This window comes from Akebia trifoliata, chromosome 4 (genome assembly GCF_017979445.1).
Source record: "Akebia trifoliata isolate Shusen 1 chromosome 4, ASM1797944v1, whole genome shotgun sequence".
NCBI classification, from domain to species: Eukaryota; Viridiplantae; Streptophyta; class Magnoliopsida; order Ranunculales; family Lardizabalaceae; genus Akebia; species Akebia trifoliata.
This window is the reverse complement of record NC_141378.1, coordinates 10,352,045-10,423,587: the sequence shown is the minus strand read 5'-3', so window position 1 is coordinate 10,423,587 and position 71,543 is coordinate 10,352,045. Positions and strand designations below refer to the sequence as shown.

Genomic DNA, 71,543 nt, shown 5'->3' with positions numbered 1-71,543 from the left:
AGTTTGTTCGTTAGATATACGAAATAATGTTTTATTTTATTTTTTTATTTCTTGCCGACAATCTTAAAGAACTGACGAATGGGTACGAAATTGATGTGCTTTGCCGTTGAACTCCCATCTTAGAAAATATTTTTCCCTAAAAAAATATGGCTTTCTGTGGGAAAATGGTTTTCCATCTCCAAGACCAAAACCAACTCTTTTTAAGATATTTAAATTCTTTGTCTTTTAATTTTTTATGAGTAAGCCAGTTTTTAATGAGTTCAATAATTGCAGAATTCATTTTCATTTTTCCAATGAGTTTATTCACATTGACCATTCTTCCAGAAATTTTATACTCTATTGAAGACGAATTTTCTGCAATCATATAAATCCTACGAAAATTTATATTTTGAAACCCTTTTTATCTTAACATATAAAAATATTGAAATTCAATATTATGTATAATTTAAAAAAATCATTTTATTTTCCAAACATTTGTTTTTTCTTATTTCATTCTTGTCCAAATAAGTTCTTTTATTTCTGTAGAAGAAAAACTCAAAAATCTTGAAGCGTGGTGGTTCCCTCGTTTGCTTTCTACGTTTTTTTTCAATAATTCCTATTTTAATTTTCTTAAGAGCAACAAATTGGCATCTTCTTCATTTTGAAGCCCTCGAACCACTTTGGTGCTCCAACCAGACTAGGCATCAAATTACTATTCATGTCTCTAAAGAAATGAGGGAATCTGGAAAAAATAGAAAAAAAAAAAGTAAAAGTGACATTTTTGTAATAATAATATTTAAAAAAAAAAAAAGAAAAAGAAAAGAAGATGATACAATACTAAATCTGAAAATGATAAACAATGATATAGTCAAGTGCTTCAAAAAGGTCTCCAAACTCTATATATGAAGCCTTGAATAGTGATATAAAACATCCGATCTTCAAACTGAAGTCTGATTGGAGTTTGGTTCGGACGGCTTTATCTCTAAATGTAGAGATTTATTGCTCTAAAGGTGCCACCACTAGCTCTCTTGCTCTATTTACAAAGCAAGAAATTTGCTTTCAAGGAAAAGTAATTTTCTTTTTAAAAATGATCATGAGAAAAATGAATTATGTGAAGAAAAAAAAAATCTTTAGGAAAATGTAAAATAACATAACATTCTCTCTTGTATCACATCACATATCTTGAAGATATTAGATCTGCACCAATTAGGTTTATTAGAGTATTAGATTGATTGATTGTGATGGCCAAATGTATTCATCATCCAAGAATTCTGAACATTTTTTTTCTTTGAAAATATAATTTTTCCAAGGGATTAGGTGAAAAAATTAATTTATTAGAAAATGCACAATCCTATATTTTTAACAGAAAATCAATTTTCCACCCAATTTTCACAGCCAACCATATAGAAACTAAAATCAATACCATAATTCCAAATAAATAAACACAAATATTTATATTATATTTAGGCATTTTCGTGATCAATTCCTACCCATTAATTTTATATTTATTTATACTCTATTCTAACATCTTTAAATTACAAATAAAGATATGAGTAAGGTCTTATTAATCATAGTTTTAAAACTCATCAAGTCAACTTAAGATTGAAACTCAGTAAAGTTGACTCAATTGGATTTCAAGTGAGATTATTGAGTCAAGAAATGCGTGGCTGGATTTTTTTTTCCACCTTTTACAGAAATCTTGACCAATTTTTTCCACCACTATGATCCTCTCTAAGAGTTGCTATTTATACGCGAAGAAAAAGATCTATGGTTCTATGCACTTGCCACGTTGAATGAGTGCAAACAGAGTGAAAATTTTCGAGTTAGATTATCATTAGTTCCCCTCAAATTCTTTAGCAGGGGAAAGCATTAGTCTCAAAGAGATAATTAATTAGTCCTGAAAATGATCGAAGAAAAAATGCAGAAAATAATATTTATAAATTTAATATATTTTTATTTGACTCACCGACTTGATAGAACTTGGTGAGCATTTGTACCCGATCGAGTTTTTGAGTTTTAAAACCATGCCATGAATATCTAGATTTGTTCAAACTAGATACAACCCTGAGCTGAAGCAAAGTGAATTAATTTGCTGTACTATATATGCTAGATTCATGAAATATAAAGAATGATGTACTAACCAATTTGTAAAGTAATTTTCTAACAGTCACAACACATCGAGATCATTGATAAAACGCGTTAAACTTAAGATTATTTTATCTTTAAACATCAGTGTTATATCTATCAAAGAAACTTTGATGCTTAAGTCAGTAAGATAATTCAAATTTCAGAGATTGATGGATATTGTGTTAGGTGTCAAAGGTGATTTTTGAAGATTCTCTTGTCCTGTTAGGTTGTACTCCGAACCGAATGCGCTTAATTTGGTCGAGAACTGAAGTACAAAACCTTCGCTCATTCCAACAACAATGATTGAGGTTATACTAGAAGAAGAAACAACTACTGTTGAAAGTTAAAACAATTATTGAGGTTCAATAAGTTTTAGTTGGATTCACCAATCAATCTGATAAACTTCAACATCATCATCATGATTGATCTTCTAAATACTACATCTAATTTGCTCCATCATTCGAATAACTTAATAATCATATCAACCCACCCTTAAGAAAGCTCTTGCACAATTTCTTCCATGCCTCTCTATCGGTATCGCAAGCTTCAATGCTTTTCATCGCATCTACGATATGGTGCTCCTGCCAAAAGATTAATCAAGAACCATTCAATAAGTGGACCAAGAGATCATCACCCAAATTAATTTATTTGTTGTTGTTGTTGTTGTAAAAGTTCTTAAAATATTGTAATCTACATCATGTGACATTCGGTCATGTTTTTGAAGTTGAAGTTACCTGATTTCGGGAAGAAACCAAACATATTTACCTAATATTTCATTTTTGGGATTTTTAAAACATTGGTGTGGAAATATTGTAAAACATTGGAGTGGATTAATCAGTGTAGCTACGAGGTTTTTCTGTAATTTAGGATTATTTTTTTTCACGTAAATTTGTGTGTTGTAATTGATTCCTTTTCCTTGTCCATACCCTTTAATTAAATTTCGTACCGCAAGATAATGTTGATTGTTCTTACCTTAATGAGATCGCGATCGAGAGAACGTTTCATGAGGTGAACAAGAATGTCTTTGGTGTACTCAGGATGACCTTGTATGCCCATCATGTGATCTCCATAACTGAACATCTCAATTCCTGTCTTACTTGACCATGCTATCACCTCAGCTGATGGAGGTAACTCCCTAACCTGATTATATTTTTCAAGTGATTCAGTGATACAAGGAGCATACAAAGAAATGACTAGATTTACAAACCTCGTCTTGATGAAATTCGATCACAGAGAGCTTGGAAGGCAATTGTAAGGATTTGAATAATTTGGAGGACGAAAAATTGATTGTTTTTATGCCAATATCCCAACCCGATTCTGATCTGCCTGTCTTTCCACCCAGTGAACGGCTCAAGATCTATGATTGTTGTTGCAACAGGAAGAATCATGGAACGCAAGCAAAACAAAAAAAAAAGAAAGAAAAAGATTAGGGCCATGATTTTGAGCCCGAAACCCATTAAATCCGGCCCGATTAGAGTCTATTAGATACTAACAAAAACATTCTTAAAATAACAAGTTTACTTTCACCTCTAATAAGTAATAACTGTTATTGATAAAATAATATCAAATAGGTTCCAAATGATTTTAAAAAGTGCATGAATTTACTTATTTATCTTTTATAAAATTTGAAGAAACAACCTGATGAGCTCAGGGTTTAACCCGTTTGCACCCTGCTGGTCTATGACTTTGCCTTCCTCTTTAGGATCGGATCAAGGCTCAATAAAACTAGCCCAAACCCAAACCATCCACGACCCTACTAACCGACTTGCATTTATGTGCAACAACAATATCAATATTCATGAAAGCATCGCTTTAAAACTCATGGAGCCTACTCAAAAAGTGGCCAACTCAACTTGATTGGATTTGTAGGTGACTCGTCATTAATTACTCAAATCTAACTCAAGAAGAAATCAGCTAAAAAAAAATTGCAAAGAATAAAGTACTAAACTCAACCAAGTTATGCAACCATATTTAATATTTTGTGAAGAACAAAAATTAAATATAACTAGAGGTTTGCAATCATATTTAATATTTTGTAGAGAATAAAAAATAATAAAATTATTTATTTTAAAATACTTAAGAAAAAATATTAACTTCCAATATTTATAGAGAAGTTAACAATCTTTATTAGAATTTTTGACAAATACCTCTGAAATGCATTTATCATTGAGTGGTGTTGGAGTGACCTCAAGATTAGACCCCATATCCCACATCCTGATGTGAAAGTGGATAGGATCCATAATTACTTTTCCTCGAGATCCCTGGGGCATATGATGTGAGGTCCAAATCCTGAGGTCACTTCAGCATTATTTTTTCCTTAACCAATGGTATTTAGAAAAAAAAAAAATTCTTATATTGATAAAAATACTATTGCATAATGACGATCTCACCCTTACTTATTTTTTAAACAAAAATATAAAATAATAAATATATTTTTTTTTTTAGGAATACTCAAGAAAAATCCATCTCATTAAACACTTATAATTATAAAAATCGAATAAAGCTACAGACCTCAATTCACACTTTGCTGACGGTAATATACATAACCATAGATTATTTCATCGGGATACGAGTGAAAAGCATCTATGATTGTGTGCACGACTTCACATCAGCAAAGTGTGAATTGAGGTCGATCCAGCACGACTCTTATAAATTTAACATTTTTTAATTTGATGATTCATCCATAATACCCTTGATTTGTTTGAAGTCAAAAAGAGTCAAGGCATTTACGTTAAAGTCAAGAGAAACTAACTCTGCCTAACTTAGTATTCCATTCCAACTTACTAAATTCTTTGAATCTTCCTAATTTCTTCAAATCAAATCAAAACTAATAATTTAGAATAAAAGTGGAAACTCAATCCTGTACTCCCGGAGTTGTTTTGTAAACCTTTAATCTAATTCTTCTGGCTCACTGTGGCTTACACCTTGGTAGGACGTAGACCTATACACAAAAAAATCAGCCTGATTGGTGATCTCTTAGCCGCATTTTTAATCCTAAGTCTGGAACCACCCTAGACTTACTAAATCAACGGCCATAAATCACCAACCGGGGCTCATATTGGTGGGTAGATGCACAAAGTTATGGGCCTAAACGGCAATGGATTAATAGGCTTGGGAAAAAAAAATACAACGTGGTCCATAAATCAGACAAAGAGTAGGTTCGCAAACCAACTCCCGGGAGTACAAGATTTTTATTAATCAAGGAAGGAATCTCACTAATTTTTAAAGGATTCTGTGAGGAAAGCATTAATACATCTTGAAAATTGAATTTCTTACCAAAAATACTCTAAAATGCTTATTTTTCAAAATGTATTTAATACACCTAAACGTGTGCCCTTAGAATCCTTTTAACTCTTAAAATCAAAAAGCACACACACGCCTCAAAATCAAAAGCCTCTCACACACACAGACAAACAAACAAAAAAACCAGAACAGTCCAAATATTACACCAAAGTTACAAAAAAAAAAAAATGAAAAAAAACACAAACCCAGATCCAAAAAAAAAAAAAAAACAAAATTAAACAAACCCTATTGAAGATTGTCATAAAAAAAAAATGAAGAAAATTCATACCTGATGTCCAAAACAAATACCCAAAACCTTCTTCTTCATTAAATCCAATTTCTTTAAAAGAGACAACAGTTCACAGATCCAAAGATCATTTCCATGAGCATCACTACAACTACCAGTAATCACAAACCCATCATAGAATCCAAGTTCTTCATCTTCAGGAAACTCTCTACAGGACACCCTAAAAACATCCCAAATCTCTCCTTCTTCCCTCAAAAACCTCATAAATACCCCAAAATACCCTCCATATATCTTCTTCACATACTCCGAATCCTCTGCGCAGAGAAGAACGGCAAATCTTTTCTCTCCCATTTTTCTATTCTCTCTCTCTCTCTCTCAATCGATCTCTCAGTCTCAGCTGAGAATCTGAGATTGATTGAGATTTGAGAGACGCCTCTCTTCTCCTCCTTTTTTTCTTCCTCTCTATAGCTCTCTGTGCTTTAAAACGATGAAGACAGCAGTAACGTTTATAAAAGTTTGAGATACCTTAGCTGTTGAGCACAAACACTTGTTATTGTATTTGTGAAACCAAATTTTACCAAGTAGCTAATTCATATTTTAGTAGACCTTCTTCACCTTCCAAACATATATCTGCTAGAATTTTAATGATTTCTTTCTAAATTTCAACCATTGTCTTAAAACTCGTTAAAAGTTAAAACTGGTCCTTGACCGAGTTGACTCAGATGAGTCAACTTAATAATATAATAGACAAATTGACTTGATTGAAATCCGAGATGACTCGTCCCATATTTTGAAAATCTTAATTGAATTTACATAAACTCAATTGATTCCTATACCGAGGGAAAAAATCTATGGTTCTTGTATATGTCATGTCCGTGAGTTTTTAAGTTATCCTATCTGAGTTGATTTAGAAAAGCATTACACATCATTCAATATGTGTGGAAAATATTGGGATTTCAAACTCTTTTTAAAAAAAAAGGCTAAATTGTAGTACTCAATGTGGGACATGTTTTCACCTCCTCGATCGGACACCGAAAGTTTTCTAGTCGTCTTCTTGGATTATTGATTTTTATTTTTTCCCTTTTAAGTAAATTCAACTACAACGCTTAAGTCAATTTTTACAATTGCATAAGTTTCACTTTATATCATGAGAAATCTTGTTTTTTTTCATTTGCTCTGTCGCATCTTATAGTGGGTTTGATATCACCTCTCACAAGCCGAATGTAAATGTTATGTCTTAACATTGAGATTCTCAATTATTATTTTATTTATTATCTTTAATCAACTCAGTCATCTTTGGTAGGTATTAAGATTCAAGATTTCAAGCATCAATATGATTCTTCTCTATTGTAATTCGTGTTATAGCAATTTTCTTGTTCATGCTTAGAGGTGTAAAGAGGCGGATTCGATTCAGGGGTAGGTTGTACCTTAGACCAGTCTTATGCCTCTATTAGGTCTAAGTTGGTCAAATGCAACCCCAACCCTAATAAGTTTGGGCCATAATCAAATTGATTTTCAATGATTTTCAACTTTAAAAAAAAATTAAAATCAATTTATGCATAATTTGGAGTAATTTAATATTTTCTTTCATCAAAATATTGGGTAATCTTCTTCCAAATTTCAAAAAAAAGGATAGAGATGAGAGAAAATCTATATGTATTATAATATGTTTTAAATATATACTTTTTGTTATAAAGCCATACATATTATATACACAGACAATATACTAACGGGTTGGGTCAGGCTAGACTGGGTGTTGTTAGGGATTACCTAAACTAGATTTGATGGGTTGGAAATTTTTAACCCAACCCTACCTCAGGCTCAAGATGAAGGCCATAACCCTTGGTTTTTTTTTTCACAAAGTCATGTAGGGTTGGTGGGTTCCATCGCCGTCCTATGTTTGTATCTATTTACAAAGCTCGTAATGACTCCTTATTAAAGATATGAGTCGTGATAATTTGACACCCTTTGACATATGCCACCCTACGCCTCTATCACATAACCGCAAATCCTTTGCCTCAGGATACACAAGAAAAGGATTTATGATCTATATATCCCAAGGCAAATGATCTACGATTATGTGCTGGGAGTGTTGGAGGGCATCAAAAAATCATTATTCTTGGAACATATTGGTGCCAATCGCTTCCCAACCTCAATTATAGAGTCGTGTTATTATTTACTTATCATTACTTGATATTAATCTCAAGGTGACATGTGCAAGAATACCGTAGACTCTTCTACAATCAATCAAACTTATGTTTTATATTAGGTTTCATTCACCAAATGGGGGGCCAAAAGTTTGTCGTTGTATCGTCACGTGTTAAAAGTTAGCTTCATCAAAATGGGACGGAAGTCCATAATTAACACCTCATGTCTCATGTTTTCCTTTATAGAACTAATAGAGTAGGTGTGGGCATCTTCTCTCAAGTTAAGGAAGTAAAAGCAAGAAAACTAAAGTAGACGAAGGTATTATTATTATAAAAAAAAAAAAAAAGAGATTAAAAGGGTAAAATATGTAAAACAATAAAGTGGATTAAATAGGTAAAAGAGAAAATATAATAAGATTAGGAGAAATGAAGAATAAATGAAATAAAGTAAATCCTAAGAAACTATAACTTGATGGAATTGGTATTATTAAAAAAAATTGAAATTAAAGGGATAAGAATTGAAAAATAATAAAGTTGATTAAAGGGGTAAAATGGAAAATATAGTAAAGTTAAAAGGTCATCTTCTTTCGGGTAAAAGTGAAAAAAAATAGAATTAAAAATATATTATTAAAAAAGTTGAGACTAACAACATAAAAAATGAAAATTAATAAGTGAATTAAAGACATAAAAGAGAAAATATAATAAAATTAGAATGGATGAATGACGAAAATAAAGTAGGTCCATGATATTATAACGTGAAGATGCTTGTCTCTCACAACATTATAGATGATGGGACGTTTGTGTCACACACAACTGGTGATGGGATTTCTAAAATAACAATATTTATGATTTAAATTACTTTTATGTCCTACTTGTTATTTAGAGGGATGAAACTGTTTTCCTTGTGAGTTGTTTTGTCTCTATAACCAGTTTTGGATGAGTGCAATACATAAAGAGTACGACTAGCTTACTAAGTTAGTAAGGATTTCAGCCTTACTACGGGTCCTTGGGCCCACCTTGTGACAATAAAAAAATATGATATGATGCTTTAAAGTTGTAGAGGACAGAATTTTATAAACCTTGGAATTAAAATTATTTTTACTAAGGGTCCTCGGACCCACCTTGTGACATTAAAAAGCATGATCTGAAGCTTCAAAGTTGTAGAGGACAAAACTTTATAAACCTGGAAAATAATATTATTTTTCACCATTGAATTTTAATTTTAAATTTTGGAAGTAGGTGAAAGTTCGCTAGCCATCCATTTTCAAAACCTTGGATCAGGCCCAAGAAAAATTATTTTTTGAAAAAAATATGGATCTAAGTTTTTAAACGAAATTTAGAGGATCTCGTGTTGAATTGCTAACGTAGTAATCCATTTGAGAAAAATAACTTTTAATAGGGCTTAAAATCTTACTAAGTTAGTAAAGAAAATGTTTCTCATATATAAATAATGCAAATGTCAATTAGATTTTGGCCTAAGTTGCTAACATTTTAAAGGTAAAATAGCTTGCTCTAATGTTTTGAAGATACTGTCAATTAGATTTGGGCCTAAGTTGCTAATATTTTAAAAGTAAAATAACTTACTTTAATGTTTTGAAGATAGACACTTTTGGGTATATTTTATGAAAGAGTCGTCATAATATGACACGTCATTGGCATAATCAATCGACTCCCTGACGTGACACGTTCGAGAATCATAAATATGTACATCTCGGGATACACGACTGCACTTCAACATAAAAAAGTGTATCCCGAGGGAACCATGTATCCCTAGGCATACAGATTTACATGTTCTTAAACTTGTCCCATTAGGGAGTTGATTGAATATGCCACTTGGCCAGTCATATTATCAGGAATCTTTATGGAAGGGTTGGGCTATTTTCGGCAATTCACATAAAATCATCTTTGTTGAGAAACAAGTCAAAGCACGATTTAAAACTCGCCTCAAATTTGTCCCTGGTCGGATTTGAAGCTTATTCTAAGGCCACATATATATCAATATTCTATTTTCGAAAGAAAAATAGAAAATAATTTTAATTTTTAAAATAAGAATATATTTAACGTACCTACCCCTCCTCGCTGGTTTTGGTCAATAATAGAGATACCCCTATGTTTTCAAATTAATGACATGTTTCCTTGACCTAGGATTTGTAACAAGACTAATGTATAATGACTTAATTGTCCTTGTCTTCAACTTTTAAAAAAAAAAAAAACTAAGATTTTTTTTCTAAAATATTGGTTATCTTCCCTTAGAAAAAAGTGTTTTAATCCTCATCTTCAACCTTCAAAACTCAAAAAATTAGATAGACTTTTCAGAGAAGTAAAAGAATGGATTTTTGAATAGAAATATTAAGGATTTCTACTAAACATTGGAATGAAGCTTTGAAAATAAGATTGGATAAAGTTAAAAATAATTTACTCTAGAGGTTATTGGCTTGAAGAGGATCAATCTTCAATCTTACAATTGTATCTTCTTCAACCTTCAAATCTCAAGAACATGATAGGATTTTGTTGAAGGGGAAGGGATGATCTTTTGGATTAAAAAAAAACAAATCAGGGGTTTCTTGTTAAAGTTGAATAAGTCATGAAAGGTTAAAAATAGTTTAAAATAAAAAATAAAAAAAAATAGTTTTTACAAGAAAATGATTTTATTGAGATTAAAACAAGGGCATTTAAGTCATTTTACAATAATAATTCCTACAAGACATAGGCCCCATCAGTTTGAAAGCACATGGGTCCTTTCTAATATTGATTAAAATGTGGATGAGAATGTTTGAATCACCCATAATTTTAATATATTATTGAGATGCCCGAGTCAACTCATGATTTATCAAGCTAACTCGTTTTCTCCATTTTCTTAAATAAAAAAAAAATCAATTATTAGCTATTTTTTCACTTTCTCAATCGAATGTCAATTTATGTTCCCACTTTTTCCTAGCAAATGGCAGACATCATATATCTTCTTACCTTCACATTTTCCATATGGATTTAATTAGATTAGAGAGGTTATATATGTTATTATTTTTGGGAACTATCATAAAGGGTAAAATTGGAGAGTTTGAAGATGACTTATTGGTTGAAGAAAAGGTCATTTCGGTCATTTTCACTAATTTAGAGAAGACCCAATTCTAGGGTAGGGGGGGAGGGGGTGAGGAAGTGAGAAGTAGAAGTTACTTCTCTATCTAAGCAAAAACAAATTAGTTGGAAGTGATTCCAACACTTGCAAAAATAGAAGCGAAATCTAAGACAATAACCAAACAATATGATCATATACAATGGTTTAATTCCTGTCGGTTCCATCTTGTTACACGTTACAGTGGATGCAATGGGGGCACTTGCCCCCCACAAAATTTTCAAAGTCTATGAGGGATTATGAGATGTTGTGTCAGTTAACAACAACAGATATTGATCAGAGTCTATAATCCATCGACATTGTTCTCATTAAAAAAAAAAAAAAATTTTGACTCTTATTTGCCCCACTAAAATTTTTTCACTCTTAAATTGCCCCCATGTAAACAAATTCCTAACTCCACCCTAATTGTACATATATAAAATCATAAAAAAAGATTCCAATAGCTTTACTTACCGTATAAAGAGGGGTTAGAATTTAATCTCATTATGAATCTTGTAGATGATTTTTATTTTTATTGTCTTTTCCCCTTCACTTCCTTTACAAGGATATCGATTCCAATCTTATTATTTTTTCTCTTTTTCCATCTCTTTAAATAAAATTCATCCAATGTTATTGTTTTTTCTATACTATCTCATTTCCAATAATACCCCTTCAACTAATTGTCTGTTCTCATCTACCCTCCTTAATCCCAAAGAGGATGCTTGTGTGGGTAGGTACAGATCGATATGTACAAACTCGTGTTAATTAAAGTATTTTTTCCATCTATTACCAAAAAAATAAAAAAATTTGCTAGGCAATCAAGGTGATTAGGTTTTAAGGTGAAAGTAACTTCAATGGGATTTGAACCTAGATCATGGGATCAACTTTCTGCACATATTTACTAACTTAGCTAAGTTGACATCTTTTATTACATAAAGGGGCAGTTCATGGGACATATGTAAAAAACAATGATTTTTCAAAATATGGGTTAGAGATTTTGGATTGAGCTAATTTTTTGCGAGGATGGTCACTATGATGCGAAGATCATACTAACAAACAATCAGCTCAATTTGAAACTGCTAGATCCATCAAAAGTGATTTACAAATTATTGGCAAAAATTGATAAAAAATCGACGATCCACATTCTAAATCGCTTTTAATGGGGTTAGAAGTTTTAGATTGGACTGATTTTTTTATTTTTTATTTTAGATGATCTTCCCATCATAGATACAATCCTCACAAAAAAAAAAAAAAAATCAGCTCAATCTGAAACTTCTAACCCATATTTTGAAAATTTATTAATGGTACATTATTTTTACATATGTTTTTTCATATGTCCCTTGATCCGTTCGCTTACATAAATATTATTGAAATGACATTTTTACGAGAGCATTTATTTTGCTAAACATCCCTATTTTTTATTTTTTGTTTTTGCATTAAAAGATAAAATAATGAATACATCTTAAGGACAAAACAATATATGCAAACACACATATATGTACATATGTTTACATCCAACCTAGCTAAAGTGAGTCCTAACAAAATAGGAAATCCTAAATGTAAAAAATATGAAATCCACCTATCAAGATAAATGTTTGATTCAACAACACTTTAAAATTGATTAAAGTACTTTCATTTCAATCATTGAGTTTCATGTTTATGTTTAACGATTAAGATCTCGTATTTTTATTTTTGTGAATCACTTTTGTTGAGTCAGCGGATCTCGATTCTGGTTCCAAAGTTTCAATACTAGAATAAGTGAACCCAGAGTCAAGATAATCAGGTTTGATTGAAGTTCACTATTGATCAATCAACACGAATGTCAATGAGGGCCCACACTGACTTAATTTGAACAATATGATCAAGCCAAACCTAGTAAACAATTTGATCAAAATTCAAATCAAAGTCTAGCCCATTTACACCACAATAGTCAAGTATCAATGGACACTTATCCCTTTGTAAGGTCCTAATCCAAAGACATTAATTAGTGATAAAATAGATCCAATTGACTATTTTTCTTTTTATGAGGAAAAAAAACAAAAAATCAATTATCGTGCTTTGGATAACTCGATGTCCCCTTTGTGCGTCCCATGGTGCATTCTTTAGTGCCCCTGTCCCACCCACTCATATGCAAATATGGAATTACAGCATACGTGGATAATGACATAACTGTCAATGGATGGGGATCGGATTGATCCGAAATTTTTTACTTAAATCCAAACTTCATCCCATATAAAGTTATCGGATCTAATCCAATCCATTTGGTGGGTCCTACTTTCCTCTCAAAACATTTGAGATACCCTAAAGTTTTTAAGCTGATGACATACCCCTTGATCTCGATTTTTTCCTATTGGCTAATGAAAAATGTCATCATCATCATTCTAAGGGCAAAAAATAATCCTAATTTTTTTTTTTTAATTTATTGTTTTCAAACTCTTCGACCTGAATGGTAAAATCCATCATTTTCAAGCTCATCTTAACCCATTTTTGGAGACCTTTTTACCAAAATTTTGTTGTCTTCTACTACTACAACAATTGTTTGAATGTTAAAATAGATAGTATCTTTAAATTGAAGATGATATTTTTTACTCAAGAGGTTGAAGATTACATGTTTTGAAAAGAAAAATCATGGGCTTTTGGCTCCTGTTGAAGATGAGTACATCCAAGTCATTTTATTAATCTATTTGAGAAGATGGAGGTCAAGGGCAATCTTACCAATTTGAAAACATAGGAGAAATCAAATATTCATCAAAACGTTGAGGGCATATCTAGATGACCCTACTAAAAAAAACATAGGCATTGTTTTAATTTTGTTTTGTTTTTCATTTTTATTTTTGTAATGTGGAAGTTAGCAATATTATTGGATTTTTCTTACTTCAAATGACTTGGCACACTATCATCAAACAAACCATCAGGATGGGAGAGAAAACAAAGGTTTTCCAAGGATCGGTAAATATTTTTTGGGGATTCATTTCATCATTTTAGCATACTCAGGGAATATCCTCCAGTCTCATCCATTTGTCTGTGGAACACAAAAAAAAAAAAAAAACTTTGTTGAGGCTACTATTTAATCATTCATTGAGATCAAGAGACATCATTCTTAAATTATATTCTTTTATTTTCACAAAAATAATAGTGAGGGTTTGAGATCAACGAAACAAGAAATTTCAATTATTAAAATATGAAATTCAATTATCAAGATTATCTTAGGGATATTGTGGCATAATCTCAAGAAATATGTTTTAACTAAAACATTCGATATCTTGTTTTCGTGGTCAAGAATCTATTTGTTGCATGAGTCATTTGATATTGACCCCTAAAGGTAAATGTCTACAATTAAAATTTAGAATAATGATAAAGTGATCTCAGGCTGGAACCTCATATCGCACTTATTGACGTAAAAGTGTATGAAAACCATAAATACTTTCATCGAGATACGAGTGAAAAAGCATTTATGATTCTTATTCACTTTCACGTCTAAAAGTGCGATATGAGGTTCCAGCTTGAGATCACTCCAGCACAACTCTAAAATTTAATTATTAATTAGTATTTTTTTTTTTTTTTTTGTATATATGATTAGGATCCATTGACTCTAAAAAATGACCCATGAAAAAAACATATGATCCCAACCTTTTAAACACAAAATCCAATAGTTGATATTTATTAGTATCTTGATAATACAAATCTCAGATATAATTATCCCAACGATAAATCTCAACTATTGGACTTTGCATTTAAAAGATTGGGATCATGTATTTTTTTCATGAGTCATTTTTAAGAGTTAAGGGATCCTAACCCTTCATATATATTATAAAATGAAAAACTAAATTTTTTTCCCTCAAAATCTTTTATAAAGGAAAAATTTTCCAAAATCTGATTTATTTGATTCAATGGGTTAAACTCAATATCCCAATTTCAATTGAACCAAATCGAATTTCTAACAAAATCCTATTGGATAGTTTTTTTTAAGATACTGTAATATGAAATATTGTTAAGGGTAATATCGGGACTTAAAAGAATGTACGGATTCTAGCCATTAATATCTCCCGACCGGTGTCCTCTGCAATTCTGGGATGCTGTAAGGAGCACGTGCAAGAGGTCACGTGTGTTTCAATCTACTCTGATTCTTGGCAAATGAATTTATAACACATGTATTCTTATCTCCCACAGAAGTATTATTTAAATGGCAATAATCGATAAGGTATAATATAATTATAAAATCTGACGTGGCACCTGAACGAACAATGGCTGATAGCAGCTAATGAAACCAGGTCACGTGTAATGTTTTCTTAAGCATTGGCAACGGGTCGGGTCAGATTGATGTGGAAAAGATCCAAAATGCTTGGATAGATTACATATCTGATTGGATAGATAATGGGACTCTAGGGAATTGGCTCAACAATAAAACTAGCGATTTTGATCTTTGAAATCAGGTGATCTACTAACTTATTCTATTGCACGTTGAGGAACTTTCGTCAATGCATGTAATCACCGGGATTAATCCATTCGAAAGGGTATAGATGTGTACCTGTGATTTAAGAAAAAGAAAATGAAACTTTTACACATTACCCTAATCATCGTAGTATCATAAGGTAGAGTTGGATTTTTTGAGAGTGATAGTGAAAAAGTTGATAGATAAATCACATTTACTATCACTCTATAGAATCGTACATGAGATTTTCACCTCAATAAAATTATCGTCTCGTTCACGAAAGATATCTAGATGACTTGATGATAACTTTGGTTTGGATCAAGGTTTTGGATTTCGAGAAAGATCTAAATTGAAATAATTTATTTATATAACTATTGGGATTGATCTCACCTCAATAGTTCGTTTGAAGGAGAGCCTTAAACGTCGATCAAGGATACTATATTCCTTTCATAATAGGCTAATAGTAATGAATATTAGATTCAGCTTTGATTTTGACGAACTGAACAATAAACCTCAAAGAATCATTGATGCACAACAAATAAAACAAACATACAACCAAAGATGGGCGAAAAAACATAGGTTTCCTAGTGATCTTTGGTTTGATGCAAGTTTATGCGCTTGCTTTCCTAGCCAAAGAAGAAGACAAAAAACTAGTTTATGTCCTACCTAATTTTATTGTTTTAACTCTTTAGAGTATATTCTTTCTAGAATAAATTAGATTTTTTGTATTTCACTTGTTACTTGAGAACCTAATTATGAAGAATGCAAGGTAATGTACCTTCTATGTTTTTCGATTTGCAATATACAAATGGCATATTTTGATGTCGATAGTTTTTTTTTTTTTTGGTTTACAATAACATTAGATGAGGGGTACGTACTTTCTTTTTTTTAAGGTAAGCAATGCTTTAATGGTATTGAATATATTGTGTCAAGTATCATTGATAACTAGAGTTTGCCTGTGCCGCAATGCGAGCATTCTCTTTGGGGTTTAGTGGGTGAAAGAGGAAAAACATTAAATTTGAACGGTTATTATTAGAAAAGGAAAAAAAAGAAAAAAAAGATATTAAATAAAGTAATATAAAAAGTTATAGCGATGTTTTTGAAAATTGATAGAAAAGAAGAGACAATAATTTGGAAATATTCTTACGAAGGGAAAGTAGAGAAAAGATAAAGGAGAAGGGGCAACTCTCTTCAAGATACGTTGTTTATAAGATATAAATGTTGGACAAATGAGTTAGACTTATCATTATGTTTTATTATATAGATCAAAATTTACCTATGTGATTTGGATTTAAGAGAGTAAAAGAGAAAAATTAATATTATTGGTGAGATATTATTAAAAAATCTTTCGTGGGTGGGTGGGTGTTTTGGGGGGGGGGGGGGGGGGGGAGGGGTGTGTTTTGGGTAAAAGAAGGAAGAAGAAGAGAACTTTTATTGCCACACCAATTTTTAATTTGGCAATCCAACTGGAACTTGGCGAGCAGTGGATGCAATGATGATGAGAGTAATGTGGGTTTTGTTTTTATTTGAAGTTCAAAAGAAGCCAGTAATGGTGACCACACAAACTCATTTTTCTCGTTTTAGTTCTCTCACCCTCTCTCTCTTAGCTTTTCAGGAACAAAACAAAACTGAAACCCAGATCAAACAAAAAAGATTTCTTGAATATATTCTGTGTTGACTCAAAGTTGGAAAAAAACGACACCCCATCATTACGATGCCATATTTGACGACATGTCATACATGTAAGCTTGTAAATTCCGTACTCATTGGATTTGTTAGGGTGGATGAAGAATTGTAAGATGTTTGATGGAAGATTTCTAATGCAGGGTTATCGTTGAAATTGATTTTCGAATCTCGATAAGTGCCTTTGGCCCCGTCCACCACCTGATGTAACTTAGACTTGAGGTTAATTAATTAGAAGATCTAGCCTTTGATACTTTAAAGAAAGAATGAGATTTGAATCGATTATCTTGAAGATTATAATGAGTCCATATTAGATTTATGTAGAAATTAATATGATATAAATTTATTTAATCAGGAATCGTGATTTTCTGACCTTCTTTTTTAATACAATCTCTGACTTGACAGTTACAAAACCGTAAGTCTTTTTCTTAAGTTTCTCGACACAAAAGCTCTTCCATTCAACGACGTGATCAGTTCAGGAATCGTGGATCTGTATGTCTCGATATACATGATTGCACTTTCCCATTTAAAAAAAATGTATCTCGAGGGAGTTGTGTATCTCGTTTAAATTGAAAAATCATCACGTTTTGAGAATTAAAATGAGCAGTTATCTGAAATCAGAATTTCATCAATTATTATCTGTTTCAAAATTCTTTAATTGCTAAAACAAGTTCCCACACAATTAATCATTTAGATGGGTTAATCTTTGACGAAAGCTGCATCAAATTAAAGGGGAAAAAAAATGGTGATCCATTTCTAGAACTGAAGAAAGACAAAGAGAAAGAAGATACAAAACTAACCCTAAAGACCTAATCCAAAGATGTAGTATGGGAAAACTCTTGACAGCATCTTCACAGGAAAAAGAAACCCTAAGATGTCCAGCTCTCTCTCAAAATGTTGACAATATATATCTTGTATTAAATACACTTCAAAATTCAAATCACTACTTTTGCAGACCACTGAATCATGCCATGGTGCAACTTACAATTACATAAAGCGAGCGAGAGAGAAAGAGAGAGAGAGGAATCTCCTGGCAAGAGTAGGGACAACTTGTCAGCTTCGTTAGTTAGTTGTGTTTTTATTTTGTTTACTAACAGAAATGCCTGAAATAAGATAGGTAACTGTTTTGTGAGATAGGTAAGTGAGAGATCCAAAGTGTGAGTCAACACAACACAAATAAGATGATCTATGAATTCTATTCGACAACTGCCTCAATTCCATAACAGATCCCAAGACGAGATAAGTGATAGATCTGAAGACTGACTAAACATAAAACAAAACAAATCAAAGGTGAATTCTCTTCAACAACGGCATCAAATCCACAACAGATCCCAAGAAGAGAGAGAGAGAAACTCATACTGGGCTGAGAAATAAAATAAAATTTTACATGCATGACCTACATGGCTTCATCACATCAGTGTGTGTGTGTGTGTGTGTGTGAGAGAGAGAGAGATCAAAGCAGATGTGGTGTGTAGTTATTGTTTGTTAAAACATTGCCATCTTCAGTTTCAACTTTCAACTGTAGCTTTCTTCCTTACAATAAACAATAAACAGGCCATTAGTTATACTTTTCAGAAGTAACATAAAATCAAAGACAGCCACACACACAAAAAAGAGAGAACTTTTGATAATAAAAAACACCATCATCATCATCACCAACAAAAACTACCAGCTATCATTTACCCTCTTAGGAAAACTCAACCCTCACCTCTCATCTTGAGTTGGATCCTCACAAAACAACACAAAAAAGAATAATATCTGAGATGGGTTATTTGAATCTCTCTGTCTCTCTAAGGCAAGGAACTGTATTGATGCAAATCAGTGCATGCTTGCATTCCACTCCAGTTAGAAGAGCTCTCAAATAACCACTCGGTTATGTTACCACTAACAACATTACTCTCTCTTGGATTACTAACAACATAAGCCTCTGGTTTTGACATCTCCATATTCTGAAACAAAATGGGTGGTGTTTTTTGTGTCTGATCTTCAACAATTACACTTCTCTCCTGATTCTCTCCACCAAAAACCAAACCCAATCTCTCTGGTCTTACATAATTCAAAGACTCAATTGAGCCCATATCTTCAATCCCACCATTAAAGCCCACACCCATTAAAGAACAATAGTTCATCGATGAACCGATGTCGAAACAAGAAGGATTATTAGAAACAAATTGGTTAAAACAACCACCACCACTCCCTCCATGTTGAAACTCAATGGATTGAGAGAACCCATTAGAGAATTTCAACCCATTATTAGTCTCTGATGATTCCTTTGAATCTATAGAGATTGTTGAGTTTGATTTAGTTTTCTTGGTTTTTCGACAACTACCTCCAATGGGTATGTTTCTTAAAGTTCCTCCTTTAGTCCAATACCTTCTACATGTCTTGCAAAAGTATCTTGGTTGTGTGAGACTGTAATTGTTGTAGTAACAGAATTTGGTGTTGTGAGAATCACACCTTGGGCATTTGAGATTCTCTTCTTGAGGCTTTAGATACCAAATCTGACGACCTCCACCGGAGTTCTGGTTGGTGTCAGATATCGGATTTTCTGGAATATTAGCCGGCGAGATCATGTTAATCTTAGTAAATGAGAGAAGCTTTTAGAAGAGAAGACAGTGAGAGTGAGAGGGAACAAGGTGATGTGTTCTTCTGATGTTAGTGAAAGAAGTGAGAGTTTGAAATGAAAAATAAAATGTATTTGTGTATGGATCTGATCCTGATGTGGCAGTACAGAGAGAGCACACTGTACCAACAAAACAAAATGGAAGGATATCTGGGTAGGGTGGCTTTGAAGATGTATACTGTTGGAATTATGAAGAGAGCTACTATTGTCACACCAACCTTTTGTTAGTGCCACACAATTCCTGTCTAAAGAATTGCACACAGTCGGTGTGGCGTTAACAAAAGTTAGTTTGGCAATAGCATCTCTCTTAATGAAAGATACATAATGGGATTTGTTTAGAAGATGAAGGGTAAGATGGTCATTTTCTTATAGATTAGCATTGGCTTTCCCATCTGTCATAATATACTTTGCTGCTCCGGTGTTGACTTGAGTAAGATTACCTAAAATCACACCTATTTTATTGAGGGGTGCGGCACACTCGAGGAAAATCCAATGGTTTAGAGTACACTAATCAGGTAGGTCAACCCAAATATTAATAGATGTAGTTGTTGGATCCGATAGATCATATCATACATCAAAACTAAGTAAAAATTCCTTGAGATGGTTTAGTCCTCTCTCCTAATAATGATGAATACACAGCTTGGGGTATGCGGATGACATGGCAAGGGCACAATTATACACATTTTTCTCGTGCATCCCGATGAAAAAAATCTATGATTTTGTGCTTTTGCCACGTTAGTCATGTATCCAACTGATGTGCATTCATCACCACTCTTAAGTTAAAAAGAGGAATATAAAAAGGAAAGTGAATTAAGATGGTGAGAGTAGCACAACCAATGGGTCAGGTCTGGATCCGATCTTACTCAAAATCGACTAATAAACTTTGGTTTGCACTCTTGCATGTTGGACTCAATTTTTATAAGATCTCAATATTATGACCCAAATCCAATCCAATAACAATTGGGTTGATTTGGATTGAATCAAATCCATATAGATCAATAAAAAACTAAACTTCATACGTTTAGAGAAAATATATAAATATTTTAAACATTTTTTCACATTATAGTAATTATTACATTGGATCAAGAGAAGGTAGAACCAAAACCATGCATTTCAATATCATCTAATCAGGTCCTTATTGAAATCGAAATCCACCATCCAAAATATAAAGCTATCTGATCAGAACAGATCAAATTTCGGGTGTAAAACATCTACGGTCCCAAGTGAAAGTGTGTATATATGAATACACACTTAGAGTGATAGTAGACATAATTGAATGAACAACATGATTCATTCCAGCAAATTCAAAATTTTGAGATAAGCCATATTGGCTGAAAAGTACCCAAGTCATTGGCTGAAAATAGCCAATCAACCTGACTTTGTCATCTTAACTCAATAAATAAAAGGGTTGGCCAAGACATTAATGGGACTGTCCTCACAAATGCAAGAAGGGATACCACGTGGCACCTTGGGAGTGTTGGGTCATTGAGTATTCAATAGCCCGTGCATCAGCAAGACTGACACTAGTGTCCAGTAAAGCAAAGCAGGGAAGGAAGATAGTAGGTGTGTCAGCGAGGCAGCAGAAGGAGAAGTAGGTGTGTCAGAATCAGCAACCATGTCCCTTCCTTCTCATGTTAAGTTACTTTCCAACCCCACCTGGACCCCCACTTGATTACTCGTAATATATTACACGTGTGCTGAGCTTGTACACATCAGCAACTACTCTATTTGGTGATTTCTACTTTAGATTTAATTTAATCTAATTTTTAGAATTTATAGTTTCACACCAACCCTCTTTTATAATACACCAAATAATCTGAGGTGTCAACCATCATATGAAATTTCTATTAATGAGCATACCTCCTTTCAAAGGGGTGCAACTTAATCCAGTTCAAATCAAATTGATAGTTTTACTAATTTGATTTAGTTCTATGTGGAACAAGTTGCAATTTGATTCCGATTTAAAAAAATAAAAAATCGTTCAATTTGATTAGATTCACGATACAAGTGTTTTGTAAAACCGAGTGTATTACTATTTTTTAAGAATTAAGATATAGATTAATTATTTTATAAATAAATTAATAATTTATTATTATAAAATTTCATGTTCACTTTTATTTATTTAATATTAAAAATGTGTTGCTTACAAATGGGTTTATAAGACATTGGCAACGTATAGAACTGAATCGAATCAAATCGATTGGGTTGATTCGATTTTATGGATGATTCAATTCTAATTTTTTCGAGTTTTAAAAGAACTTGTTAAGAGGGTAAAGTAAGTAAAACAATTCAAAGTTTTGGATAAGAGTCAGAGATATACAGAGAAAGTACATTTGACAGATGCCCATCCAATCAGATTTTAACGGTCCTGATCTTCCATATTTATTTCTTGGATCAAATTTAGGGAATGAGAGAGAGAACTAATTCATTTCTTTCACCCAGTCTTTGAGACTTATTAGTTCTTGGATCAAATTTAGGGAATGAGAGAGAGAACTAATAAGTCTCAAAGACTTGGTGAAAGAACTAATTCATTTCGTAGATTGGACTATTTATCTTAATGGATCTATGGGTCTTGGAATTGTTACTTAGTTTTATGGTCTACAAGTCAAAAATTAATTCCGAATATGAATTTGGGTTGATGTAGTAATTAGTTTGTGGGTCATGTTACAAAATCTAGCAGGGATATGCTATGATCCATTTTTATTTTTGTTAAATGATTAATTTATTGATGACTCTGGTCAAGATTCTTAGATTAGGGCAATAGTAGTCATTGTGCAATCATGTCAAAAGATTCCAACAAGTGATTAAAACTTGATTTTAAGAGCATGAAACTTTGTAAATATTTTTGAATGATTAAATTTAAAAAAAAAAAAAATACATAGAAAAATAGTATAATCGTGACAAACTGGTGTTCTAAGTACACTCTCTGACCTAACAATTCACAGAATCATAGATCTTTTTCCTTGTGTATCCCAAAGCAAATGATCAATGGTTTTGTGAACTATCAGGTCAAAAAACAAACAAAGAGCATTAATTTATCACGACTCAAAATAGTATGGAAACATGTTAGAATGCATGAAATATTAAATAACAGCCCCTAAACTATAGGGTAAAAAAATATACAATGGAAAGAAATCCTATACAACAAATCCTCACTAAAACTAATGAGATTATATACTTAATAGAGATAAAATCTAAGCATTGTAATAATGTGCATGAGATACACTATATAAATGCTATGGTGTATCTCATCACATATCTCGAATCGGATTAATTGATTGATTATCTTTTCATATTTATGAATATTTTAAATTTATATAACTTCAATGAGAATTGTAATCAACATCCAATAATTTTCGACAAATCTTTTTCTTTCATGGTATCAAAGCCTAAGTTTTACTGAGAGTTTGATCTTACAATGTTGTTCTTCGATGATAGCACTATCTATAAGATTAATCTCACATTGACCGAGAATGTGAGAATACATGGGCTCTTCAACCTGTACACTATTTTAAATCTTTTCAAACTCATCTCCAATCCATCATTTCCATAAACTTCGCCTAAAAACCTTCTAGAAAAACCTAGAATTGTCTACTCGAAGTTGTTTTGTTTTGTAGTTCTCCAAAAATTTATCTTGTTAGTGTGTCAAATCCATGTTACAAATTCCGAATACGGCAAAATTTTGATATGTGAAAAATTCAAACTCTATTTGATTTGGAACGGACAAATTCAGTAAAAAAATTCGATAAAAGAAAAAATATGTTGATTATATTTTATATGTGTATTATTGGTTTCATTCAAAATTTCGAAAGGAAAATGCTGAAATGACACAGGGAATTTACTGCAATTCTCACAAGTCTGACGTGAGATGTGCGCATAACCATAGATGTGTTTTCTCATGATATGAGTAAAAATCATCTATACTTATGTACACATCTCCACGTCAGAATTGTGAAAATTGCAATAAATATTGGCACGACTCAATTCAAAAATTAAAAAATTAAAAAATTGGTAATAAGATAATTATGGTAATGATGAAATTGGTGATGGTGAAAGTAATGACAATGACATGGTGGTGAGGGTAACAATGATGGTGGTGATTGAAATTATTATTCTATTGGTTTATAAAGGAAGATCATGACTTTGAAAAATTAAGATGATATCTGAATTAAATGTAGATGGGCATTTCATTATTTTTTAAATGATGAAAGATACATTTGTCACCCAAAAAGATGGATTCAAAAATTTTGAAGGATGACCATTCAAACTCTTACACAATACAACAATTACCAATAGCATTTTTCTTTTATCAAATTTTATAAAAATTTGTATAAAAAAAAAATTTTGTTTTAATTTTTTTTAACATATATAATACGTGAATTGTTCAAAATAATTCAATAATCAGGAGAATAACTTTCAATGAAAAAAAATAAACAAAAAATGAATAAGAAAAATTAAGCAATCTTTGAACTTTAAAGAAAAAAATCACCGATTGACAGATGAATCAATTAAGTAGGCAAATCAATGAATTAATTACCTGCTATACTATTATATCTTCAACCAAAATTCTTTTTCTGTTTCCAAAAATCTTATTAAACATTCTTTTACTTTTTGAGTCCGGCTAGCCCAAGCTCGTTCCTGGGAGAGAAGTGTGCGAACGATCATGTCAGCCATTGGATGAAAATGAATCTCGATGATGCATTGTAGGGAAAAAAACAGATTCTTTTTCACCAAAACCCATTGTCTTAGGCAGGGGCATGAAATGGATTTTTTTTTGCCTTGTAACTTCAACCTAAGATGAGACTCTCCTTCAACAGAAGATAAGGTTAGGGTGAACGACTAGATAGACTGATTTTTGTAGATGATTGCTTTGTGGGTAGAGGTTGTAGTAGTCTTGTAGTTGAGGTCTTCAGGTAATTTTGTAGAAAAGTATTTCAGAGGTAAGATTGTGGTCAAAGGAAGGTATGCCCTCATTTTTTTTCTCTAATGTTTGCCAAAAACGTGAAAAAATTCTCTAAATCGTAGAAATTATGTTTTTTTATTTTTTTACATCCAAAGAGCTGACTTGCTTATTCGTTCGCACACTTCTCTTCCACAAACGAGCGTGGGATAGCCGGACTCTTATTTTTTTCAATTCCAATAACAACTTCAATGTTATCGTAAAGAGTCAGTAATACAACATACATGGTTGACGTGGTAAGGGCACAGAACCATATATCTTTTTCTTTGCGATACACAAGGAAAAAATATATACCTATGGTTGCAGCATTACTGAAAAACAAATCGCCTGGATTTCTACGGTTATTTTTCATTATATTATTGGCTATTTACCCTATAGTAATAATAATAATTTTATAAATGATAAATAGCAAAAGCAGAGAGAAAACAGGCTTATAACCAATTCAAGCAAAGTTTTTTTTTTTTGGTTGAGAAAGCAAACAACTCATCAAACAAAAGAAAAGAAAAGAAAAGAAAGGGATCCATTTAAAGGAGAAATGAATATTGGCAAATACAAAACTGCCAGAGTATTTGCCATACCAAACCAAATATATTTGTAAATAAAAATAACTGTACAGTAAAATAACATCTCTTAAACTTGCTCCAATTTCCCTTTCTTTTTCTACTACTCTCTTTTTTCCTTTTTTACCACAAATTATTATTCACAGGATTACTTTTCCATAACCCTATTTTCTCAACCAAAACCAAACCCTTCGTTGGCTTCGTGAATTGCTAGAAGTAGCCTCTCCTCCAGATGTTGTTTCGATGGATACTCTGGTAGATCTAACTGGTTGAAACTGCAAAGTCACCAACGAATAAAGGATATGAGAGTATGTCAACCAACAACTTAATTAGGTCTCTAAAGTTTTCAGTTTAAGGATGAATGATTCAGAAAAACAAGTAGAGACCCGGTTCTGGGTTAGAAGGATACCAAGTATGGGCAGAAGGCAAGTGATCAGGGCTGCCATAGGCTTTGTGAATTTGAAACCTCTGAGAGCCTGAAATTCCCTGAAGCGCGCTAAAACCTTCCAAAGGTACCTGCGAAATTCGTAACACATTAGTGCCTAATCACAAGAAATCTTCAGCACAAATACATACACATTAATAGTCAAGAAAGATGAAAGATTGCTCGGATAAAAGACCAAGGTTATCATACATTAGTAATAATTTAAAAAAAGGATACGAAACTAGACCTCTATATCTGTCTGGTAATGAAATTATCTGCCAAGTTCCCAACCATTTGACTAGATTTTTCTCAAGAGTGAAGTAAAATATATTGAAGGCTAAACAAATTTTTCCTCCCCCAAAAGAAAAAAAAAAAAAAAAACAACTTATTGTGATGGTTGTGTACAAAAGAGTGAGAAGATCTGCTGAAGAAGAAAGAACGCAATAGAATAAAACCAAAAAAGAAAAGCTAGAATAGAGAATGAATGATCAAAAATCCAAGAGGGTTTGACGAAGAAAGATAAAACCCTTACCCTAGTTCCCTAGTATGATATGCATGCCTTAGGCCCAGGGAATTCTCCCAGGCGCAGTCATGTACCCATGTTCCCCATGTGTGTGGCCTTTGTGCTGAGATCTAGTATCGAGCTTGGGCCACCTTTGTTTTGAGGTGATCTGGATGAAAGACTTAGCATCCTCTTTGAGGGAATGAATAAGATACAAGCAAGCAGCATTGCCTAGCACACGGATGTGTGCTACCTAGTAAGTGTTCCCTGTAATGTGTTTGTGTAACGAGTTGCCTTGTAACAAGTCTTTGTACAGCTCGAGTGTAAGTTGTCATCATATCAATAAAGTTGCATTTAGAGCAGTTGCCCCAATCACTACCTCATGTGATGCTCGTGCATGCTTTGGGTGGGTATTGGGGGGTGGTTGCATATGTGTGTGCATGGGTATTCTAGAATATAGACTAATTTGCAGGTCATCAGCTACAAGAGCTGTGCATGGTTTAGCATTGCAGAGCACAACCATGATACTTCTACACCACTCACTCAATCGTTACCACAAGTAAAATTTTCATTTTGTACAAGCAAAATTCAATTTTTCCACTAAATTTCTTATTTTTCAGGGTCAAGTTTTGTGGAAACTTGTGTAAATACACCTGAAAAGTAGCATTTGTGGAGGCTACTATATGTTCAGTTTAGAGCATATGAAGTAAAATAGTAAAACTGTGTGATAAAACCAGGTACCTTTGAGGTGCCCGTCACAAACTGCAAGAGACGAGCTTTATCCTCTTTGCTAAAACCTTGAACCACCTCCCAAAACCATTGGATAACAGGAGCACCGGCACTATATCCAGAATACTCTGTATTTGCTCTCATGTCATCCACTGAAAATCAAAATACAAACAGTTACAAGAATGATGGGTCCAAATTTTCAAGTGCTTTAACAGTCGATAAAAGCCCAGAACTGTGGTGAAGTGTACTTAAATTGGTCAAATTGATTAAAGGAACTCACAATCGATATCTGGAAGCCCACTAATCAACAATTCCAACTCCTTATCATTGAAAATAGTTATCAGATCCCGAGAAATCAACTCGTTGAAACCTTCCAAAAATGCATTTATTTGGGGTCGAATAGCAGTTGTCAACCGATGCTCGGCAACGAGATCAACATATTCATGCTTATTCTCCTCGGTAACACGAATATTTCGGCCACCAGAAATCAACTCATGATCAGTGACCTGCATTAAATTAGCAGACAGAAGTTTGACTATAAGTAATTTTGATCACAATTTAAAAAAAAAATTAAGGGGGATCGATAGCAATCATTTACCTCTGCCCTCTCGTACAAAATCAGTTTCTCCTCATCAGCATCCATGCTAAATGTAAGATCTAAACCTTCAGTAATATCATTCTGCAGAAATGGACATAGGGCTATGTAAGACAAGTTGACAATGGCAAGGAAATGTATGAGATATTAAGGCTAAACAATAGAGTTAATAATAATAACATCATCACCATCATCATCAAAGCCTTTATCCCAATAAGTCTTTTTAGCCATATGAGACAAAACTTTGTGTAGAATGTTGTCTACCAAAGCCAACATTTTGTCCTATATGGGTTAAAAAATTGGTTACAAACTAACGGTAAAAAATTGACGATCCACGATTCGTCAACTTATAAATTAGGGTTAGAAATTTCAGAATGGGCTGATTTTTTGCGATGATGATTTCCTCACCATAGAGATCATCCTCACAAAAAATCATCCTCGCAAAAAATCAGGCCATTCTGAAACTCTTAGCCCATATAGGACAAAATGCTTTGTCTAGATTTGTCTCTTGAACCCGACCCTATATATATATATGGAGAGAGAGAGAGAGAGAGAGAGTATACCTCAAGCATCCACTTCAGATTTCTGAAGTAATCGGGATCTATTGCCTCAATGTCATGATAGGTTACTTTAGAACCTAAGATATGCTTGTAGAAAGATCGAGTGAAGTGAACATCGAGAAGCTGCCCATCAAACAGTGCTTTACCAACCTTTAAAAAAAAGGGGGGGCAGGTGTTAATTAGAGGCAAATCATCAAATACTGCAGTTATTGATTAAAAAGAAAAAGGTACTGCAATCCAAAGATAGCAATAGAGAAAGTCACACACCACACGTCCAACAAACTTGAAATATGAGAGGTGTTCTGTCTGGTAAACAGAGTTTGGATTTGGCTGAAATGTTGATTCATTGCCCACAGTTGTAAAAAGTAGTGCCCCCTTGTCAAAAATAAACCTAGAAAGCAACTGATACCACTCCCTTGAAAGGCCACCAGCATCAATACCTTCCTCCCCTTGGAAATGAACAGTTAACCTTCCCTTCAGATCTTGAGTCGAACGCATACGAAGTTGGTTATATGAATCTTCAAGAATGTAAGCTCTTCTCACTGAAATTCTTAAAGGACTATGTTGATGATCATGCAGATGCTTTATTTTTGATCTGAAGTGAGCACGTTTGTTATCAAAATCAATGAAGCGAGGAACCTTCAGCATAAGAGAGAAAGACTTCTCAAGCAACCCAGGGTTTTGCCGGATGAAAGAATTTAATAGCTTCCTATGCTTTTCTGAGAACTTTACAAAAGCAATGTGTTTTTCATCAATCTTTGCTGTGGAAGGCAAAGCCTTAGCGGTGGCATCTTCAACATCAGAAGTAGAAGCAATACTAAACTCTTGAACAGCAACTGATTGGCCTGGATGTAACTTCTCACAAGTCACAAAGAAAGACTCAACGTACGGCAAAATGTTTTGGGTCCCAGCTGGAAGTGGAGGCATTACACCCGTGGTTGTGGATGTGAAGGTTCGAATTGTTGGGGACAAATCGGGAGCAGAATCTGAATAGCTTTCTATTTTGCTTATGCAAGTGCTTAGCTCGTGCCATAAGGGCTCCAAAGCAGCATTTATGTCCCATACCTGAGAAAGAGTATCATCTTGAGGCTCTGTATCCTTCTCTTTCTCATTTAATGAGGCAACAAGAGAGCTTAATGCCTGAAGGACTCTTAGGATGGCAGTCCCATCGGTAGAAGTTGTACTGAGGAGTGCTTTTTCTGCTTCACCGAATATATGCAACTCGTCCATTGCAGATCTAGTCAAGTTTTTCATGGAATCTGCTAGCTCGGTTATAAATAGATGACAGTGAGTTGGAGCTATAGCCACCAACTTTTTCAACACTTCGGCAACGAGAACATAAGCATTTTCTGACAAACTGGGGGAAAAAAGTGCAAATTAGAAGTCAGTAAACATAAAGACACCAATTGCAACAAGAAATATCAAACAACATTACCAATTAGAAAGATGAGAATAGGAGGTTCCAAAATGTCAAAAACGAACTCAGTAACCATGGTCAACAATTAAAAGACAATAAAAACTGTTATTGAGGAAAAAAGAAAGAAATTTTGCAAACCCAAGATCATAAAATATTAAGTGTCAACATATTACTGCACTCAATAATATTATTGATGTGTCTGCAAAAAATATTTCTCTTGTTGAGCTTGTATAAGCTTCCAGCAATAAATCAAATCTTAATAAATAAATAAATAAAAATTTAGACCACATTAAAGATCAAGAATAAACAATAAAAATGACACTACCCCAGATTAGAAAACAAAGCATATTGACAAGCAAGCAAGAAGTACAGAAAATTTAGAACTATTGGTCTATCATACCCTTCACGAGCAAGCAAAGAGCATAAAAGCCGAAGTTCCACTTGTGGTAGGCTGAGCAATACATCATGGGTGTCACATTCCTTGTTTGCACCAGAAGTTGAGGGTTTGGAGCTTTCAGCAGTATCACACGGCTTAACATCTCCACCAGCATCGGAATTCATCTCTGTGTCAGTTTGAGGAGCAGATGTTTGCTCAGTAGGAGATACACCAGACTTACTAGATAAACTTGAGTTGCTTTCAGCATTATCGATGACAACTTCCAATAAATTAAGCAACTGAAATGAAAAAAAGGAAGTAAAATCATAAGCCATAAGTTTACAGAGCAAATTCATAAAGCATTACTAACTTTTGAAAGGGAAAAGTACCTGTTCAAGATGAGCTATACTCCTCAAATAGAGTGGCTGATTCAAGAGACTCAACAGCAAGACAACGGAAAATTTTCCGTTTTGTTGGCGCTTTCTTTCTGTTTCATCATCTTCAATAACCATGACAGCTTTGCCACGATCCTGATCAGACCCCTGCAACTCTTGTACAGAAGGCTGTGGGAGCTCAAGTTGAAGTAAAAGCTTAGCCACAAAGGGATGATTTCGGGCCAAGTAGGTCAGTGTTTCTAGAATACGACGAGACACTAAGGGTGGGACCCCTGCAAAGTTTCCAACACAATACAGCAAACTAATGAGTATGTTAAGGTGGCTACATGTTAAGATCCATGCTAAAATTATTCCACAATTTTTTCTGCTAGAAACTAAATAATTTGCATTTCTTGTTATAGTTTCTATAATTGTTCTCACTACTTGCATGAGCATATCTGATATTATTGACTGAACATTAAATATTCATTAATAACCTACACACACACACACTAGAGTTCGCCCGAGCATCTTTGAGGGTTAAAGGAGTAAATGAGGAAAAATAATAAAATTAGAGGGAAATTATTAAATTTTGGGATTGAAGGGGTAAAAGAGGAAAGATAATAAATTTAGAGGGGTATTATTGAAAAAGGGAAGGGAGTGGGGGGGAGGAGGGGAAAGAAAAACAGTTGTAGGGGGGTGTAGCTAGATGGATGTCTGTGCCCCCAAATAACTATAGCTGAGGGGGTGAGCTATAGTTATTTGGGGGCACAGACATCCATCTAGCTACCAACTGTAGGTCCCACCTTTGCTACAGTTAAGGGGGATAAACACCCTATCCAACCTTTATGTGGGGTCCACATTAACCCTTTTTTTGCCTTTCCTCTTCACCCCCTCAACTTTATTATCTTTCCTCTCGTCCCCTTCCTTTTTTCAATAATATCCCTTCAATTTTACTGCATTTCCTCTTTTGCCCCCTTTACAATAATATCCCTCTAGCATTACTGTATATCCTCTTTTACCCCTGTAACCCACTTTATTGTCTTTCCTCATCTCCACATTCTTAATAATGCCCCTCCCAACTTCTTTTTTCATTTTTACCCCTTTAACCCGAAAGAGGATACCCGTGCCATAGGCACGGGCGAATGCTAGTATATATATAAAACAGATACAAGATACAAGATACAAGATGCAATATTTATGAACTACATGTAGCTTATAAAAGAAACTACCAATTAAAAGAGCTCCAAGACACACTACAACATCACATAAGACAGTCCCAGAATGTCAAAATAAAGGCTCACCATCCAAAAATTGAGGGCGAGAATACATAACATAATTCTGGCAAGCATACAGCCGATAAGAAGGCTCAGCATCACCAGTTAAATTATTGACAGGCTTCCGTGTATCAAGCAGCAGCATATCCAAAAGAATTTGCACCAAAGTGGCTCTTGTTTCATGGTGGGCACAAAGATTCAGGAGAAGCCTCTGTAGCTGACCTTTATAAAGAGGCTGTACAAACTTTATAGGTCAACATATTGATCAAATGGTATGGACATGAAGAATATAAAGTTTGGTCTAGTTCATCAAATTGCATACCTGAACTACACGAAGCAACCGAATCATGGATTTCAGAGCTTCCCTGTCAACTAGAGGAGCCCCATCAGCTTCAACTAGCTTTCCACCAGCAGACCTGCGCGAAGCAATGCTCCCACCACCTCTATCGAGGTTGGATCCAACTGCATCACCCCGTCTTGAAGACTCTCCCCTCCGGTTTCTAGGATACATCCCGAAAAGTGTACGGCTATTATATCGATGTGCAAACCTTTCACGTAACATGTTCGCCTCAGCAACAAGGGCAGGAGTTAGATTGGCCAGAATAGCATCAGATGAAGTTAGCAGCACCTGAGGATACAGATTTTAAAATTAATCAAGTTGAGAAACACATCATTTTATCTCAAGTCTCAGGGATAAGGCTCAGATGATGAAGTTAAAGAAATGTGTGTTTCAAAATACAAAGAGACTAATAAATTTAGAGTATTTTAGAAACACCCCGCTATTATATTGGTGATACTAGGCTTACCCCCTTGCAAAATGCAAATTAGGTCTACACCCCTTGACTGTAAGTCAAGGTTGTTTTTTCTTGATGATTTAACAGTGAAATTTTAATTTTTTTTTTTTTTTTTTTCCAAATTTTGATTTAGGAATTTAAGTATCTGAAGAGCATTTTGAAAAAAAAAAATCAAAATTTCACAGTGAAATCATCAAGAAAATGCAACATGACATTCGGTCAAAGGGGGTAAGCCTAATATCACCAATTTAACAGGAGGGTAATTCTAAAATACCCATAAATTTATGAATAGGATACCTCTTCTCGTAAATCTGAAGGAAATGTAGCAATAATCGAAACAGTATCCATTTCAACTGGTTGCCCTTCCAATTCCTGTGATTGATGTAGCCTCTGAGCTTGTTGTTGTGCTAAAACTTCAGCACGGATGTCTGGCGGAAGGGCTGCAAGGAATTCAGGGTCAATATCTCCCGCAGATTGAGGTTGAGCATTTGAAGGCTGTGCCACTTGACCGCGTTGAGTCGAAAGAACTTCAGCACGTAACTCCTCAGGAAGAGCATCCAGGAATGCAGGATCAATTGAAGCCGAGTCAACTCCCCTGTTGACTTGCTGCTCCTCCACTGGACCACTCTGATCCGCTACTTGGCCAGGATTTTCCGAAACTTCACTGACGCTTTGAAGAGACCCATCTCTGCTGCTTGTTGGCATAGTGTTTCCTAATGACACATTCGATCTTCTTGATCGAACAGGCTGAAGATCACCCAAAGGAAGTCTCTCTGTAGAACCTTGCCTTTCTCCTCCATCATCATGACCATCAGCGCTTCCTATTTCAACTTCTAGGCTACGGAGACTTTCCCCTAAAGTAGCACCACTTCCACCACTTTCTTGGCTCACTGCTTCAACATCTCGCACAACAGAATCATTGCGTTCATATTGCATGTCAACAGCTTGAGCATGTGTACTTGATGCATCGGTTTCTTGAAGGAAGTCGATCGCTTCAGGTCTGATATCAGGGTTACCATCCCCAACCATCAATTCGGAATCGGGTTGTGGTGGTACAGAAACATTTCCATTGTTTACGGTGTTTTCGATGGAGGTTTCAACCCTTACTCCAGTTTCTGATTCATCCAATCGATTAGCATCCACTTTAACCTCGGGTTCCACTGTAGTAGTTTCTTTCTCAGAAGCTTTATCAGAGCTTGGCCGCAATTGGGAAACAAGTAACTCCTCAAGGCCTTGAGGTATTGAAGGTACATTTGATCCACCGCGTTGTTGGCTATCATCTGCCCACATATTGAAACGGTGTCCATGTCGTCCATTCCTCAGTGTCCGGAAAATAGTATCCAACCGAGATGAAGCACTCTCTAAGTTTCTATCTGGTAAGACCATGTCTCCTGCATTCTCTGAAAAATGTTGCACTATTAACTATCAAGAATATATATAAGCAAAATACCAAAATTCAAAAAATAAATAAATAAATTGAGTAACCCCTAAAAGACTCGCCTGATTGTCGGATTGAAGATGGATGCATTACGGAAGAAGGTTCTGTCAGAAGTGGATGTTGAGAAGGAGCACCATTGTCACCAGTTCTTCCCAAAAGATTGTAAATGGATGTTGTACGCCCTTGGCGTCTAGAACCAAAAACCTCTACTGGCATCACATGAAGAGTGTCATTAGGGAAACTATTTTCTCTACCAAAAACCTCAATATGGTCAAAAACATTTATTCCATTAATGCCCTCCTCTAGCCTGAGAATAACCCCATCTTCGTCATCCTCATCATCTTCCTCTTCTTCCTCCAACACATCCTCATCAAACTCATCTTCATCAATCTCGTGATCATCCTGATCCGTGTCAGGATGTGACATGTGATGAACTTCGTCTTCCTCGAGATCATGATGTTCCTCATCGTCGTCATCTTCATCATCATCTTCATCAACTTCATCACCATCATCCCCCGACATCTCCTCGTCATCGTCTTCGTCAACAAGATTGTCTTGCCCATTATGTTGAATGTCAAATCTTATCCCCACAGTTTCAATTCCATTTTCAGGACCTCCAGCTTCCTCAGAAGTTTCATGCATAAATTCATCTCCGTTTCCAGGAGCAAATCCTCCATCAAGGTCACGATCATGCTCCATATCATCTGTAACCGATTCCGAGCTTCCAGAGGTTTGGACCACATTAAAAGACCCAATATGATCAGCTGCAACTTCATTATGGCTAGGTTGGTATGTATTCTCCATGGATTGGGATCTACCAACACCAGTTTCTGTGTTTCCGGGTTGGTTGTTCTGATCCGGAGGCTTCATCAAGTTCTCACCCTTCCCTGAACTAGGATCAGCAGAATGAACATGTTCCTTAGTTACTAACTCCATAGCCTTGACAAGCCCGGTAACCACCTTAGGTGAATCAGCATGATCGAGGTCCAAGACTTGAAGAGTTTGAGTCAGAGATCGAACCAGGCCAACATCTATAAAAGTTGCCGAGGCTTCAGCCGAAATATACGATCCTGTAGGCGAACGTGCGGCTAGAATATCATTGAGCAGATCAATGAATGCATGGATCTTGCAATTTGGTGGCCTGAAACCATCGGATGAAACAACAAAGTCATTGAACACATTATTAATATCCATAAAAACCCTTTTCCGAGCCTCTGTGGAGCGAATACAAGATGCAACCAAGAATTGGTTGGCCCTTGTTGCTAATTTCTGCCTCCAGTCTCCATCAGTTTTCTTTTCCTTCTTGTAGCTTCCAGAATAGGGCAGAAATTTGTGAAGAATATGATGAAATATTCCACTACCAAAAGTTCCGGTAGGACGAGGAGGACCTCTACAGCTACTAACTTCAGCATCTCTTCGAATCAGAACATGTATAGATGAAGAATATGTCAAGAGTATCTCCGTCAACAGCTTTAATATGAACACAGTCTTTGCAAGAGATGCCGAAGCTTCCTGATCATTGGTTTTGCTCTGTTCGGATACAGTAGCAATTGCTTTCCCTTTGCCTTTATTTACAGTGTCATCGATGTCCATGTCTGCTAAAGATGAGCTACCAAGGACCTCATCTGCCACACCATCATCTTTCATGGAAGGTACAAAAGTTATCACGGAATCCAAAAGAAGCTCAACCACACTTATAAAACTCGGAGGAGATTTTTTGTGCCCTTTGACATTCTTTGGATTTGAATCTTGAAGCTTTCCATGTCCATTCCCAGGACCCATTGAGCTCAAATCGCCCACGGTCGTCTTTCCATCAGCAGCAGTTTTTTCCAATGGTTTATCTTTCTCTTTCTCTTTATCTTTCTCTTTCTCTTTGCACTTATCCTTCTCACGATCTTTCAACAATACAACATATGGCCTTTCACCGACCATCTCAATTTGACACACAGACTGAGCCGCTTGTAAAAAGATAACCGGATCCCTAGATACAACTGAAGACAAATTTAGAAGAAAACTGCGTGGAGTGAGCCTTCCATTGGAATGCCTATTTGTAGCGGCCACAAGGCTGTGTCGTATCTCGGTTTCCATTGCTTGTTGGAGTGTCTGGGGATCCTCGAGAATATGACGGACTATTGTCGAAGCAATGCTATCAAAGCCAGAAAAGAGGCTTCGAGTTGGTAAAGAAAGCAGTGAAGGCAAACCTCCGGCGTCAAGAAAACTCACGGCAACAGAATGAGATCTGGTTAGTGTTGCACACAACTGAAGAACAACATGCATAGTTTCGGAAGGAAGTTGACTCCTGATACATCTGCAAGCAATCTCAACAAGTCTCTTCTGCTCATGTACATCAATATGAAGACGACCTAATCCCAATGTGGTCTGCAACTTATTTGACTTGTCCTCATCGATAACAACAGAAGTCGGATTCCCACTAAGATCATCCTTTTTCAATGGCTCTGGAAGTTTGGGATTCAATTTTGGATCTACCTGCAACAATCGATCTATTGCGAGAAAAGCAGCCGTCACCCACTTGGGTACTAGGAGTTTCTCCCCATCAAGTGAACTAGGGTCCCATTGAGAGAGTAAATCTGAAGCAATCGTAACCATACCATTTTTCAAGGCAACTTCTCGTGCCAATGCATCTTCGTGAAGAACTAATGCAAGAACATGAAAAAACGCAGATAGCATGGTAATGTTCCCGCTATCTGAAATGGAACTGCAAAGCTTTACATGATCGATGATGAAGGAAACAACTTTAGACCTGTACTGACCATCGTTTTGGGAACATATCATCACAAGCAGGTCCCGAACTGGAAAAGCTAAAGTTTCCTTTACTTGAAGAAGTCGTGTACATGTCGACAACAATTCATCAACGGGAGGAAGCTGGACAATCTCTTCTTCTTGATCCAAATTATTTACATTTGCAGTATCTTCTGTTGTCGATGTCCCCGAATTCCCGAGGGACATAGCAAGAGCACGAGCGAGTTCATCATCTTCTTGGGCTTCCTCTGGATGTGAGAACAACCACTCCATAGCCATCTCCACACTATTTGTTCCAACTTGCCTTAAAGCTTCTTCTGCCCTCGACCTTGAAAAACCCATCTCTACAATCATCGAAATAGTAGATTCATTTAGAGGAGGACCAGTTGCACGAGCTCCATTGTTGCTACTGACATCTTTCACTTCAATGCCAGAATAAATATGCCGCATTATAGAGATAATTGTCGTAATGAAATCATAACTGCAGTCAGTAAATTGAGGATGAGTCCAAATAGGAAGCACCGCCTTCAGCACCATGGACTGCAAAACCTTTACAAATGTTTCGGCATCTCGCGGAAAAGGAACATTTCCGTTTGTAAGAGGTTGTGCAAGCAAATGCTTCGTAAAGGGAGAGAACACAAAGGATGACGTCGCTAGGTGATCCATAAGCGTACCATAGCTAGCCAAGGGACCATAAATCCAAGAACGATCCATTTCTTCCTTTTCATCCTGCTTTGAATTTCCGTCATCTGTATCCATAGGAGAAGCCGGAGCCATATTAACCGTGAAAAGCAATTGACTTGTAGCTATGAAAGTGGTTAGGACTGCTTGAACAACTCCATGACCATAGAAACAGTTCACCAAAATAGGGTTGCATGTATCGGGTCTGTCTAGAAGAATGCCATCAATGAAATCGATAACCTTACCAAGGTATCGACACTTTGCTGATACAGATACCTCTGATCTGTTAGGATCCACATGTCCCCCGAAATTCAAGTGTTCCAACACTATGGAGGCAAAAGTACAAACAACGGATTTTGACGAAGGAGACACGGTTAGAGAATCATCCCGCCGCCGAGAAGGAAGCAACATCACTTTTCCAAGCTCCAGAAACAGATGAGTGATGTGAAAAGAAAGTGACCTCATCATGTCGCAGCAGGACGAATAATAGGATTTCTGCTTATCACCTTCAAGATTACTAATAGCACCCGCGGCATCAGAAGAGCTGGACAAATGCAATTGATGACCCGATCCAAGCCTAGGGTTTGACTGGCCATCCAAACCCAATCTCTGTTGTACACCAGTAGCACGACCAAGATCACGATATAGACTTATAAGGTCGAAAAACTGCGATTCAACACTCCACCCAGACGACCTTCGTCTCAGTAAAGGGTCAAGAAACTGCCTAAAAGAGTTGAATCTTTGCTCTTCAGTTTCATTTGCATTATTTACCTCCGATTTCTGTGACTCAGTAGTAGAACCAGAACTTCCATCCTCGATTTCAAGCTTGGAATCATCGAGGAGCGCAATCTGCCATAGAACTTGCCGATGGACATGTCCAATATCTTCCAGGACATCCTTGCTTCCGTTTCCAAATTCCGCGAGTAATGCAGTCACCCAACGGTTATCTTTAGAGGCGGCAAGAAATAGAAGGAATTCGACAATAAAAAGCGAAGAAAAGATTCCCCTATCTGGTGTAGTCCTTGGAGCCAACAAAAATGAACCCGAAGCCAAACTAAACCCACTCAAAGCTTTCTTCAAATGGTCTCTGAGCGAAGAACAAAAGGCAGTAGCAAGTGTGGCAGAATGATTCTGAGTGAAACCCTTAAAAACAACAGTGCTATGCAAAGCAATAGACATCCCTTCAGATGATTGTGCAATACTAGGCCTCAAGAGAAGCCTCATTAAAGCATCGATTCCCTTCTTCTCTACAAAGAACCTACAGGTTTCTGTGTTCTCCATTGTTCTATGAATCAGTACCATTAGATGAAAAATGCAAAGTTGAGAGAACCGCTCATTACTGATTCCATCAGAAGGCGAACTCATTCCACTAACCAAGCAGCCATGCTCTTCACTCTCTTTGTCTTCAGAATCCATTTCCATTGCATTACTTCCTTCTCCTTTCTCGGATGATCCCGAGCATGAATCATCCCCAAGCGAAGTAAGTTTTTCGATAATTTCAATGATGATTTCAACACCGGGGCCTCTCAACGAAGATACATGACGGAAAAGCTCCTCCACGGCATTTGTCAATGGGACAATGCCCTCATTCATTGCTACCACAAATTTTCGGGTGGTGAAGATGTCCACGAGAAACCGTAAGACCGTAAGTTCCTTCACTGACTCTAAGCCTTTAGCATTAAGACAGATGGCACCAAGACCACTAGGAACACAAGTAATAGCTTTGGAAGAGGGAAGTATTCCGGCTACCACCGAAGATAAAAAGGCCTCGGGAAGACCTAATTCATACAACACAGAGAAACAAGTAGGGTCTTTGTGAATAATTTCACTCATAACGGTCACCGCTGAGAAATAGATGTCACCCCCAAATCTCTCTACGTTGCGAAATATAAGTGACAGAGAGCCTGGTAAAGAATTTTCACTGAAATTTTGAGACCTCGTAGAATTTGAAGGGGCATAAGTAGCAGACCCAAGTGCCTTCAATAAAGCCTTAATGAGCCGTTTCTGTGAGTACAAGAGATCATCATCGAATCTTGGTGACTTTCCTCCGACAACCTTGGAAACATCACTTGGGCCAGCCACACCTATAACCCTGTTAACTTCGATCTGCAACCTATGAGACAAAAGTTCTACTCCACCTAGATCTTTGAACAAAGTAACAGCCGCATTACTATAGTCCATGAGCTTTTGTAGGGCCTTCACAGCAAGACAGACGAGATGCATATGTGTAGAATAGGCATCTTGTAATAGAGGTAAGAGTGTTGGAACCATTCCCGACCCTCTTACTGAACTTCCAGAACTCGAAGACGATATAACATGGAGAAGGTAGAATTGTAGAAGTGCCTCAACGAAAGAAAGCGAAGATGGATCACTGGAATTATTTAAGGACAAGACTGCCTTCTGAAGTACATTCAAGAGAACCATTCGGTTCCCTCCAGCAGAAATGATGCTTGATCCACTCAATATACGTGCCCGTTCATGAGATGATGAATATGCAGCTAATTGTGCACCCAATCCAAGCATTGCAAGAGTTTTAATGGTTCCAGGAACAGCATCTTCAGACCGAACAATCCTGATTAACTCGTTTGTATACTCAGGCTCATTAGCAAAGAAAGAAACAAGTTCATCATGAGCATCATTAGACTGGACAAGAACAACAAATGCAAGAAGGCAAATCCTGCTGTACAGTCTGCAGATTCTGGGAGACCGAAATGCACGGGCATATCTAATCCTAGTCAGCAATGAGAACCTATGTTCTGGGGCCACATTGTATTGCTCGACACACTGTTTCAGAATAAATAAATCATCCTCTTTCCGGAGATGAAGATCTGGCATATGTATGACACGCAAGTTGGAGGATTTTTTTGTGTTACTGGTTTCCTCGGCATTCTGGGGATCAACCCCATGAAATTCAAAATAAAGGGTTGAACCTAATCGATATTGAGTCTTGTTACTTTCAATCTCTTCGTCAGAAGGGAACAAAGATAGCCCTTCCGCCGCTTGGGTCCTCTCATTGGACACAACACATGAATACAAACCCAAGCCTTCTTCTTTGCTGCCCCATCCCTGTGCGAGAGACAGCAGACAGCTGTTTATCAAACCACACCCAATCAACTTCCCACTCACATGTAGCTTGGAGGGATTTATTTTCACCAAAGCAGAAAGAGTCTCTAATGTAGCTATGACAATCTCAGGATCCGTTGAGGCAAGTAGGAGTTTGAAATGCTGGTGGGAAAACAAAGTTAGGTATCAATCTTGTACAAAATAAAATAGCAATTCAAGTGGAGCAGGACTAGAAAGCAAATACACTGCTTGAAGTAGTAGAAAACAGAAGTTCAGCATACCTCTAGACCACCAAATGAACTCTTGTTGTGACAATTCTCTAAAATTGTTTGCATTACTCTTAAAATTTGAAGGATAGCATGCTTCGGGAACAAACCATCATCATCCAAAATATTATCAGATAAGAGAAGATCTTTCCTACAAGAGAGATATGTCTTGAAGTATGTATCAAAATGTAGAAAGAGTGGTCTCCAGTGATGGAAATTTCCCTGAAATCAAAGAAAAAAATAATAATAATAATAAGCGACAAAAATGAAAGTGATAAAGATACGACAAATTAAGTAGAAATTATGTGCTACCTTATTGTACTCCCAACGGAAACCTGAGAGAGGTATAGCAATATCATGCAATGGACTCTTAATCACCTTGTCAATGAATGCTTTAATTGCAGAAGGCTGCAAAGATAAATACGTTAATCAGAAATACCAAAAAAACACAGAAAGAAAAGAAAGTCACAAAAAATTATGCGAATAACTCAGGTGCTGACAAACATAGTTAAACTTTTCTTTTTTCATCAAGTGGGTTTTTCCAATCAGCAGTCTAAAATTTTCGTTTAGTTTTATTTCAATAGTAGATGCTTCATATCTGACATATCAAACAATTAGCATAGCTTTTCTTTTTGTCTTCTTACATAACACTATCTAATTTTAAGGGATTAATAGATGCTCATAGAATGGCCATGCACCGTATTCGAATTTTCAAAAGTTGGCATGCCGGAAACCTGTCGATACCTTGACACTTGTCACCCGTGCCAAGTGTCTAGGAACACCGAGTGAAACCCTATGACGTGAGTGAACAAGCAATGAAAGCAAATGATTAAGCGTCTACCCACTGGTATCACACAAATAACAGAAATTCAAAATGTTGATACAGTTGCCAATCATATGAAGAGTTAAAATCTTGTCCAAGGCATCAGAACAAATGAAAAAAGCCACATTTGAGGGAACCCTTAAACCCTAGATCATCAAAGTCGGAAAGGAAGGGCCATGATTTCGCTCGAAGGATAGATAAAGGGATTTAACTAACAATTTTTTGTGCCAATTGGATTCCTTTGTGAAGCAAATACTTATATGCATACCTTATTCTGGTTGATCCACACTATACCGTATTCTTGTAAGATGATACATAATGGTTAATACTCTCCGAGGTGCCATGTCATGGGCACAATATAACTTGCATTCATAGATAATCACACATATTGTGAGATCAATCAAAATTTGGTGGTGTTCGGTGTTCGGTGTACGGTGATAGTTAGCACCCCATGCCACTAGGCTGAGGATATGTCTACCTAGGCACCAAGCATCGTGAAATTAGATAAATCTATTCAACAGTAAGATATGACCTGTGCATTTGAGCTTTTAGTAAACCAATCCATACCATGCAAGGAGAACAAATGAAGCTCCAATTTGATCATTTTATCGCTTATGGGATCCAAAGTTGAATAATCAGATCCATGCACTATGTCAGAGGATATGGACAAGAAGTGCCAAAACATGGCATGGACATAAGTATAGTTTTTGGTTTTGCAAAGATCAATGTGAACAGAAAATCAAATATCACCGGTATATTGCCCGCCGCTGTGAAAATATTTAACTTGTAGGCAACCAAGAGAGCTGGGATTCTTAAATAAGGTAATAATCTTCTCCAACATTGACAGGCTTTAGAGGAGATACATAAAAACCGCACAGATACCTATTCATGGGTAATCAAAGAAGCAATTTTGAACCCATCAATGCAAGTGGTTGTAACTTCATGGAAATATCCGTCATCCAATGGTAAGTGGACCAGATGGAGTCCAATTTCCTAAAAATGCATCCAAAACGCAGACATAACTATTGTCTACAAGAGAGGTATGAGTCCTCTTTTTTTGACAACTCAAGTATGCGAATAAGGACTTTGACAGCGACAGCATCAGAAGGTTTTCTTTTAGCTAGGAATACTCCAATGATCGCCTAAACCACAACGAGCAGCCATTCTCACCAGGATATTACTGAAGAACTCTCCACCCTCTCAAGTTCTGCTCTCTCCACCTCTAATCCATCCTCCCCCAAAAAAAAGTCCTCTCTTCTTTTCTCTAAGCTTTTATAACCTTGAGGTACCACCTGGTGCTCCCTCAACATTTGTCCTTGGCCTTTATTTTTTCGCCTGGCACGTCAAGATCTACAAGGGGCACTATACATCGTGCCCTGAGGGCATCCCCCATGGCAATACCTGGCTTCTTTGTCGCAAAGATTGACTCTATCGTGAGCCCCCAGCTACTTCATTCTCTGAAGCTATCGCAGAGTGCCATGTGTCTCCATGTGTCATGATGTGGGCATGTGACATGGACTGCCGACAGGGCCTACGCCGATGACTCGGCATTTTCTAGTAATAATGCCCATCTCATAGTGATCAAGGCCAAGGTTTTGATGTTATTAAGTAGAATTGAGGACCATAAATTCTATAATACAATTTGTTCCTATACTAAGGTCCAGTCCATGCATGCGGATATATATAAATATATGCTACCCGTCAGACTTTACCACCTCACCAAGGTGAAACCTTCTTCTGATTGATAATTGATCCAAAGAAAGAATTTGAATGAATCCATTTGTATATGTACCAAACTGATAATGTATATGTGTCAAATCAATTAAGATACTTGCCCTCATTCAAAAAAAAAGACTGCAATTCATTAAAATTCCCAAGATCAGAGTCAATTTACTTCTACAGGATCATAACTACCACTAGGCATGAGTAGAGAAGTTCGCTTCAACACCTTTTCTACAGCTACTATTCTTATTTTCCACCCAAATTCACCTAGTGGCCCTTCTACCAGTCATTCTTCACCAATCAGATACAATGGTGCCAGAACGAGTTCCTTAACTAGTCCAATTAGTCTATTGGATTTCTTTGAGTCCGTGAGATTGAGATATACTGAAGATTCCCAACCATGAGCGAATGGGAAATGGATCTGTCACTGGGTACTTTGCCTGTCCTACTTATTTTCTAAAGAAGTCTGAAAATTTGTACTTTGTTGGGAAAATGAATAAAAGTGGCAGTGTAGTAGTTGCGCTTACAACAACCAAATACTATTGCATTCCAATCTCTTTGGGAACCAATTGCAATGAACATATGTTGTATAAAGTAATTGGCAGCAAAGTCAAGTAAAGGTGTTTTTAACCTACTTTTCTGGTGACACTCTCAGAGAACAGGAAATTTATGTTTAGTAGAAATGATAGCTAAGGCTATAAAAGATATCTCAAATATAGCATTAAAATTATCCAAGTTCATGATACTTATGAGCAACAAACAAACTACTACTAATCTCTAATAATAATAAATAATAATTTAAAAAAATTCAGCAACTAATAAATTGTAAACTATTGGTCTTTCCTAATCTTCCCTTAAAAAAAAAAAAGTTAAACCAAACTTCACCTTGCTAACCACTAAACCCTTTTACCTATATATATAAACAAATAGAACTGGAAAAAAAAAACAATAAACAGCTTGATTAGATGATTCAATTATCAAAAACACATATGCAATCAATCCAAAAAAACCTAATCTGACTTTCATGTTTTCAACAAAAAACTAAAAGTAAAAAAATCGAGGTATTAAACAAACAAAACAATTAGATTCAACCAATATACTACTTTTTCCCATGCATAATAAAATCTAAGTAACCCTCATACGCCTACCTCTAATCAAATCGACTCGGCCCTAAAAATCCTAAAAAAATAAAGAAAATTCCCTAGCTTCTCAGGAATTATAATCAAACAGTAGGTACTATAAACATGCAAAGATTCGGAAACTCTGAGAAATCGAAACTTACCGGCTCAGACTCCAGTTTGAGAGATGGACCTACGGCTCCTTCGCCCGATAAGAGCTGCCGTAGCCGTGACGGCAAGCTCGATCTTAGGGTTGCCATTCTAGCAAAACTACTCCACTATCAAAGACTGTAAAATTAAAATTAAAATTAAAAAAACAAATCCAAACAGTTTAGATTCGAAAATTAGGTTTTAAATCAACAAAAAAAATCGGAGAAAGAGAGGGAGAGATAAAGAGACCTGATTAGGGTTTCGAGAAGTAGAGAAAAGACGTTGATGCGTACACATCCGATTCTCGACCATACGAGAGATGGAGAGAGAAGGGAAGATAGAGATGAAAGAGAAGAGGAGACGAAACCCCAAAAGCAGAAAAAAGAGTCTTTTTTTAACCCTTCGTATGAGGGGAAAATAAGGTATTATATAGAGAGAGTACGCTACAACTCTTCTTCATTGAGGACCTAATGAGAAGAAACTTAATTAAGGAAAGTTTGGGTGATTTAGAAAGAGCTCCCTACTTGTCTATGAATATTTAGGATACCTCTGTGCTTTCAAACTAATAAATGCCCTTGACCTTGGTCTACTCTTATATGCTAAGAAAATGACCTAAATGCCCTCTTTAAGTCTTCACTTCGATTATCTTCAACTGTGTTAACCCCTATAGAAAACCCTTGATTTTTTACCTATTGCATAGTCTTCCATTCCTCTGAAAATTTCATCTCATTCTTAATGTTTGAAAGTTAAGAAATAGATGGAATCTTAAAGTTCTTTTTTTTATGAATAATTAATCTTAAGGTAATGATGAGGGTAAGACATATTATAGAAATTGTTGTAGATGATCGATTTGGGAAGAAAAATCAAGGGTAAAAGCTCATGAGTTGAAGATAAGGGTATTTAAGTCATTTTTCATTAATCTATCAAAGTAAATCAAGGTCTATTCTAATCATTTTTTCCTCAAAAAACATGTTCTTTCAAGTTCTTAAACCTTTAATAATTTTTTTAAATATATTCAACCTCCTTTTATATATTATCAAATCTAATGATAATGTTAACAAGTCTATCCTAATCTTATTTCTAAAATGATTTGGCATATTACAATACATCTTATTACGATACATTGAATCTATTATTCTGATACATTACATCATTAACAACCTCATGTTAACTTCATTGTAGAAAATCCTTAATTTTTTAATTTGAAATTCATTAATTTTCTTATCTCATATAATTCCATCTTATTCTTGAGGTTCGAAGGTTGTGAGCAGATGTATAGGAATCTAAAGATTGAAGATAAGGGGGCAAAATCTTTTACAAAAGAAGTTTAGATGACTGGTTTTAGGAAATAAAAACAAAGGGGTTTTATCTCTAAGTCGAAGACGAGGGCATTCAAGTTAATTTTTATTGGTTTATTAGAGTAGACCAAAGACAAGAGGAGCATGTCATTCGGGTTTAAAACACAAGGGTATCTCAAACATTTTAAAAAAATGGAGGGGCATGTTTAAATCACCCTGAAAAATTTGTAGGAAGACATACTTATGTTGAACACTAGTACTTGTAGCATATATTGTTCATATCAACACCACGTTGCAAACTTTTGCACCCCAAGATCTAAAGTACTTTGATACAAGATTTTAGAGAAAATGATCAAATCTGTCCGTCTTGTTAATCAATTAGTGGGCACAAGATTAGTAGGTTGAACCCACCCAAAAAAAAAGGACTTGCTACGTGGCATTATTTGACAGGATTAAGACATGAGAAGGGTATCAAGAAACAATAACGAAAGTTGTAGAGGGTTAGTCCTTCCATTTGGACTTCGGAGTCGTGTTCCAGGCTTATCTCACTCTGATGCTGGAAGAGTTATTGCATTAAGACAGGTGGCGTGTAGATTTCTGACCAACTATTGGATGGGTCCCGCTAAAAAAACAAAATGTACATTATTTGAGATTATTACGACCGTCCGATTTCAAGACTTTTGACAATTGTGATTACTATAAATGTCGGTTATCATTGGACACGTTCGATGATTGGGACCCACTGATGCTGGACGGATGTACGGTGCACGCCCTTTTGTTGATCTTATAGACTGCAATTTGGGGGTGCTGTCGTAATCTGTAGAATATAGATAGCTGATAATACGTGTAGACGGGGAAATCTTGGAAATGTTGAGACGATAAGATCACTGAAAATATCGCGATAAAATGATTGGACAGTTTAAATAAGATGCTGCTCGAATTACGTTAATGGCCGTTCCTTCTACACGTGCGTTACATGCCACCCCAAATTGTACTTTAGGCGTGTGCAGTGAGCAAAAATGGTGGGTGCAAATAGTCTGACCCTCACGTTAAACGATTTATGTGGCACGATTTATTGGAATTTCAAGTGCGTTTTTTTCAGTTGTGTATGCGGCTTTTGCAAGTCGGTTCAGTGTTTTAAAAACCAGACAGTACCGTCCGGTCCGACCAGATCCGTTAGCTCCTACGGGTCTAAACCCTTGATAGCATTCTCCTGTCTAGTTTTTGAAAAATTCACGGATTTTTCGATTTTTTCAATCAAAGTATTATTCTTTGGAATATTTAACTATTTTAAAAAAATCACAGCTTTTAAGTTTGAAAATAATAAAATACAATTTTTTTTTACGAATTTTTATAAAACTCGACGAAAAAATATGCTACCATAACTTGTTGTATGTTACAAAGTGTACACTTATAAGTTGTGATGGGTAATACAAGGCCACTTTGAAGTGGTGGTGCTTCAAAATTTTGGAAGAATCCATATTTTTATGTGACAAATTTTTTTTATCTTAAAAAATAAATTATAATGACATGACCCTCTATATTTATTTGAGATGACACTTTAATTTTTCAAATTGATGATTTGTCCCTTGATGTTAGTCTTCTTTTTAAAATTAATAAAACAATAATCTCAATGTCCTCATTATCACCACCATCATTATTACCATCGTCATTAACATCACCAACACTATCATACTCGAATTTTTGAAATGAAACGGATGATACACATATGAAGCATATGCCACATATATTCCATTTATCAAATTTTAGCTTGGATTTTTGCCATCCAAAATCGAATATAACTCAAAATTTTCATGAATCAAAATTTTTATCATATTCTGAATTGCTAATAGCTAGCTAAAAAAAAAAAACATTTTTTTGAAAAATCACCTGGTTGAAAAATCACCTGGCTCTACCGATTTAACTAATGACCCAAGTGGGTTTGTGAAATGATCAATTTAAAATTTAGATGAGTTGTAACATGCCCCTTAACACTTTAGTGAATATTGACATGCCCCTTGTATTTTCGAAATATTGTTGGAAACATTTGGTTTATCTCAGAAGATGATGTGAATGTTAAGGCACAATATATACATCCTTGACTTAAGGTATTTTCTTATAAACTAATGAAAATTAATCAAACTTAGTAAGATTTAAATTAAGGGCCAAGATCTCTTAACGCACAAAAAATGACTCACAAAAGAAACACAAGATCCTAATCTTTTTAAACGCAAAATCCAATAGTTGATATTTATTTTTGGGATAAGTATCTCAGAGATATGTATTATGAAAATACACGTAAATCTCAAATATTAAATTTTGTATATAAACGGTTGGGATCACGTAATTTTCATGACTCAACAAATCCCAACCCTTTAATTAATGAGCTCAAATAGATTGCCATAATAGAAAAATAACACCGTAATCCTCTAAAATTCATGCTTAGACCAATGTATGGTTTAGTTACTTTCAACTTTGATGAGCAAGCACAAAAAAGGAAGAAAATACAAGTGGATCCACTATTGGAAGGGATTTAGCGAAATAAACGAGGTAGAGTTACAATAACTAACTATATCATTGCGCGTAGACTAAAAATTAGATAATACTCTATAGAGTGCAACAACATATGGTGATTACAAAAGAGAGATTGACAAATATTGAAATATTGTTCATGGGGTTGAAGATATTAACTAAAAGTAAAAGCTTTAGAAATAATTAGGTGGCGAGACTTAAAAAGAGAAAACACAATATCTTTTATGTATGAGTTGACAGAGAAAAGGAAATGGATTTTGAATGCACAAACAACAATGACGATGAATGAAACAATTAATTACTGTAGAAAAATATCACAAACAAAGTGATGATTTATGGTAGAGTAATGAAACCCAAAAGGCTATTTTGTAGAAAGATGATACGATCCAAAACCTAATAATAATCTCAACATGGACTTCAAGACAGTGCTAAAAATGGAAAATGTAAAACAATAAGCTAAGCAAAATATCACACACACACGCACGCGCGCACATGTGTGTGCGCGTGTGTGCGTGTGTGTGCGTGCGTGCGTGCGTGCATGCATGTGTGTGCGCGTGCGTGTGTGTGTGTGTGTGCGTGCATCATGTGTTGAATACAGAAGCACATATGAGAATGATATTTATGAGTTTAGGAATTTCGATAAATGCATGGGCACTATGAAATTAAATTCATTAAGAACCGTGATTATAAAGTTTTTGTAGGGGCAATGATATTAATCCCCTCTATATAGGTACAACAGCTTTGGCCATTGAATTTTTAGGTTGACCCAAGCTCGTTTCTTTAAAGGGTTTGGTTTGAATGTCAACATCGTAGACTGTCTTGGTTTGTCCCACTCACTCACTCACCTCCCCTCTCAATGTTCCTTGCATTTTGCATTGAAAAATGCTAGAGTGACTTAAACCAATGCTCGAAGGGGCAGTGAGAGTGGCTAGAAAACTATAAATGTTTTGTATTGAGATAATAGTGTTATACATTCGAGAAAGATCAATAGTTCTCTCTACTCACGCAATGCTACTTCAAGAGTTATTTTGAGTCACTGTAACAAGGTTCATTCACATTGAGTCGTTATAAACTAACTTCCATCGACACTATGTAATTGATGTGATCGTAGACATATAACCATATATATATATAGGGAAATGTTCAACACCCTACACTTTACCCTATGTTTTACCAAACGTGTTTTGTCCTACATGGGTTAGAAGTTTTGGAATGGGCTGATTTTTGGTGAGGATAATCTCTACGGTTAGGAGATCATCCTCACCAAAATACAACTTATTCCAAAATTTCTAACCCATGTAGGACAAAACACGTAGGATAAAGTGTAGGGTAAAGCGTAGGGTGTTGAACGGGACCCATATATATATATATATATATATATTCTTGTATCTCAAAAATGGTTCTTTGCCAAATGCCCCCGACAACGTAATGTTGAAGCCAATGTCAAAAGAAGTCAATTTAGTACGACTTTGAAAGAAAAATGTTGAATTTACTTTCTTTGACATTGCACTGACATAGAGAGTCGTATATTTTTGTTTATCTTTGTAACTTGAGGAAAAGAATCCATGGTTCTCTATCCATTGCCACATTAGTGTTGAGCGCAATGTCAAAAAAGTCCATGAAGCATTTTCCTTTCACATTAGTGTCTTTTAAAAAGATATTTAATAAGTTTCAAAAATCTCAATTTTTTTGAAATAAATGTTGCATTTAATGTTTATTTTCATGTGACAAGCATCAAAAGGCTTATAATGGAGAAGTTTTGAAAAAATGGGTTGCATTAAGTGTCTTATCTCTTCTAACAAAGGCTTCTAATGAAAGATTTTAGAAATAGGTTGCCTTTAATGTCTAATGTCTTGTAACAAGACACTTGCAAGTATTAAAAGAGTAGCAACAAGGAGTTTTAATACAACACAAAGACATGACAATGTCTGTCTTGCATAAAGTGCAGAGAGCCCGGGCCCAACCAGCATAATGACCAGAAAGAAGGTGGGTCGTGCGTGGATGTACAAACCATTTAAAGATCCCGTAAAACCCAAAATATAAGTGAGTCGGGCATATAATATACATTTTTAGGCCTGATTAAATTGGCTCATTCAAAGCACAAACTATCTTGGGGCCATTGATAAACCTAATAACTCGGAGTGATACAAGTTTGATAGACTTTTGCATCTTTGCATATTTCATCCCCGAGTCCATGAAATGGGGGAATTGTGGTTAGAAAATTTAACGTTCGTGTACACGTGTCAAGTCGAGATACGTGATTACATGCTAGTCTGTTTAATTGCAAGGAATTTGATTTTCAAGGGAATTTGAATTCCTTCGAAAAATGGTCATGGAAAAATGAATACAATGATAGTATGATTTTCACCCTTTGATAGAAAATATTAAAAAAAAACAAAAGAGTTGTGTGTGTGTGTGTTTTTTTTCTTCATAGTTTTAAAATGGAAAATGCCGAAGTAACATTGAAATTGACATCGTTTAAGACTTGTTGACATGGATGTGTATGTAGAATCATAGATGCTTTTCATCAAGATACGAGTGAGAAACATCTATGATTCTGAGCATACCCATGTCCCAAACGAAGTCAATGTTACTCCAACACGGCTCTTAAAATTCAGAGAGTTGACTTCAAACTTGGTCGAGTCCACAATCAAGCTGGCAAACTATCAAGTCAACTCAACCAAATTAACTTGCAAATGCACCTAATCAAGTTTGATGACATATAATCGGGTATTTACAGAGTCATGAGAGTTTTTCAAAAATCATATATTCGTATTTCATTTTAAAAGATTTTTGTATCCAGATATATTTATTTATCTATGTAAAAACTTTTGTAGAGAATTTACCTTTATATCCCTTTGATTATTCTAAAATTCTGTAAAACCTTATCCAATTTTTTTGTTACTTTAGAAGAGCTCCTCTGTTAAATTAGTGATATTAGGTTTACCCCTTGCAAAATGCAAGATTAGGTTACCCCATGACTGTAAGTCAATGTTATTTTTTCTTGATGATTTAATGACAAAATTTTGATTTAGTTATTTAAGTATTTGGAGAGCATTTAAAAGAATATATATATATGGGAAATGTTCAGCAACAAATATTTTGGCAAAACATTTTTCAAAACATCCTCATAGAGATCATCCTCACCAAAAATCAGCCCATGCCAAAACTTCTAACCCCATCAAAAATGGTTTACAAAAAATGGACGGTTCACAATTTTTCAACTTGTAAACATGGGGCTAGAAGTTTTGGAATGGGCTGATTTTTGGTGAGGATGATCTCTTCAGTGAGGAGATCATCCTCACCAAAAATCAGTCCATTCCGAAACCTCTAACCCATGTTTTGCCAAAATGTTTGTTGCTGAACGGGACCCTATATATATATATATAAATCATCAAAAATGTGATGTTCACTTATGTTTATGGGGGTAAACCTAATCTTGCATTTTATAAATGAAGAAACCTAATTTCACCAATTTAACAATAAGGTATTTCTAAAATACCCAATTTTTTTTTTAGAAAAACACTTTCCTTGTTTGTAAAATCTTACTAAGGGACTTTGGTAGTCCCATACCACAACCTTCTCGATTTCATGAAAAACCCAGGCTGAAAAAATAGAAAGTGAGAAAACAAAAATGGGATTTTTGTTTTATTAATATTTAGCCTAGCCCAACAATGTCTAGCCTATATACAATAGAATCTAATTGCCACATCATCAATTGTATTGATCCTTGAATCTTCCTGAATCAAGTATTAGGATCCTGTGTGACTACATGAGCTGTTTTCCAGGAGTAACAGCTACCGAACCCCCAAATATAAAATTAGAATTCAACATTGAAAAATAACAATTTTCTTTCAAAGTTCTAGGTATGTCAATGGGTGTCTAAAATAAATTCGATCCGTTAGGAACTAGAACCAGTAGGTTCTATCAGACCGGTACTCGCAGATGTTTCGAATCAATTTATTTTGTCAATTTTATAATATTGATGATTTAAGATATTATTTTATCTCAAAATTAATCCATGCTAGATAAAGTTCTGCAGTTTCTCATATAAACTATGGATTAGAACTTTAAATGAAATATTTCATCTAAAGATTATTAATTTTAAAAAGATAAATTCTTGTTTTTAAAAACAATATTTAACATATCTTTTGTATAACAAATTATAACTAAATTTAATAATTTTGCAAACAATACATTAATTTTTATGAAAGGAAAAAAAAAAGTTTTAGAATGATTTAAAATACTTTTTTTTCTCATTCGATTCATGAGATTTGGAACCAATACCCATATCTTTTGGCGATTCCATTTATTTGGGAACCGACAAGAACTGAAACCCAAAAACATATAAAGGTTATCGTTCTAAATGCCATAGGAATCGGACCAGAGCCGACCCATTGACACCCCTACAAAGTTCTTAAAATTTTGTCCTCTACATCATTCAGCATCTGATCACACAACCCTTGCTAAGATTTGAAATCTTACTTAGTTAGTCAGGCTAGCCTGACTCTTTAATTTGTTTCTGTATTTTGACCAGAGTGGAATTTCATTCCAATAGAAAAATGTGTAATTCAACTACATTACATTTTCAGGGAAAATAAAATTCCCATCCATTTCACATGCCCTATCAAACAGACTATAATTTTATTCCCCATCACTCAACATTTCAAGTTTTCATAAAACTACATGGCATTTTCAAGAAAAAATATTTTCTGACAGAGTATGGTAGTGATTTTTTTTGCCTAATATTGTGGATTTTCATGCTTGTGTGGAAAACCTAGAATATGTAAGAAACTTGTTCCCAAAGAAAAACAACGAACAATTTTCATAATTCAGATTCAGAAAGAAAAACTTCTCAGGTGAACATTTCAGAATCAAACCTAGAATCCCTAATTCCATCAACCCCTAGTAAATCAAAATCAACGCTAAAATCCACATTAGGCAACAAATCTTTGAGCAGAGATTTTACCAACAGCACTGCCGAAACCCCAGATTCAGGCCAAGAAACACATAAAGTCCCCGCAATCCTCTTCACTTGACATCGAGCAAGAATCGAAGCACCCAATCCATCAATCACACTTCCAGATGGAAAATAATCTAAACTCCTCACAATCGAACCAATCGATCTCTGTTCCAAAGTCTCGATCTTAAACGCAAAAGTCTCATCTGGAGAAAGCTTACCTCTGAAATTCCGAAACTGAATCGAATCAAAGATAAGAACTTTATCTGGAAGGATTTTCCCTCCATCGATCAGTAATTTCGCTACGGCATGAGATCTTTCAGCTGAGATGGGGATCTGAATCGAGACGAAGAGGACGGATCGATCTTTATCGAGAGAGTAGATGTTGATGGATTTGTTGTTGGGAGAGGGTTCGATGGGGTTTCCTGAGAAGGAGAGTTCAGGAAGGATTAGGGTTCCAATTAGGGTTTTGGAGGAAATGTGATGGAGGAGATGGAGAGATGGGGAAGAGATGGAGATGATGAGGAGAGAAGGGCGAAGGAGAGGATGTTTGTTAGGGTTTGAGAAAAGGAGGAAGGGAGATGGAAGAGGAGGAGATGATGGAGTGAAGTTGTTGAGATCTTCATTGAAGAATCTTGAAGGTGGCGGTGCTTCAGTTAGGGCATCTTCCATCTTTTCCTCTCTAGCTGTGTGTCTCGCGTACTCGCGTCTCCTGTTTTAAAGTTAAGGCTGGGGTTACGAGTTAGGACCGCCCGAGACGTCTCATTGCACCCACTTAAGTGACTTTATAAATAAATAATAAAATTATCATTTTATCTTACATTTTTGCTAGTTGTACGTATCATCACCACCTCAAACAAAATATCCAAAATCTATTTCTTCTTCTTCCCTCTTTTATTTTTATATTATTAATCTCTTTCTGAGTTTTGTGAGTGATTGAATCAATAGATATTAGATTTTAGATTTTATTTTCTTCAAATTATCTTATTATTATTTTTTTAATTTTAATCATTAAAAAAGATAGAAAAATCATTATTAAAATCTTGAAACGACGATTTCAATTGAAGAAATCGAAGATTTTTTAATAATTTTGTTTGATAGGTTCAAACCGAATTTATTTTTACAAATTCAATAGGTACCTACTGAATATTACCAAACAGGCTTGATAAGTACCCATCGAACTGAATTTTCTTATATTGAACAGAACTTTCTCATGTGAACAATTTCAAATTGATTGGAAGTGTTCAGATAAGAAAAACAAGTAAGATCTAAGCTTAAAACCTTCATTGACATCTTTCAATATGAAAAAAAAAAAACATGAGAGAGAAGAAGAAGAAGAGATGAAGAAATGGTTTAATACATTTAGGTGTGTGTAACAAGCAAAGGAGCTTAAAATAGATTATTAGGTGAGTATAACAAGCAAGTAGGTGAAATAAGTTAGTTTGATATGCGTAAATGGACCACCCTTTTAATAAAAGGCATCACGAACTATTGAAAACATAAGTTCTACCCAATGATTTGCACAAAAAGAAAGTGTCGTAAATTATTTGCAAAATTTTAGACGATAAGTCAACATTGTGTTTTTTTTTTTTTTCAATATAATCCAATAGTGAAATTTTGATTTTGATTTTTTCTTTTCAAAATACTTAAATTATTAAATCAAAATTTCATTGTTAAATCATCAAGAAAAACACAAGAGTTCCTCTTCATGTGGACTTAGAGCAATTCCAACAGACTATTTAAACCCAACAGGCTCTTTACTATAAAGAGTCAAATAGGTTGTCAATGGATTGAATTAGACCCAAAATTCAATAACTTAGAGCCTAGATCGATGTTTTGGATTACGATAAGGATTCAATTTGATATCTTATTGGATCGGATCTGAATCAATCTTGCCCTGATCCAATAATATATATATATACAAGTTGAAAAATCGTGGACCGTCCATTTTTTGTAAACCATTTGTGATGGGGTTAGAAGTTTTGGAATGGGCTGATTTTTGGTGAGGATGATCTCCTCACCATAGAGATCAGGAGATCATCCTCATCAAAAATCAGCTTATTCCAAAACTTCTAACCCATGTAGGACAAAACATATTGGGCAAATTGTTGGGTAAATGGTTGGGTGCCGAAGGTTAAGATCTCAATGTTGAGTTCCAATAATATTAAAAAAACCTGATCCGATAATTATCGAATCAATTCCAAATCCGATTCAATCCAATCCTTATTGGATCGATACCAAATCAACCCTAATCCTATCCATTGACAATCCTAGAACCAAACCACAAAAATCAAGTACAACACTCTCTACTGCCCCATGTTAAAGTAGCAAACACAAAAATCAAGGCCAACATTAGCCATGTGTAATGAGGCTTTTTGGCTTATTATCAACAAAAGTATAATATAAAATAAAAAAATACTTTCCTTACTAACTTAGTACTTTGACAACCCAACCCAACATCTGTATAGTTTTCATGGAAAAACTTACATTCATAAAATTTAAAAATATATATATTGAACTTGATCCAAGTTATAGAAAATGGATGGCTATTGAACTCCCAAAACTTAAAATTAAAATTCGACGGTAAAAAATAATGATTTTCCCCATTTTCCCCAAAGTTCTTAGAATTTCGTTCTCTTGGCATTGGATCATGTTTTTGGATTCCAAGATGCGAGGTCATGACTCTCAATAAAGTAAGATTTGAGTCAATTTTCAACAAATGAAAATTTGATTAAGTTTGCTAGAGCACTCAACAAATTTTAGACCAGCTAAAATAACATTTGTCAGTTTTTGCCAAAATATGCATTCTATTTTAAAGAGCATTGTTGGAGATGCTAGCCTAATTGGTTTGAAACGTAGCAAAGCAATTTTGAGGTCGTGGGTTCAAGCAAAGCTTATCCATAAAAGAAAAAAAAAAGGTGTTCCTTTTGATGTCAAGGGTAAAAACGTGAAGTGCTTATTCGATAATGCTACTGATCAAGGTTTCTTTTGATGCCAAGGTTGAAGTAAGTGATCAAAATGTGAAGCGCTTATCGATAACATTACCGAACAAAGTGAATGGCAAGCGAGGTTGACAAGTCCTTTTCTAGGCCATGTGTTAGGGTCTAGGAACGACTTACAATAATTCTATGGACCACATGTCCACGTGGCACTCAAAAACATGATCAAGTATTACATATTAGTAGAGCATAAAATTTTATGAACTCCCAAAAAATCAAAATTGAGAAAAGAGTTTTTTTCATCGTTAGATTTAAATTTTAAATTTGAAAATTTATTGGCCGTTCATTTCAAATTCAAGATTTGATTCAAAAATTAAAAAAAATTAAAAAAAATTAAAAATTCCTTCTTTGGATTTTTTTTTCCAAACTCAATCTAAACCACAAAATCTAGAGGGTTGAGTTATCATTTAGGCCATGTGACAGTCCACATGGCCCAAATAAGGACCTCGGTCCAGGCTCTACATGGTCCTTCGATCCATGACAAGGTAGGAGAAAGTGATCACATATCCATAATGCTACTAATCAAAGTGAATGCCAGGTGAGGTCGACATTTCACAGATAAAATGAACACTTTCTAGGCCGTGCACTAGAGTCTAGGAATGACTTACGATGATTCAAATAATTGGCATGCATTTTCTTTGTTGGGTGTTATATTAAAAATCATCGGGTGACAATAATTACTCATTTTAAACATATAATTTCATTAATTTAGGATGCTATAAGAAAAAGTTGGTGTACTAATAGAAGTTGTACTAATTGTTGGTGTACCCATTTTACTAATAGCTTCTACTTCTCCAAAAGTCGTATTTTACACTTCGAGATTTGAAAGTTGTTGGAGATATAATCTTGGGTTTGAAGGCTAAAGTAACAAATGATTTTTGGGGAAAAAAATAAGGGCTTTTACACAAGGTTTAAGATCAGGGTATTAAGTCTTTTTCTGTTACTATGATAAGTATGGGCAGTCTATGGGCCTGGCCTCAAAGCCCAGTTAAAGTCCATCTGTTTAATGATCAGTCCAAATTAAAAAAAAGCTATGTCTAAGACAGTCCAGCAAAGCACAACTATTTGGGCCTATTTATGGGCCAGATTGACTTGTGATTTTCCAATATATATATATATATATCATAAAAGCCATGAAATAACCACACCATAAAATGTAGGAATAAACCCATAAGTGGTTTTGTTATAAAATTACCACTTAAGTGAATGAGATTATGTGGCTGTAGCATCAATTCAATTGTGGTGTGATTTTATAGCAAAATCACTTGCGCGTGTTTATTCATACTTATTTGGTGTGGTAATATTGGGCCAAGCCACTCAACAAGCTTAGCTAGTAAACTCAAGCCCAGCCCTATGCAAGGATTATAGAGTTTAGCCCGATCTGAGATAGTAACTAAATGGGCTCAGTCACACTACCCAAATCAAAACCATCATGGGCTGGGCCAAACTCGGATCATTGACAGCCCTTTGTCAAATTGTATTTCATCAGTTAGAAAACACAGTTATCACAAATATGTCAACCAAAAGAGTTGCTGCAATTCTCACATTTCTGACGTGGGGTGTGAACATACCCATCATAGATGTGTTTCCCCAAGATACGAGTAAAAGGTATCTATGGTTACGTGTGCATCTCCACGTCGGAAATGTGAGAATCGCAGTAAATCCAATGTCACCCCAGCATTAGTGTAACCAAAAATGCATTGTCTTCTACATCACAAATAGTAAAACTTTAATTTATTTGATAACCCTTGGAGGGAAAAAAAAAAGCAAGTTTTGACAAGAAGTTGAAGATGAGGATATTTCAGTCATTTTAAACTACCAAAAGAAATGAGGTAAAGGGGTATTTCATCAGATTGGAATTGCATGGGTATCTCAAATATTCACCAAAACCTAGATGGGGTTATGTCTAAATAACCCAAAGTTTGATCTTAGCCAAACTCTTGGTGGACCCACAAGCACAAAAAATTCTCAGATTTAAAATCTAGAAATTATGAAGAAACTAATTCTTGTTTGTGGATCTCTCAAGAAGTCCAGCAATATGGATCATCCAAGTCCAAGAGATTAATGTAAAGAACTTACAAATGGAAAATGGTGATTTAGATATACCTCCTTAGATTTTGGTGAATATTTGAGATACCCTCTTGTGTTTTCAAACAGATAACATAATGCCTTGACTATGGGATTCTATCAGAGACTGGTAAAAAAATGACCCAAATGACCTCATTTTCAACCCCTTCAACACAATGTATGACGATGAAGGCATTAATGTCATTTTTTCCATTAGTCTCTTAGAGAAGACAGTGGTCAAGTTGTATGTCATCAGTTTCCATTAGTTTTCTAGTCAACATAATCCAATGGAAAATTATAGGATTCGGCCCATGGAGGATTGGTAAGTTGTCCCTGGGCAAAATAAAAAATTGGAGGTCTGGCCCAATAACAATCAGCCCTGAAAGCCCATTAGTCTAATGATTGAAGACATTAGCATTACATTTTGATTCATTCCAGTTACTCTTAAATAGATTGAAGACCATATTATATTATTATTGACAAGTGTTCAATCTTTCAAATAAGATACATTTATCGAAATACATATAAATTTAATTTATTTTTGGCTAGAAATCTAGTTTGGATAAGGGAACATTAGAACTATATATCATATACTTTGATGGACCAAACATGTACATAAGGTCCAATAATGCTGAAGATTTGACATCAGACCTGTCATTTGCCTTTTTGAATGTTGGAAATGACCCCAAAGTAGAGTGGAAACTCTAATTTCAAGAGAAAAATAATGGTGTCTTCTACAAAAAGAGTGGCAAAGGTAGAAAGGGGGATGTCTCCTACATCCTCTCTTATCTTTCTTTTTATTCTCGAGTATGGGTGGAAGACTATATATATATATATATGTATATATTTGCCTTTCTTAGGGATGTTAGAGTCCGACCTTTGTCGGATTTGGATCGAGAATATGAATAGTTCCAAAACTCAATGAGTCACTTTGAAACTCGGCCATCTAGAACTCCAACTATCGATACTTAAAGCGAAGAACATGATTCAAAGGAAAAGTGAGAATGTCAATAGTGAATGATAGTGGCATGATTTTAAAACTTGGCTTAGATCGAGATGACTTGAGTGAGTTGTCTTTGTCTCAAAGGCCTGTGAGCAAAATATCTATTGTGAATGAATAATGATTTTCAAACCCCCCCTACGACGTGGCATGTACTAGAATCATAGATTTTTTTCCTTGGGATACACAACTACACGTATTTATGGGGATGTACAATATTGTGTATCCTGAGGGAAAAATCTATGGTTTTAGCCCATGCCACGTCAGGGGGCACGTGTCATAGGAGGCGTAAAAAAATCTTGGAGAGAGCTTTAAGATTGTAGCTATTCTTGATATTTAAAAAGTAGTTTTTATTCCTATTAGACTAGCCTAAGAAATAGTTTGGTTGACCTCTTGAAAAATTATCATAATAATCCAAAAGAAATTACATTACCATTTAATGTGATCTTGGAAACCATCCTAATCTATATCGGTATATGGGGGCACTTGCTCTCACAATAAATTTTAAAAATTATAAGGATTTTATGCTATGCTATCATAAGTAACATAATTTTTTATGTTTTTTTTGATCAGTAAGTTGGGTCAGTTATCATCATGCCAAGCCCAACCCAAGTTTTTCAAATTACTAAACCAAACTTGAGCCTCATGTGCTGAACCTAAACTCAACGCTAATCATAACTCTATGACCATGATAATTATTGAAAATTTCATTGTGGTTGACATTGATCGACATCTAACAAGACAACACCCACAAGGTTTGTAGTTGATATCATTTTCATTGAGAGACTTTGTCAAACTAAAAATACATACGAAACTTTGCAAATCATTGTGAAGTTCAATGGATTGAGTTCGGATTGGGGTCGATTTCAGACCAATTTGATATGGATTGAATTGGCTCCAGAATCAAATTGTTAAAAAAGAAAAGAAATCACACCTCAACATTATGCTCCTAATTCAATCCAATAACAATCGCATTTGCTCGAATAGGATAAAATCCGATTCGATAAATAAATGTAAATTTCTCACATTTTATTGGATCGTTGCCCCATCAGTTCATGACATGGTTGATCCAGAGCTGATCTAATAAGTTAAAAAGTCAAATCGTATCCTTATCAAAACCCTGATCATTTTACCAAATTTGGAATTATTGGATCATAATAGATTACTTTTTCAAGTCTTATATGATCCATTTACAACCCTAATTATCACCATTGATGAGATTATTGTCTACACAACCGTCTCTATGACAGCATTTATTGATGATTTCATCTTGGTGACTTTTGGATTTGAAACCTATTGTTTGAAGTTTTTGATACAATTGAAATAATTTTCTTACCTCTCCAAATCATCATGAATTTTGCATGTGCTAACTTTTTTTTTTTTTTCCTTATCGACTTTCTTGAATTAAAAATACGTACGGGACTTTACAAAATTTTGTGGCACAAATTCTAAATTTGACTTTTCTTAAACCAATCAAATAAAATATCTAATAATATAAAAGAAAATAAAAATTATTATTTTCTTATAGTTTCTTACATCTCTAAAATTTTCAAATAAGACTTTGATGATGATGATGGTGATGACGATGATTCTTGCGTTGATTAAGGTTTTAACCTAACCCTAATCTTAACCCAATTTTTTTTTTCTTGGATTCTGACGTTCTTAACCCAATACAGAGAAAGACCAAATCCAAAGTTAGTCGAAGCTATCATCAAAGATTGTGACCTCTTGGAATCAAAATATTTTCAAAGTAAATCTAGTGATGATTAGGACATTAATAGATTAGCTGTCTTCAAGCACGTAATGCTCTTATGTTTTCTAAGCGAAAATGCACCCAAAGATTTGACTTGAAGCTCTTATCACATTTCTTTGACATGACCCATTCTGGAATTGCCCTATCAAATCAATGACTAATTACTTCTTTTAATTATTTTAATCATGATAGAGATCAAATACACTTTCAAAGATCTAAAAGAACAAAAAAACATAAAAAGGTGACTCAGACGTTCCCCCCCCCCAAGTCATTATGTGTTATTGACTGTTGTCTTATGTGAAAGACTAATGTAAAATGGCCAAACTACCCTTACTTTTAAAAAAAAAACTTGGGTTGATTGATGACTATTGAATAAGAATAATAATATTTAATAACTTTTATCATCGGTAACCCTAATTAATTTTTCTATACATCTGTCTTCAACACTTAATATATTTGGCAAAGTCATATAAACTAATTTTTTTTTAAATTATTCTCTTCTCATTGATTTTAGTGACAAAATGTTAGAAAAAAAAAATTGAACAATTAATTAAATCATTGATGGGATCATGTGATAACATCGCCACCAAAATCTAAGATTTAGTTCAAAAGATTCTTTTGAAGAAAAAAATACAAGGATTTTTGATAAAATATTGTGGGAGTATCTCAAATAATCACCAACCAAAAACCCAAAAAAGAGGGGAGAGGGGGAAGGTGAATCGTGATTTTTTGACTCGTGTATTTCCACTTGGTCTGACGTGACAAGGGTACATAACCGTTGATCGATTTTTTCAGATTATACAAGAAACTGATCAATGATTCTGTACTCTTGCCACGTCAGACCTAGTGAAAATATTGAAGTTAGAAAATCATTAACCTTGTCAATATGGGTTGGTTGCATCTTTATCATATTCATCAAAGAAAATATTATAAAATTTGTGGTCGACTAAGCAAATCGTGTTCTTCCATTCAATCCAGATCATTATGATGATGATTTGATAATTTGACGATGGGAGTGAGGTAGTACAAAACACTAGGTGGACTATCTTATCAAAACCACCCTCAATTATTAATAAGATGGTTCAACACTTTAGGTTATCTAACAAGTTTTTTTTAATAAGGTGTGCACGTTGGCATACTTTAGTGGTTGATCTCGTGCTTAGATGAGCCATGAATGTGGGTTTCTGTTAACGACAAAACTTATGTGCGTGCGTGCATAACACGTGAAACCCACCAAACTTTACCCACCACTTGCGGGTCTCTCTCTGTGTAGTTGTATTCTACCGTACCTCTTTAAATTAATTATTTAATAAATAATAAATAAAAGCTTAATATGTTATTTTAAGGCCCATGTAATTAAGTGCTCTATGGAGTTCGTTAGCTTGGCAACTCCTTACCTACTTTGCATCACCTCCGCCGAATTGAGCACCCATGGATGTAATTCATCAACTTGGTCTATATAGAACAAGAAGATCTTCTATCATGGGTCAAGTGTTCAGTTAAGTTAAATATGATGACTTTCGACTTTCGTCTCTAGAGAGAGTTGAGAAGGAATTGAGATTCGAAAATAGTAAATTTGGAATTTTGCATCTAATTATAACTAATGGTGAGAGTCTCGAAAAATAACGATCATGATCATCGAAATTAGAGAAAACAAGAAAGTAGAATAACTGTAGAAAAAAAAAAAAAAAAAAAGAGAGAGTAAATTGATATAAAAAGAGGAATTATGTTATTTTTTCTTTACACGTGATTCGACTAAGAATTTAATTATGAATTTGACTTAGACATCAAACTTTCTTTGGAAGGTATCTCTTTTTCTATAACTTCCATCTACAAATTAAAAACTAAGCATTTAAGGTAATAAATAAAAATTTATTAATTATATAAAATTTGTGAATCTTACTTAAGCATTAGAGTTTTTTTTAAAGGCATCTCCACTTTTATAATTTATTTTTAATAATTAAATATTTAATATTTAATATAATAAATAAAAATTAATCAATTATTTAAATATTGTGAATCTGACTTAAACATCAAAATATCTTTTAAATATATCTCTACTTCTATACGTAACAAATAAAAATTAATCAATTATTTGAAGATCCCATGTGATCATATACTCTATAGAGTTTAGATAATTAGCCAAACTCCTTGTTTGCGTTGCATACCTACCCGGAGAACTTTAGGTTTTCTGTGATCTGATGAAATAAAAAGGAAAGTACACATGGCAACGACAAGAAAAGTGGAGTATGTTAGCAAGCTAACTCCAAGGAGTACATGATTTGAACTCTAGATTCAGACCATGAAGGACTAGTGGGACACCTCTTGGCCTTGTAGATAGACTGACAATTATAAGAGAAATATCATAAACTAACTTCTTTATTGAAGCATTCATGACATTATCTCCAGACTGGAATCTAATCAAGAAGGTACATATAGAAGGGTCCACTATCATTTCAAACCTTTATGTGGGGTCAATCCAGACCGTCAATCAATAAAGCACTTGATGTCTATTGGATGGTCAAGATTTATGAAAACTAAAACATATCTCCCAATCACTCATTGAGCTCTCACAATCACATCAAATCACTAGCTATTCATATCTCTTATTCAAGGCATTCATGAAAATATAGGAAATAGTCCATTAAGAGAAAAAGCTTAATAAGTAATGATGGGATTCATAAGTTAAAAGGGTTTTTACGGGAAAAAAAGAAGAAAAAAAAAGTTCTACTAGGGACCAATATGATTGAGATAGAAAATGAGTGGAAGAATGGTTTTTTCTCTTTTTCGGAAAATACGATTTTGAGATGTACATTTTTCTTGAATTATAATTTTATTTTTATACAAAGTAATTTTTCACCCTGGGAAGAAAAATGTTTTCCCATCTCATCATCTTTGAAAAATATGTGATTTTAAAATCTCTTAAATGTTATTCTCTCGTGATTACCTTCATCCCCAAACTTTAAAATTGATTTTCTTTTTGATATTTTTCAATATGTAATCAAATGGTGAAATTCATTTTCCAACAAAATTTGCTTTTGAAAATTTATTTATTTTTGGTCTAGAAAAAAACAAACAAATTCTAAAAAAATTTGGGTTGAACGGGTAAGAGAGGATACATGAATATACTCTAATTAATGAAGGACACGCGTTTAAACATAATTGAATGGAAGATCACGATTTTGCTCAAACTATTAGATTTTTTTTTTTTTAAGAGAGGTTGATCGAAGTGGGGCCCACCAATGACCAAAGATTAGGTGATGCTTGTTGGCGAAGGCTCCTCCTAGTCGTTAGGTCATTTTCATTTCTTTTGGGAGAAAGCAAAGGAAACACCCACTCAAAAGACTATCCATCCATCTATTTCTCTTATAATAATAACTAAGCTATGGCTCTTCTTCTTCCCTCAAGTAGTCAAATGAACTATTCCCTAGCTTCAACTTAAGCAATGTGGATAAGAATCAAGGATTGAACCCTTAGTGTTTTATCGTCTCCCTCAAACTAATCTTCGCTATGGCCCAAGTGCTTTGTAGTCGTGTTCCAATCGCATTCAAGTGATTGCGACCGAAGAGACTAATGGAATCCGGCGGTGATCCAATTAAAGACCAATTCCTTATCTATTGATGATCAGATGGAATTAAAATATCAACAAGTGAAATCGATTATAGAAATAATCAAATAATTATAAAAAAAACGTACAAGTTAAAGATTCTAAAAGAATGAGAGAAAGACATAAGACATGGTTATAGACATAATTGAATGAAAGAACATGATTCATTTAGTCAAAAAATTAGCTTCGATGACTACAGGGATGACCCATTAATGGTAGGAATATGACCTTGCCGTGCACCTAAAGGTGAGTCTTTTGGAATGTGTACAACAAATAGCTAATCCATTCATCCGAAATCCCAAGTAACATACTTCTTCAAATGATTAGTGGGCCTCAACCTAATTTATAAGTCAGATTTGATTAAAAAAAGGGTAAGACTCAATTAATAGCTATTCCATGCATCTTTGATTTTTATAAAGTTCTCATAATGCTGATAATAACAAGTAAACAGGTTTAGCACTAAAGACACCATCTCATAAACAAATTGAACAGTAGAGATCAATCTTTCTTCAATTTCCTACAACAATTTCTGGACTTTTGATCTGATTTCCAAAAACAATCAGCAGGAATAATAGTTCACAATAACTACATATGTTGAACAACAACTGGAAACACTTCTATTCAAATAGAGAATTTACTTACTACTTCACAAGGCACGGAGAAAAACTTTTCCAAGTTTAACATTTAATCTCCAAAACCCATCACGACGGGCCTCCATTTCTTGAGTAAGAATGAAATGTACCGACCTTGAAAATAAGGAAAACGGGAAGTAAGCCTTGCTACCTCCTCTTTGGGATAGAAAGTAATGCAAGAAACATAAACAACTGCCTACTAATACAACAACATCCGATGAGCCAACCCACCTTCATCAGCTACATCAATTCCCTTCTCGACCAACACCCGCGACATCACAAACAGATCCATTCCAACAGCCGAAGCTGAGAAAATTGTATAGCTTCTGTCTGCAACATACTACGGGAGCCTACGTTTTAAAAGGTACCCGTTGTACTCATCCCTTCCGCAAAGAATTGACACGTGTCTACAAGATTGACACAAACTTTGGTATATCGCTCCTCCGCCCATCAAGAGATCGATACATGTATAGCTTCTCAACCAAATCACTTGGGTCCTCTGTATCCTCGTTTGTGTCCACTTCTTCATTGCCTCTAATCACTTCTACCACTAAATGGGGCATTCTTCGGGCAAGCTCCTCGCAAACACCAAGAGTTAGCCGACATGATGACATCCATAGAAATCTCATGTTGTAATAGTGGTGCAAACCAGAGAGCAAAGCTGCATTCCCAAATGGGCTGTCTCTTATCTCGAGTTTCTGCAATTTGGGACAGCCCTTGAGCACATAAGTCAGACCCATGTCACTGTCCCCAGCAAAAGCAAATGAAAGGGTTCGAACAAGCTTCCCATACGTCCCAATGTAATTAAAGGCCTTATCGGTGAGCAAACCCGATGTGGAAAGCCTAGTGAGCTTCTTACAATTCATGACTATAGCTCCAAATCCTTCGTCCATGGGTTTTCCTGTTAGATGGTCGGGTAGGAGACGCCCCATTATACAGAGACGGAACACGACAAGATCCGGACAGTTCTTTGACATGGCTACGACAGCTGCATTGGTCATTCGCTGACAGAAGTATAGAATGGATCGTAACTTCCTACAGCCCTCAGAAATCGCAAGAAGGCCTACTTCTGAGACCAGGCATTCGCTATCCTCCTGAACGTTCATGGGGAACACCCGAAGTTCGCGGAGGTCCTTGCATGTCGCGGCCACGGCTTGTAACCCTTCATCACATACAGAGTCGAGAGCCTGTAGAGCCAATAAACCCATAAGTAGGACCATAGATTAAATCACGATTTTAATAGTTGTAGAATAAATCACAATTTTTTCAAAAAGTCACAATTAGTTGTGATTTAATTGACATTTTCTTGAAAAAAATCCCAAATTATTTTTTGTTTCTACCGTTTTGTTCATTTAATACAAAAAATACATAATTTTTTTTTATAACTAAAACAATTACTTTTATTTATTAATTTATCCGATCTTTTCCTGACTTAAATCTACTTTTTCCAAAGCTTTCTCTTGCTAAATTATTCCAGAACCCCAACTTTGTCACTATAAGTAGGACGACTCAAATTTCACCACAAAAAAAAAACAGAAAAACCACTAATACTACAAAAGCATATGTACCCAAAAAACTTGTAGCTTATGGCAATGGCGAATGATGGTTTTGAGTTGCTCGGCATTGATGATTGCATAGCTGAAATTAAGCGACGTGAGATTAGCACAGACGGGATAGATTGCAGGAAGATGATCGGGTACAATCTCCCTGAATCCCGAAAGGCAAGTTAGGTATTTGCATGAAGCAAAGGCTGAGGAGAGATCCAACTCTTGCTCATCTTCCGAAATGGCATCTGTGAAGTTGAACGATCCGGTCCCTAAATGTGTGAGTTGTGGAGCTTGGAACATCAAGCGTTGGAGTTGCGCAATGGAAACATGTTGGTTCAACCTAAGCTTCTTTAATGATGGAGATCGAGCTACCAATCGGTCCAAAGCTTCGAAATTAATGGGGCAATTGATGCAATCGAAAGAAAGAGATCGAAGACAAGTCACAGTTTCCGGGAAACAGGATATCCAGTCAAATTCATCTTCGATGACTTCGTCGTCAATCAGATCAAGCACTTGAAGTTGTCTGAGAAATCACAATTTTATAATACAGTTTCCTTCATCAAATTCGAAAATCTAATGAAAAAAAAAAGAAAAGAAGCAGAAGCAGGGATGGATCTTAGAGTTAGGGTTCCAATATTCCAAGTTCATACAAAATTTACCATTAAAATACATCAACAAACTCATTTCTTTTAAAATTCTAATAGGTTTTAACAGTAAAGGCATACCCAATTTATAATATGAACAGATCGAATTAACTGTTCTTCAACATTAATGAAGCAAACAAAATCAAACATAAACCCTAAAAACCCACACACAAAGACATTTCCTAAAAATTCCAATATTTTTTTAACAGTCTCTCTTCAAGAGGCATACCCAATTCATAATGTGAACAGATCTAATTAATTGTTCTTCGACAAAAATAAATAAAACATAAAACCATAAAAACCCACATACAAACACATTTTCAACAAAATTCCAATTTTTTTTTTTTTCACAATAATTCATTAAGAGACATACACAAATCATACAATAAACAGATCTAATTACCCATTCTTCAACATTAATGAATCAAACAAGATCAAACATAAGACCCTATAGGCCACACACAAACGCATTTCCTACAAAATTTCAATATTTAAAAAAAATAATTCTTTAAGAGGCACACCCAATTCATAACATGAACAGATCTAATTAACTGTTCTTCAACACTAATGAATCAAACATATAACCCTAAAAACCCTTAATAGAAACACATTTCCAACAAAATTCCAATATTTTTTTAACAGTAATTCTTCAAGTGGGGGCATATCCAATTCATAAATGAGCAGATCTAATTAGCCATTCTTCAACATTAGTCAATCAAACCCCAAAAACCCTAAAACCCACATACCTGCAATTGCTGACCAACTCTCCAAGACCCTTAGTACTAAAACCCTCGCAACAAACCAACACAAGTTCCTTAAACCCATGGAACGAATTCCCAATAAGCTTCAAATCTTCATCAGTGATCGACATCCTCTTCAACAACACTTTCTCCAAGAACGAATAAGCCGAACCCATCGCAGAAACCCATGGAGTGAAGTTCGCACCCCAACCATGTGGAACCAAACCAAAATCTGCGAACCTCGGCTTCCCCTTTAACACCAAAGATCGAACCCTACGAAATCTCTGGATCGCTCGGTACGGGGATACGGCGTAACAGTTCCCAATGAAGAGTTCTGAACGAGTTAGAGACTCGGCTCTGTACCATGATTTGCAGACGAGTGAAGCCGAGTTACGATCGCGTCGTGAGGTGAGGAAGAAGAGAACGTTTTCTATAACGTTCTCGAGAACTTGATCGAGATAAGGAGACGAAGAATCAACGCAAGTTCGGATTTTGGTGGAAGAACAGCTACCAACACTGCTAAGATCCTTCGTTTTCTCCTCGTCTTCGGACATTCTCTCTCTCTCTCTCTCTCCCTCTCTCTTCTGGTTATTGTTGTTGTTCTACTCTGAATCTGGAAATAGACAGAAAGAAAGAGAGAGGGAGAGAGATTTGGGTGTGGGGACAAGAAGATGTGAAGATAATTACTTTATCTGATCAAAATTGCAGACTCCACTCTCTGATCTGATGTCTCTCTCTCTGGTGCATTGGGATTCTCTCTCCATCCCCTCTCTTCTCTCTTTCTAAACTGTCCAAAAACCCAAGAGCCAAGTCTCTCTCTCTCTCTCTCTCTCTCTCTACAATACCATCTCTTCCATTATTTAAGTTTTCTTTAAAAAGCCCTCTCTTTTTATTCATATTTTTATTTAGGGCATGTATCTTGTACTCTCAATCTTAATTGTAAACCATCTGACACACTCTTGGGCCCCACTATTGACAATTATTTTCAGCTTGATTGGTGATGTGTAGAATTTTGATTTTATCATTTCTTTTAAAATGGCATTAATTTAGATCCATGAGCCATTGTAGGTATTTCTATAAGATTTCTTCTAAGACGTGTAGATTGGAATTTGCCATTTTTTTAAATATCAATTTCAGGTCTTGCCTCATTTGTGATCATCATCTATCACATATTTTTATCTCACGTCCGATCTAGTCCTTACTGTCTTTCAATTGTGTCGTAGAGACATTTGTAAAGAATAATGATTTTCTAACTAAAGTCTTCACTCGATAAATACTAGGCTGATGTGGCATAGACAAAATCATAAATATATTTTCTCGTGATACACAATACACACATCTTTATGGAGATTGGCAGTTGCGTATCTCGAGGAAATGGATCTACAATTCCGTGTTCATACCATGTTAGTTGAGTATGGATCGAGTGAAGTTTTCTAATTAAAATATCAACACTCAATCATAAACATAACCAATTACATTCTTGTTGAGGGTTGAAAAAATGATGTTTTTTTTTTTTTTTTTTTTCTGTCTTTCTTTAAATCTAAAACTTAAAGATTGGTATGACCATGGTTTCAAATCTTAGTTTCACGTCTCATCTCATTCATAGATAATATCAAGATAACTCAAAAGAGATTTTTTTGTTTTTAATATCTATGATCCAAAAAAGAAGAAGGATCTTGGTTATGACATCTGATCCCATTCACGAATGATATCGAGATAACTCATCAATTCATCTCAGTCTCAAATGATTTTTAGAATACAAGGACGACCCAATTCTATCAAGAAAGTGAATCATAGCATGAAGACAACCTTCGTCCTAACAAGGATGTGTGTCAAGTAGGTAGTGGTTCCGAAGATAGGTCCTTAAACCTACTTGAATCATTGATCAAGATGATATAAACAAATATTTATTTATTTATTTTTATTAAGCTTCCAAGTGGTGGTGGAGTAAGTATTGATGGATGAGTGGATCCAAATTGTGGTAAGTCATAATCAAAGTTGAAACCAAACTACAAGGAGTATAGGATTTGTACTCTTTTATTTATATTTTCTTATACACCAATCTTTTTTTTTTTTTCTTTCTTGTTTTGTAGTGAAGAAAGAAAAGAGTGGGGGTTGTAATTGAAAAGCCCCCATTGGGTGTTGCTGAGTTAGCATCATTTGTCATTTCTGCATAAACCTAATCTTCAAATAGGCCCCCACCTCCCAACATCTCTATCCCTCTCTATATCCCTCCAAGAGTCCTTTCTTTTTCTTCTTTTATCTTTTTTTCACCTTCTCATGAAAAGTTAGTGTTAATTTCAATCCACTTTTTCTCTTGGAAGTACTGTTTATCATCCCATCATAGATGGTTCTTTTTTTGGGTATCTTGGCAGCTCCTTTGTCTCTCATAAGTTGTTGTTGTTCTTTCTTTTAATGAATCATGGTGGTGAAGGTGGTTGACCATATGTGACTTAAGAAGTTCTACTACTTTTAATTGTTAAATTTATTTCTTTTCTTAATTTTTTATTTTATTTGTTGAAGATAATGCTATTAATTTATGACAATATGTTTGTTTATTTATGTCTCTTATATTATTTTGAGGAAGGCCATTTTATGATTATTATTTTAAATATATAGTCCAAATCATCTTTTTAATTGTCTATATGTTTGTCTATTTTTGTAAAGATTGTTTTATTTTGTTTTGTTATGTTTTGTTTTGTTTCTTTTTTTTGAAAAAAAAGATAGAGTTAATTTTGAGGTACCATTTGAGTTTTGGTAAAAATTAGAGGTACCTCTGGGTTTTCAAATTGACACCCCTTAACCACAGTCTTCCATGGGAGACTAACAACAAATGAACAAAATACCCTTATCTTCAACCTCTTATGGAAGTATTTATTTTTATTTCCCCCTAAAGGGCATTGTCTACAAACTTTACGGTACATTTTTATTACGAATCGTCTTCGACCTTTTGCCAAAATCCCTTGAGTTTTCATTCAAACAACCCATTGTTTTCAACTCCCAAGAAACCCTATCTTGTTCTTGGATAGAGGTTGAAGATGAGGGCATTTTGGTCACTTTATTAACCTCTAATGAAAGAAAAAAGTCTAAGGGGTTTGAAAACTTGTGGATGTCTCCAATTTTTACCGAAACTCGAAAAAGTACTTAAATTAACTTTTTATTATTATCTATATATATTTTAATATATCATGACTTCAAATCTTTAAGGTGGTTTACTTTAAAATGTTCTTGTTAAAAAGATCTCATTGTGATTTTTGCAACAATACCCATACTAAATTTTCTTATTTTTAGAATATTATTTATAATGTCCGTATAATTTTTTTTTCCGACTAACATAATATACATAAAAGGTAAAATATTTATTTTTGACATATTGATTTATAGATTTTTAGTAATTTTTGTTAGTTTAAAAAAAAAACAAATTTTATTATAAATATCATCTTTAAGCTTCATCAATCATGAAAATAAAATGGAAGATTATGGTTTATTTACTTTTTTTTATAGAAATACTTGTATTTAGCATTTAGAGAACCAAAAATCACA

General features: G+C 34.8%; 5 protein-coding genes across 7 annotated transcripts; all 5 read right to left on the bottom strand.

Moving 5' to 3' along the window:
- Nucleotides 1-2,376: 2,376 nt before the first annotated feature.
- Nucleotides 2,377-6,261, bottom strand: LOC147403697 (gamma-glutamyl peptidase 5-like). Of its 2 annotated transcripts, XM_086439384.1 has the most exons (4): nt 5,678-6,232; nt 3,314-3,463; nt 3,079-3,246; nt 2,377-2,687 (listed from the first exon to the last, which is right to left on the bottom strand). In XM_086439384.1, the coding sequence occupies exons 1-4, from the start codon at nt 5,984-5,986 to the stop codon at nt 2,583-2,585; spliced, it is 732 nt and encodes a 243-aa protein (XP_086295510.1). In that variant the 5' UTR covers nt 5,987-6,232; the 3' UTR covers nt 2,377-2,582. The 2 variants fall into 2 exon arrangements, with proteins under 2 accessions (XP_086295510.1, XP_086295511.1); XM_086439385.1 differs by lacking the exon at nt 3,314-3,463 and having other exon boundaries at nt 5,678-6,261.
- Nucleotides 6,262-18,799: 12,538 nt separating this feature from the next.
- Nucleotides 18,800-19,582, bottom strand: LOC147403696 (dof zinc finger protein DOF5.7-like). The gene has a single exon (XM_086437571.1). The coding sequence runs from the start codon at nt 19,580-19,582 to the stop codon at nt 18,800-18,802; it is 783 nt and encodes a 260-aa protein (XP_086293697.1).
- Nucleotides 19,583-25,093: 5,511 nt separating this feature from the next.
- Nucleotides 25,094-44,630, bottom strand: LOC147403695 (E3 ubiquitin-protein ligase UPL1-like). Of its 2 annotated transcripts, none has more exons than XM_086439382.1 (17): nt 44,471-44,630; nt 44,236-44,359; nt 40,721-40,816; nt 40,424-40,630; nt 33,701-40,304; nt 32,498-33,600; nt 31,729-32,034; nt 31,434-31,641; nt 30,145-30,422; nt 29,780-30,054; nt 28,230-29,319; nt 27,966-28,112; nt 27,406-27,486; nt 27,088-27,313; nt 26,820-26,959; nt 25,562-25,668; nt 25,094-25,427 (listed from the first exon to the last, which is right to left on the bottom strand). In XM_086439382.1, exons 2-17 carry the CDS (start codon nt 44,329-44,331, stop codon nt 25,325-25,327), a joined length of 11,067 nt encoding a protein of 3,688 aa, XP_086295508.1. In that variant the 5' UTR covers nt 44,332-44,359; nt 44,471-44,630; the 3' UTR covers nt 25,094-25,324. The 2 variants fall into 2 exon arrangements, with proteins under 2 accessions (XP_086295508.1, XP_086295509.1); XM_086439383.1 differs by having other exon boundaries at nt 32,498-33,591.
- Nucleotides 44,631-52,854: 8,224 nt separating this feature from the next.
- Nucleotides 52,855-53,772, bottom strand: LOC147403694 (trigger factor). The gene has a single exon (XM_086439381.1). It carries the CDS (start codon nt 53,681-53,683, stop codon nt 52,907-52,909), a length of 777 nt encoding a protein of 258 aa, XP_086295507.1. The 5' UTR covers nt 53,684-53,772; the 3' UTR covers nt 52,855-52,906.
- An 11,047-nt stretch (nt 53,773-64,819) lies between these two features.
- LOC147403693 (transport inhibitor response 1-like protein) lies at nt 64,820-68,852 on the bottom strand. The gene is made up of 3 exons (XM_086439379.1): nt 68,007-68,852; nt 66,638-67,139; nt 64,820-66,256 (listed from the first exon to the last, which is right to left on the bottom strand). The coding sequence occupies exons 1-3, from the start codon at nt 68,552-68,554 to the stop codon at nt 65,477-65,479; spliced, it is 1,830 nt and encodes a 609-aa protein (XP_086295505.1). The 5' UTR covers nt 68,555-68,852; the 3' UTR covers nt 64,820-65,476.
- Between the last annotated feature and the right edge of the window lie 2,691 nt (nt 68,853-71,543).

Excerpts from the sequence above, each read along its gene's own strand:
- LOC147403697 (XM_086439384.1), bottom strand. The coding sequence starts at position 5,986 with ATGGGAGAGAAAAGATTTGCCGTTCTTCTCTGCGCAGAGGATTCGGAG. Across the intron at positions 3,464-5,677 it reads GTATTTGTTTTGGACATCAG|ATCTTGAGCCGTTCACTGGG; the intron begins GTATGAATTTTC and ends CAACAATCATAG. Across the intron at positions 2,688-3,078 it reads TCGATCGCGATCTCATTAAG|GAGCACCATATCGTAGATGC; the intron begins GTAAGAACAATC and ends ATCTTTTGGCAG.
- LOC147403696 (XM_086437571.1), bottom strand. The coding sequence starts at position 19,582 with ATGATCTCGCCGGCTAATATTCCAGAAAATCCGATATCTGACACCAAC.
- LOC147403695 (XM_086439382.1), bottom strand. The coding sequence starts at position 44,331 with ATGGCAACCCTAAGATCGAGCTTGCCGTCACGGCTACGGCAGCTCTTA. Across the intron at positions 33,601-33,700 it reads ATCTTCAATCCGACAATCAG|AGAATGCAGGAGACATGGTC; the intron begins GCGAGTCTTTTA and ends AACATTTTTCAG. Across the intron at positions 27,487-27,965 it reads ATCTGAAGTGGATGCTTGAG|AATGATATTACTGAAGGTTT; the intron begins GTATACTCTCTC and ends CCATTTCTGCAG.
- LOC147403694 (XM_086439381.1), bottom strand. The coding sequence starts at position 53,683 with ATGGAAGATGCCCTAACTGAAGCACCGCCACCTTCAAGATTCTTCAAT.
- LOC147403693 (XM_086439379.1), bottom strand. The coding sequence starts at position 68,554 with ATGTCCGAAGACGAGGAGAAAACGAAGGATCTTAGCAGTGTTGGTAGC. Across the intron at positions 67,140-68,006 it reads GAGTTGGTCAGCAATTGCAG|ACAACTTCAAGTGCTTGATC; the intron begins GTATGTGGGTTT and ends GTGATTTCTCAG. Across the intron at positions 66,257-66,637 it reads ATAAGCTACAAGTTTTTTGG|GCTCTCGACTCTGTATGTGA; the intron begins GTACATATGCTT and ends TTGGCTCTACAG.